This window comes from Xyrauchen texanus, chromosome 7 (genome assembly GCF_025860055.1).
Source record: "Xyrauchen texanus isolate HMW12.3.18 chromosome 7, RBS_HiC_50CHRs, whole genome shotgun sequence".
Lineage (NCBI taxonomy): Eukaryota > Metazoa > Chordata > Actinopteri > Cypriniformes > Catostomidae > Xyrauchen > Xyrauchen texanus.
The window spans coordinates 28304316-28369962 of NC_068282.1; the positions used below are offsets into that span (position 1 = coordinate 28304316).

General features: G+C 39.2%; 1 protein-coding gene across 1 annotated transcript; it reads right to left on the reverse strand.

Moving 5' to 3' along the window:
* Positions 1–20209: 20209 nt before the first annotated feature.
* Positions 20210–55924, reverse strand: dzip1l (DAZ interacting zinc finger protein 1-like). Its single transcript, XM_052130965.1, is given in 17 exon segments — positions 20210–21118; positions 21121–21208; positions 21362–21498; positions 21603–21805; positions 21954–22125; positions 25706–25895; positions 25974–26107; positions 26198–26260; positions 26354–26384; positions 36680–36826; positions 36919–36981; positions 39079–39219; positions 39432–39593; positions 42586–42710; positions 42898–42982; positions 43100–43666; positions 55826–55924. Coding segments are annotated over 16 exon segments (2295 nt in total). The 5' UTR covers positions 43613–43666; positions 55826–55924; the 3' UTR covers positions 20210–21077.
* Positions 55925–65647: the final 9723 nt, after the last annotated feature.

Consider the following 65647-nt stretch of genomic DNA (forward strand, 5'->3'; position numbering starts at 1 on the left):
TACATAAACTAATTATCTGTTTTTTTATTTATTAATGAAAGGTATTATAAAGTTTTAACCATGACCCAAGCAATATTTGAACCCAGGTCTTTTGAGCCAACAGCTCTTCTACATGTCATGAGCAACTGCACTACCTTCTGCACTACAGCTCCAGTATCTTTTACTTTTAAGAAACCAGAACCTTTTTTTGTTATTATTTTATCCAAAGTGACTCACAGTTCAAAGCATAAACCTTTCAAGCGAGTTACATCACCTTCACTGCTCCGGTTTGTAAAGGTTGTCTGTTTAAGATTGCTACTTCCAAAATGTTATAGTCCAATTTCCTTAAATTCATGAGTGTTGAACCCAGGACTTCATACATGTGAAGCATGTCTGCTACCAACTTGCTACATCCACTTATTAGCATGATGCATATTCCTGAACAAACTGAAACCTAGAAATATCAGAAAAGGCCCAACTACTTAGTAAATTCGAGCTGCACTTTCATCAGCTTTTGCACAGAGGCAGTGTCTGTCCTTTCTGCAAACATAATCTGTCCCGTACCCCAATCAACACCAAACAGAGAGGGACAAATTCACTGTCTCATCCTCATTCTACCTGCCGTGCCAAAAAGCTGTATACAGTACACTGCAGATCAAAGCCTTAATTGAAAAATAATTATAGGCACTTAATCATGGGAGTCGGTGAGCTAACTGAAGCAAAAACAAGGCATTGAGTGGAGGCCCTCCAAATGGTACCAGAACAAGGATATTGTGCGAGGTCCCGTCTTTAATAATGCATCGTCTTCAATCCCCCATTGTCTCCCAGATTAAATTGGAGAGGGCTATTAGCACAGTTAATTGGCTCTTTAATTTAGATCTGGCCAATCTCAATGCATAACGGATGTGATTTGCAGTGGCCTGTGATGTGCTCACTCTGTCACACCACATTGCCAGGCTCGATTGGTTAATTGCTCTGGAATCTGCAAAGTTTGTGGCCATCCTTCAATTGCAGGGGCCTTCCTGGGGAAATATTTGCTTACTGCCCAGTGCTGTCAGGTGTTTCTTCATTCCCAAGTTTTAGAAAGTAGAGTTTAGAGTCTTAAAGGAATAGTTAACTGAAAAATGTAAAAAAAACTCTCATCATTTACTCACCCTAATGCCATCCCATATGTATATGTCTTTCTTTTTTCTGCAGAATTAAAAAAAAATTTATGTTGCCCATGCCTAAATCCGCCAATGACCTGAGAAATATTTACTCTCAGAATATTTCACCAATCATGAAATGTGTTCCATATATCAGTTGGATGTTTAAAAGAACTAACGATGACCAATTTGCAAAAGAATAATTATTTTGAGTTCGTTCTTTTCAGTGAATTGGCCAGACGTGCTAGCAAAACGGTCTGAATCAATTTGTGATTCAGTACAATTCGTTCAGTGCGCTCTCTCACTAAATCATTTTGAGCGGTTTATCACACAGTAAAACAGTATCGGGATGTTTAATAATACAGCGATGCATACAGTTTACATTTCCCTACAGTCAACTGAAACAAAAGTCTGTTTATTTGAGAGGTAACTTTGAGAAACTTCAGCTAGTGCTGTGTCATGTAAACAAGGGGCTGTTCAAACTGAATGTGTTTTTACGTCTTCTCACGCTGTTTTACAATCGTTTTCCATGTAAACATTTGTCTTTTGACAACTACGTCACGTTTCACAGTGTTTTTAGCAACTCTCTCATGAGCGCAGCATTTTTAGATTCTGTGTCAAATTAAAAAAACTTCTTCAACTGATAAAAATTTGATTCGAGACACCTGTGTTCTGCTCTATTCTTTGTGGTGCATTTTGCTTTTTATTTTGCATGAAAATGCATCTGTCTGCACAGTTACTGGAAGAAATGCTTAAACCAATAGTTACATGAATGCTATTCAGACTCGAGAAATAAATAAATGCTTAACTCAAAGTCACCATAATTGAATGCCTTGGTGTTGTTTTTTACAAAAAACTAAAACAAAAAACAATTCTCATTGGGGAGCATGACCCTGGACCTAGGACCTAGATATAAGGTTTATTAGGCAGATTTAGAAGTCTGCAACTAGGTTTGTAACTATAGAAAAAATAAACAGGCCTACAGATCTTGTTTCGCGCACGCGTTCACAGTCACAGACACGCGAACAGACGAGTTAGTGGTCGTTTACAACGAATGTGTTTTTGCGCATTTCTGTTCTGTTTCCCCATAGTTTAAACACACGCTGGATGAATGCATTTAACATTTGCACAGCGTCTCGCTTTTGCTTCAGCGTCTCGCGCAACACAATGTCAAGTTAAAAAGAACTTCACATTTTCAAAAACACATGTTGAGATTGTTTTTAGTGCAGTTGTCACAAAGATTCAGCAATCTCAACAAGTTCAGGCTGCATAGAGGGGACTGTTGCATTGTTTCATATTATTCCTGATTATGCTGCACCAGGTGAAGTTTCAGCAAATAAACTGTAAGGCAATGCAATATTTCCCTTCTGCTCTACGGTAGTAAGGGGCTGCCATGCCTTGTTAAAACTGTGTTTTAACTATGTTTACTATTTCAGTACTATTTGGAAAGTTGCCTATATGCTTACATAAAATACAGCTGTTCTAGGAGAAGAAATTAGATAATAAGCGATTTTGGGTTCGGGTGTAAAATCTGCCAATATCGTTCGGACTGGGTACGGTATGGGGTTCGGGATGGGTTTGGATTTAATTTTAAGGCCTGTGCAGACCTCTAGGCAGATTTCTTTGCATCCCCTCAGATTAAATCCTGCAGGCACCAATAGTAAAATGTGAAACATCTCAACAACTCTACCTACACAAACACACATATAAGTACATTGGACAAGGATTAAGCAATTCATTTACGTGATTACCTCATTACATCACAAGTACGTACTTCTAGCATCCTGGTGTTATGTTATTCATGCTCAAACAATAAAATAAAGCCATTTGTAAATGCCTATTGCTGTTTATTACATATTCTATTAAGTTGGTCAATAAACAATGGTGTTTATATTCAGTAGTGTTTCATTCTGGGATCCTGCATGTCAGTATGACTGACAGTATTGATTACATCGTGGATGAGTTTACAACATTGACGTTTTGAAATCGAAAGCACCCAATACAGACACCGATGCACAAACGGGATATGTTCTATGCATCTAAAGCATATAAAGAGAATAAAGTAGTCTTATTCAACTCACCAAAGCATGATTCATAATCTGCATTCACATTAAACAGTAGTAAACTTCATCTTTCAACACATTTTTTTTTGCATGTTTTAATAAAAATATTTTTTAATTGAGCTAGTCATAATTTCCAGTACATTTTGTTTGTTATTAACGAAACTTACATTTTGCCATAGGCTTGTTCAAGTCCTCAGTACAAGCATACTCGTAGTATCAGCAACTCTCAAACTTCGACAGTTATTGGACTGGCTCATTCAAAACTTGAAAAGTTGACTTTTCATTTTGCCTGTAAGTTTAAGTTGTTAATTTAGAGCAGGTTCAATGGCAAAGGTTATAAGTATCTTATAAGAGCCATCTATCCTATATTAGTTCAACTCGTTCATTTCAAACTCTGTCTCAGGGTACTACTATTTTAGGATGTTATTGCTGATCCATAAGTTAATGAAATTCTGATTTCTTGAATACAAACACAACTAGAAGATAATTTGTAATTAATAATAATTTGAATAAATAACATTAAAGTTATTTATTAACATTAAATAACAGTAAAAATGGCTGCTTAATTCTCAAGACCTTCATTTGCAAATAACAGTCAGAAATAACAGAAACAAACATCTGAAGGTTTCAAAATGTTTTACTCAGTAATCCTCTGCAAACTTTGACAGTTAATGGGACCTGCTCATTTGATTATTTTTGAGTCGGACAGTTCAACCTGCTGCATATCCAGTAGCCTGTAGTTTCAGCTGTGCATCTTGCGTCATCAACCTGGAACTAATTTTCTCTTAGTTACTTTACAAAACTTGTATAGAACCATTTAAACTCAGCATAAAAAAGAAATGTCCCTTTTCAGCACATTGTATTTTAAAGATAATTATGTAAACACCCAAATAACTTTACAGATCTTTATTGTAAAGGGTTTAAACAATGTCTCACATGCTTGTTCAATGAATCATGAGCAATTAATTAACATGCACCTGTCAAACTGTGGTTAAGACACTAACAGCTTACAGACGGTAGGCAATTAAGGTCACAGTTATAAAAACTTAGGACACTAAAGAGACCTTTCCACTGACTCTGAAAAACACCAAAAGAAAGATGCCCAGGGTCCCTGCTCATCTGCGTGAACATGCCTTAGACATGCTGCATGGAGGCATGAGGACTGCAGATGTGGCCAGGTCAATAAATTGCAATGTCCGTACTGTGAGATGCCTAAGACAGTGCAACAGGGAGACAGGAAGTACAGCTGATCATCCACGCAATGGCAGACCACGTGTGACAACACCTGCACAGGTTCGGTACATCCAAATATCACACCAGCGAAACAGGTACAGGATGGCAACAACAACTGCCTGAGTTACACCAGGAATGCACAATCCCTCCATCAGTGCTCAGACTGTCCACAGTAGGCTGAGAGAGGCTGGACTGAGGGCTTGTAGAACTGTTGTAAGGAAGGTCCTTACCAGACATCAAGCAAAACTATGCCTATGAGCACAAACCTACCTTCTCTGGACCAGTCAGGACTGGCATAAAGTGCTCTTCACTGACGAGTCGTGGTTTTGTCTCACCATGGGTGATGGCCAGACGTTTATCATCGAAAGAATGAGTGTTACACCGAGGCCTGTGCTCTGGAGCAGGATCGATTTGGAGGTTGAGGGTCCGTAATGGTCTTGAGCAGTGTGTCACAGCATCATCAGACTGAGCTTGTTATCATTGCAGGCAATCTCAATGCTGTGCAATACAGGGAAGATATCCTCCCCCTCATGTGGAACACTTCCTATAGGCTCATCCTGACATGACACTCAAGCATTACAATGCCACCAGCCATACTGCTTGTTCTGTGCATGATTTCCTGCAAGACAGGAATGTCAGTGTATGCAAATGAGCCTTGACCGGACAAAGGGAGCAAACTCGCGCCCAAAACGGAGGGGTCTCATTGGGTCACTTCTCCCAAAGGAGGTGTGACCTCCCTACCTTTAAAAGTCAGGACCGGCATTGAAATCTCTCTCTTACTTCCCCACTTCACTTCTGGACCTCCCTTGGACTTCTTCTGGATCTCTTCAAGCCATCTTACACTCTCTCACTTCTCCCCCCGATCTTCTGCAACTCTCCGGAACACTCATCAACTATTCAACAGCTACCCTCTCAGACGCTTCGAACTTCTCGAACAACCCTTCAACTCTCTCTTCACGTGAGTTTCAACTCCACGCTCTGGAAACACCGAACCGAAATCCTCCGTCTCAAGAACGGCCACGAGGATACGACATACACGCAGTCTTGCTCAGCAACGCAAAGATCCATTGTGCAAGTATTATTTCACCTGAAATTCAAACGCGTTGAAGTGTGTAATTCCATTTGCTGGCTCTTAAGGGTTGATTGCTGTAATAAGTTGGCTATCCTTATAATAATCCATCTATTTTCCTTGTTGTTTACTTTGCTTATTTTATGTTTATTCTATGTTAAATGTCTGTTTGTAAGTGTAGTGATATATCATAGTGCCTTGTATTAAAATCAATTATACGCTTGATTGTCTGTGGTTGTTGATCATAAAACAAAGCCTCTTTAATGTGCGATTTTAAGCTACGAGCTGATATTATCAAAGTAAGTTAACGTACTTTGATGAGTAAGCTTATGACTAAGAATAAACCTTCTGGAGAATTGATCAGGAGTATTTAGCAAAGTGGTTCGGCGGACGAACTGACTGGTTGTGGTAGCCTACGGGTCAATTCCATTGAGGGTTTATTAAAATTAATATAGCCTGTCTGCATATAATGTATATTCCTAATTAATTATAATTCATTGTGTTTAATTATCTATATATATTTGAAGCAGACTCTTGGACTATATAAGCCCTTTTTGGGGCGTTTTATATGTATTGGTATCTGGGTCACACCGTATGATTAATCATTGATTACGATCATTGGAATTAATTGTACATTCCCCAAACCTGACCTGCATACCCTATAGCAGATAGGAGAGAAGAAAACCCACTGCGAGGTGGAGAGCTTTTAGGTGAAGTCCTGCTCTGTAAGGCATCTGTACCAGAGGTCTGAATACCATTCATCCAACTAGAGGCTGAAGACGGCAATCTTTGAGACATTTTACTCTGAGATAAAGGGGATACACTTGAAGTTAATTGGTAGTACTGTCTGTACATGGGTACGCTTACATACAAGGAAGATACAAATGCATACTGGCTAGAGGGATTTTGGTGCTGGGCAGATGGGCCATCAGTAGAGATACTCCCACCTGGCACAGACATAAGACAACTGAAAACAGCCAGCTGACTCCCAGGCTTCCTCCGAGAGCCCAAACCATATAGACTGGAAGAGCTTTGATCACTGGTAGACTGGGTTGTGACACCAAGGGGTGTGGAACAAAGCTTTGCATATGCAGGGGTTCCTGGTGTATACCGATTAGAGCTGCTTTGAGACTGGGGAAACGGACCACGGTAACTGCCACTTCCTACTTGTGTGGAAACTAATTGACTAGGACCTCCTTGTGAGCACAGTGAATAGAACATACTGGGAGCCTGAGAGCTTTGAGATGGAGAGGTGTTCGGTGACGCTGCTGCATCAGTGGTCTTAAAACCACGAGTAGAGGCTGAAGGCTGCCATCTTTGAGTCATTTGGTTCTGGGACAGGGAGTATGCACAAATTGCTTTGCTCTCCTACTTTGCTAACAGCTTGGGTGATGACATTGGAGCACTTACAATGGAGACCCATGAGAAAAATTGACTTTTGGTTCCTTTGGCTGGGGTGAGGGGTCAACATAAGTGCTACCAAGTGGAACTAAGCTTTGCATAGGCAAGATACCCAGGGTAAAGCTGGTTAGAGAGCACTTGAGATTGGATGGAGCCACTGTAAGGACTACACATTCCCTGAGGGGCAAAATGAGAACTGCCTTGGGAGGCAGAGGCATTTTGCCTGGAGGAGCTTAAAAGACCTAGCAGGTAGGACATGGGAGCAGTTAAATATTTGGTAGGAAACACCGGGGCATATTGACCAGGGACGCGCTGAAGTATGGGAGAGGCATAAATGGAGCTACTCTCTCCTTGCACAAGGACAAAACTATTGGAAGTTGCCAATTTAATGCCAGGGCTACTCAGAACACTTGAAATATACGGACTACGAGAGCTCAGGTCACTAGTGGACTGGCCAGAAATCCTAAGGGGAAAATACAAAGCTTGTGGAACATGGACTAGACATGCTTTTAAGACTGGGGCAAAGAGAGTGTATCTAATTGCAGCTTACTTTATTAAACAAACAAACAAATAAACACAAAGGAAAAAAAACACAATGGGAAAACAGGAAACTTAAACACGATGAAAATCACACTGAGAACTCGGGCAGGGAACATATACCAGGCCTAACAACATTCAACGATTGACAGAGGGGAGTGAAAACAACCGGGTTAAAATACATGGACATGGGAAAACGGGAGCCAATGAACAAACAGAACTCAAACAAGATGACAGGGCAATAAACAGAAACCAATGGCAAACTAACGAGGGCAGGTGAAAACAATGAACAGAGAACACGAAAGCTAACAAGGAGACTATGGAGCTACAAGGGTGACAAAAGTGAAAACTAAGGAACTCCAAAAGTGTCAAAAATGACAAACAAAGGGCAACAGTGAGACAAGACAAGGTATACATAACAGAGCCCCCCTCAAAGGATCGGATTCCAGACGATCCTAAATAATAAAAAGAAACAAAAAGGCGGCACCAGGAGCAGACGGGCAGACCGGGGGGGGGGGGGGGCACGAGAGCAAGAAGGCAGTCCAAGGGGGCACAGAGGGCAGGCAGGAAGTCCAAGGGGGCACAAAGGGCAGACTGGCAGTCCAAGGGGGGTACAGAGGGGACTGGGTCAGGGGGCCTGGGAGGTGGCCACAGGACAGGGACCGGTTCAGGGGGCCTGGGAGCTGGCCACAGGGCAAGGATAGGTTCAGGAGGCCTGGGAGCTGGCCACAGGGCAAGGACAGGTTTGGGGGGCCTGGGAGGCAGTCGAAGGACAGGGGCCGGTCCTGGGGGCCAGGAAGTTGACCACGGGATGTGGATTGGCTTGGGGGACCTGGGAGGTGGCCGCAGGATAGGGACCGGTCCGGGGAGCGGAGCCATAGAAGGCGTAGCCGGGGGAGGCCTTGGAGCCGTGGGGGGCGGAGAAGCCATAGGAGGCGGAGCTGAGGGAAGCCCTGGAGGCTCAGGAGGCGGAGCTGTGGGAGGCCCAGGAGGCGGCGCTCTGGAAAGCTCAGGAAGCTCGGAAGGCAGAGTTCTAGGAAGCTCGGAAGGCAGAGCTCTGGAAAGCTCGGAAGGCGGAGCTCTGGAAGGCAGAGCTCTGGAAGGCGGAGCTCTGGAAGGCTCGGAAGGCGGAGCTCTGGAAGGCTCGGAAGGCGGAGCCCTAGAAGGCTCGGGAGGAGGAGCCCTGGAAGACTCGAGGGACTTGAGAGGCGGAGCTCTGGGAAGCTAGGGAGGAGGAGCCCTAGAAGGCTCGGGGGCCTCGAGAGGCTGACGCCGTAGGAGGATGAGCCGTGGACGGCGGGGCCGCGGCGGAGCCCAAGAAGGCTCTGGAGTCACTGGGGACAGAGCCGTAGGAGGCTCGGGAGGCGGAGCTCTGGGAAGCTCGAGAGGCGGAGCCCTAGAAGGCTCGGGAGGCTCAAGAGGAGGAGCCCTGGGAAACTCTGGAAGAGGAGCCCTAGAAGGCTCAAATTTTGATCACTAGCGCTCTGGAAAGTAGTGGATTGCCAATAAACACTGATCTTAGCATATGTAGGGTAAATGGAAGCGCAGTGTAGTTCTAGCGGGAAGACTAGCAGTTGTACATCATCACATCATTAGCTGGGTAATTCCTAGCCAATCGCATGTAAGCAATTGCTTTATAAGTCTGCTCACAAACTATCACATCGTTGTTGTTTCAGTGTGCTAACATGGCAAATAGACATGTTTCAACCTCTCCAGGCTACAGGAGAACCAGTGCACAGAACATCTCTGGAAGCCCGCCTTCCCTTTCCAACAACGTCGTCACTTCATCTCAACTTCTGCCAACAACAAACCCATGGGGAGTAAACAACCAGTAAACCTTAACTTCACCCATATCTCATTAATTTAGGAGATCTCTCTCAATCGGATTGCATGACCCAGCGCGGAAGGAGCGCGCTCCACGCCAAGTCCGTCAAAATCATCGGCTCAGGCAGCAGCTTGTTTCCATCAGAAATGAGCCAAGTCATTTTCATATCCATCAAATGCATTCAGATTTAGTCATGGGTCTAAGCCTTCCATTGCCATGCTGCCTGTTCATTATAAAGTGGCAATGCTGTCTATTCATCATAACACCTCCGCATCAATATCAAAAGCCAGTGTTTCATGTCAACCGCGCATTCACTCTCACAGTAATGGCAGGCAATCGCGCAATCTCATGAGGGCAACTCGGTCAAGGTTCATTCACATGCCATTCACTATGCGCATGCCCGAGCATTCCCCATCAGGGAATTAAGATAATAATTCAGGCATATCATCATGTACAGTCAGTGTTTATTGAACGGGGTCCCATTACTCCATTCAGTAAGATATCCCCGTTTTGCTGGTCACCTTCGCCCAAATCACGTAATGGGTGCTTTCCAATACAGTTGATCATCCCTAAGCCCTACTTACTAGGAAAGACCAAGCCCATGATGTGGGCATTCCGAGGGAGCATGGAATCACAGTTTAACCCGTCGATGTGCGGCCCCCTTTTTCAGTATAAGCCATGAAAATGACATACCTGAACTTAAATGGTTGTATTTACTGGAGCCTTTGGAATATGGACACAGTTGTAGTATCATTTGAAAGAAGACACTTTGGGCTTTATCTCCCAAGTTTCAGAATTAATATATATTGTTATTTTTTAAAGTTGGAGAACTATGAATTTATAGTAATGGAAATATTTTGTGCTGAACATGTTTTTATATAAACAAATTGCTGTTTTTGGAGGATTGCTATCACGCAACAGAGATCGGATATCAACGTTGAACCCTCAGACCTTTGAAAAGATGTATAATTGGTTCACATTAATTACATATATAGATGGTAAATTATATATTAAATGTAAGCAGAGTGACGTCACTCCCGAGTGTGAACATATGCGTATTAACAGGTTAATATAGCTTTCACCAAAGCCTTGTGTAAGGGTCCTTGGTGAAATAACATTTCAGTGATGTTCACCGAGAGCCTCCAAGGGAGAATGAATGCCCATCCATAAATGCAGTGTTTTCTTATGCTATACGTACTTCCATGTTCTCATCGCAAGCACGAAAATGCACCTCTGATGCCGGGTATCTTCAAGCACTCTGGGCTTTATCCATGTTCAATATTTCAAAGCCCAGAGTCTAACAGTCATGTCAGCCCAACTACATTACTTTTAAGCATCAAAGCATCTCGATATGAGCCGTTCCCTTTTAATGAGCATGGTCAGGGACATTACATTTTAGAAGCAGGTAAGTAGGTCTGTCAATCATTGGATAAATCCTGTGATGAGTCAAGCTCATTAATATAATCTGTTACCATTAAAGGAGACCTAATAAATCCCAGACGTCTCCAGAATGTGTCTGCAAAGTCTCAGCTCAAAATACCCCACAGATAATTTACTATACCATGTTATAAATGTATCTTTAGGGTGGAATCAAAACACGCTGATTTTGTTCATGTCTCTTTAAATGCAAATTAGATGCCTCTCCCCGCCCCCTTTCCGGAAGAGGGCCGTGCCTTTTCAGCCCCCACTTAAGACACTACAGCAGCAACAAATCAGAACCATTATGATTGACAGCGTAAATACCGGAGTTCAGCCATATACGTATGAATAAATATGTATATCCGGTCTCCACGAATGCAGTCAGAGACATGGTAACCTTAGCGCATTAGCCATGGAATCAGCTATCAAGCACATTCGGAAAGGAGATTTGCTAATATTCACAAAATATAAAGCGCAATACTTGCATATTCAGGTCGTAAAGCTGGGACTCGAACAGTTGGTACTGATCCATGTTTGATAATCATTTTGAAGATCCAGATTTATATTGACACACATTCACAAAGCAGTCCGGTGTAAAATGGTTTCCACAAACATACACACATTTTGTATGTTTTGGGGCACATGAAACTCCCATGTTCACTTTTACAGCCAACAACAAAACTCTTACAAAGTGGAGACATGATTCTTCTCACTCTATTTGCTCCAGCTCGAGGAAGGAAGAAAGAGAGAAAAAAAAAGGGGCCACATCTCTGGAATTTCTAGGCATCACGCTCCATTCTCTAAACACGCAAGCTTCCTGCCTAAAGAAACACAACAGGATCAGGTCTATTTACACGTCGTTCTCTGGTCAGTTTGGGCCTCATAAGCAATCTCCAGTCCCTACCAGGCCACCTCAATTTTCCCATGCTTATCATTCCTCAAGGCCACTCCTTCGTTTCCCTCCTCCCCATACTAGCTCATTCCATAGACAACCTCTCCTACCTATCAATCGATGATGGCTGCCGCAAATCTCCGGATGACATGTGCCTATTCATGTACGCGGCTCCCTCCACAGGACTCAGGGGTTACTTTCTAGGCTCATGGTTCACAGGAAAATGGACAGAATTATACTTTTTCAATATAGCTTCCTACGCTCCATCCGCTCTCTTCGAAATTAATCCCATCGTTAGGTAATTTCGTCATTTAATGTATTTAATACATTTTCTTGATCTGCAATCCCTGTCTCGATGCGGCTCAGCTGAGGGAAGAAAGATATGACACAGAGACTCAAGCTATCAAATCCTTCCACGTTTATTCATATAGCACTTCATTATATGGTCCAGCTAAAAACAACATTCCACTATACCCTCCAATGAAATGGTTATTTACCCTATATGGGGTAACATATATTTTTGAGTACAGGAATGGGATGTACATTCAGTGCATTCAAGGTATACCTTTTATTAGGTTGTATTTATCCAGGGAATCAAACCTATGGTGTTGGTGTTGCTGGTGCCATACACTACCCATTGAGCTACAGGAAATTTCAGAATTATGCTATAAGTCCTTCCCATTATCCTATGTATTGACTTGATTCCTTCAACTATTTTGTGAATAACTAGTCAGAAAGACATTACTGAATTAAAATTATTTAGAAACGTTTGACATTTTCCATTGAGTCAGCTGTGCGTGCAGAATGCAGACATGCATTAATAAAACAAATCAACCATTGTTTGCATTCACATTGTTCAATCAAGCATTCATATGAATACTCAAATTGCAAATCTATAGTGAAGGTGGTGATTGATGACTCACATTTCCATCACAAGATCTGGTTACCCAGTGTAATGTTTAATGTGTGTGTTCATGTGTGTTCTGATGGTTCATGTTTCCATGTCTTTTATTTTGAAAAGTCTAGTTCCTGGTTCTTGTCATGGCTTTCCGTTGTCATGTGATTTCATGTTTCCCTCCATGTTCATGTGTCTTGTTTTCATTGGTTCATTGTTTTATTACTTTATTATTAGTTCTAGTTTGTCATTGGTTTTAGGTTATTAGTCTTGTTATCTTGTTTATAGTTCTGTCTGTTCATTGGTTGTCTTGTTACTATGTCTGTGTATATAAGCCCTCGTGTTTGCCACAGTATTGTCTTTGGTCAAGTATTGTTTGTAAGTGTAATGTTGTAGCCACATTTATGGCAAGCGTGTCTAGTCTAGTCTAGTCTAGTCTAGTCTAGTCTAGTCTAGTCTAGTCTAGTCTAGTCTAGTCTAGTCTAGTCTAGTCTAGTCTAGTCTAGTCCTCACTTTTAGTTAAGGTTTTGGATTTCACGTTTATTTAATAAAACTGCACTTGGGTTCTTCACTCCTTTGTCATCGTCTTCTTCATTGCCAGCAGCAGCAGCATACGTTACAGAATACTTGACCACCATAATGAACCCAACAGTACAGCTCCTTTGCCTACGTCCTGGAGGATTATGTGGAGGACTTCTGCAATTTGGCCTGCCAGGTGGATTTTAATGAGGTGGCTCTCAAGGACCGTTTCCTTTTGGACTGAAAGAGTCAATCTCCACTTTGACGCCTGTTGGATGCAGTTCCCTCAGCCTGGCTCGGTATATTGACTTTGCCCTGCGGATTACTGGTCCTAGGTTCACTGTGGGGGAGGCGGATGACGAGCCGGAGTCCCACACCTGTCATGGTCGACGAGCCGGAGTCCCACGCCTGTCATGGTCGACGAGCCGGAAGCCTCATCCATCCCAGAGCCAGCGTTGTCCGCCTCGTCCGTCCCAGAGCCTGCGGCCAACTTCGGCATCCCAGAGGAGAAAGGCTTTTGTTTCCAAATCTCTGCCCATGTTCACAACCACGGAGGTCATTTCCAAGTCTCTGCCCATGTTCACGACCACTGAGTTCATTTCCAAGTCATCCAGGACTCTTCGTTTCGAGCCTCCCATGGCTCCGCCTTCTACATCTTTGCCCCACGTCATGGCACCCAAGCCCAAGTCGGCTCCAGGCAAGTTGAGTGTTCTTGTTTTGGGGTGTCGGGAGCCGCCCCTAGTGGGGGGGTTTATGTAATCTTTTATGTGTGTCCATGTTCATTCTTTTAGTTCATGTTTTCATGTCTTTTATTTAAAAAGTCTAGTTCCTCTGGTTCTTATGTGGTTCCCTTTTCATTTTATTTCATGTTTCCCTCCATGTTCATGTGTCTTGTTTTTATTGGTTCATTGTTTGATTACTTTGTTATTAGTTCTAGTTTGTCATTTGGTTTTAGGTTATTAGTCTTGTTGTTGTATTGTTTGTAAGTGTAAATTTGTTTTGTTTTAAGTCAAGCCACGTTTATGTTTAGTCATATTTTAGTCATGTTTAGTTCTCATTTATAGTTAGGGTTTTGGAGTTCATGTTTGTTTAATAAAACTGCACTTTTGTCCTTTTGTCACTGGCAGCAGCAGCATACATTACACCCAGCATTACTTTGTAAGAAGTGTAGGTGTGTACTATAAGCCTAATCAAAAAAAAAATTACACCGTGAATTCCAAGTTAAAGCTGCAGAATATCAGCAATCTGAAGCTAGGAAGCCATATAGAACAGCATTTCACCGGGTCGACAAGAACTTTATAAAAAGAAAAACCTGTAATAACTTATATTTTCCAATGGGCAAGTCTGTGCAGTAAAATAAATAATTGAACATAGTTCATCATATACTGTAGTAGGGGTGGGCGATTTATAGCGATAGGCAAGACCTGAACAACAGCGTTTTAAAATGCAGGAGTGAATTTAAAACGCACAGTTTCTGAAGCAATTTATTTCCTGCTGCTTTTTAGACTCTTGTGCCACATGTCAGTTTCAGTTCATGGCTGGATTGAACACGGTCTATCAGGTGAGCTAATGTGTAAGCTGAATGAGTTGGAATAAGTATATGTAGGTGGGTCTGTAATACAAGCATTAAAATGTATTGTTTTTCAGAAGATGCGTTTGGTACTCAGACCTTGCTATTTTGATATCGATATAAATACTTATTTCAATCGGAGTGTAAAGTAATTGTCAGTCATTAAAGTCATGATTTGAAAGTAAATAAATACCACACAGTTGTTGTAGCACCTCTAGTGTTCATTTCACCTAAAAACTGCAGGGAATTGTACCTGGAGAAAGGTATAACAAGTTTTGCAAAAATGTATATAGATTCACGTTTTCACCATAAGGCCAGGTTGTTAGTAACCCCAACTGTAGTAACCAGTATGAGTTTTTAGAAATGTTAAAGATTTATATTAAAACTGCAAAAGGGCAAGGACTAGTCTACTTATATTTATTATAACAAGTACAGTTTTATCTATAGATTTTAAATGTTTAGGCTACTGTTTGTTTCCAAAACAAAATGTTATATTTTTTTTTATAGAAACCATAGCTACATTAACCTATTCAATGATGAGACATCCAAGCCTGTGGTAATTCTTAAATAATAAAACAAATTTTAATCAAATTAAAAAAAATTAAGAATTCAAGGGCTTTAAAGACTTGACCTCCTTGAACAAGGGTCAAGCTATCAGTTTTTCACCCTTATTTGCTTTTTTTCTTTCGTGAAAACGCATCTATCTGAATGGTTACTGGAAGAAATGCTTTAGCCAATAGTTACATGAATGCTACTCATTCTCGAGAAAATAAATAAATACTTATCTCAAAGTCACCAGAATTGAACACCTTGATGTTTTTTGCACAAAAAAATCTCATGGGGGACCATGTCCTCAGATGTAAGGTTTAATAGGCAGATTTAGAACTAATGAAAAAATAAACAGGCCAACCAATCTTGTTTTGCTCACACGCTCTCATGCTAACGGACGAATTAGTGGCCGTTCACACTGAATGTGTTTTTGCACACGTCTGTTCTGTTTTCCCATTGTTTAAACACATGCTAGACAAATGTCTTTGAAATTTGCACCATGTCTCGCACAGGACTGGCACTGTTTAAACACCATGTCAAGTTAAATATAACTTCACATTTTCAAAAATGCATGTTGAGACTCCTGCACTCTGTTTCATTCGTTGCGCTGCATCTAGATTTTTTCTGCATCAGGTGATGTTTCAGCAAATAAACTAAGGCAATGCTTTTTTCTCTTCTGCTCTAGTGTAGTAAGGGGCTGCTGTGCCTTGTTAAAACTGTGTATGTTTACTATTTCAGTACTGTTAGGAAAGTTGCCTATATGCTTACATAAAATACAGCTGTACTAGGAGAAGAATAGAAATAGTAAGTTATTTCGGGTCGGGTTCGTGCTTATAATCTGACAATATCATTTGGGGCAGGTAGGGTCGGGCCACATGGTCTGGGGTTCGGAATGGGTTTCATTCAAGGCCTGTGCAGACCTCTAGGCAGATTTCTGTGCACCCCCTCAGATTAAATCCTGCAGGCACCCATAGGCACTATATATATATATATAATTTTTTTTTACAAAATCTCCATTTGTGTTCTGCAGAAGAATAAAAGTCATTAACATCTGGGAAGGTGTTTTGTGAGAGTGAGTAAATTTTCATTTTTTAGTGAATTATTCTTTTTTTTTTTTTTCACAAAGTGGTGTCATCTCAAAGAGGTAAGAATGGTGTGAGAGAGAGTTTTTTAGATTAGAATAGATCAGAAATGTATTGTTTTTGTACACAGTATAAGTACAGAGCCAATGACATATAGTTAGCATCAACAGCAATATAGCATATAATAACATGTGGTAAAGTGCAACTGATCATCTAAAGGGGTACAAAATGGCACAATAGTGCAGATGACCAAAGTAATCATGGTTCAGGGTAAAATGTTCAAGAAACGTAGGTATGTTTGGGCGAGCTGGTGGGCAGGCAGGCAGGCAGATAGATAGAAGTGAATCTAAATGTATATATGTTTACATTATAAGTACATTAAATAAATACAGTTCCTATACAGAAAAGCCACACAGTTTAACAGTTTGGTCCTCACTATCCACAAGACTCTGACTGGAGGGTCAACATATCAAGTCTAGCTATCAGTAATAGAGAAAGAGTCTTTATTATTTTCCTCCACCCTGAAGCCTTTTCTGAGAACTTCAGCCTTTTCCATATCCAGCACTGATAGGACCTTGTCAGTTTATAGCATCTGTGTTTCTTCTATTTTTGAAAAAAATTATAAATAAAAATACAAATAAAATAAAAAAATTCAGTGTAATATGCACTCTCCTTTTGTTTCTGTGAGAGTTGCGCTAAATGTGGTATAGTCTGCGTGCTGTTGTTTATTAGTAGATACTCTGTTTTGAAGCCGGACCCCAAGGCATTCGTTCACCTTTGAGGATTTCAAATCCTGTCTGTCAGCTGAAAGAAGCAGCACTGGCATTCTGGAGAATCGGAATGGACAGAAGATAAAATACAAGGACATAGAAAAACGGAGAATGAGATTGAGAGGAACAATGGATTGACTGATTCAACACATATTTGTAGTGTGAAATGTGGGTAAAATTTCTAATTGTCCTCTTCTTGACTGGCCCACATTCAGTAAGAAACCCTCAAAGCCTGTTGAGATCTACAAACAAACAGTTTCCGCTTGGGGCTTCGGAGAATGAGAAGAGTATGAAAAGAAACACTCTTATCAAGCGCTCTGCAAATTTGTTCCTACTGCGTTACAAGACGCTTATTCTATACACACTGCGCCCTCTAGTGATAACTAAACTGTAAGACATGTTAGAAATTGGTCAATTGGTTAGTGCGGAAAAGTCACGAAGCAAGGTGACCACAGGTAAAAGGCTGTAAATGGCACCCTATTTGTCACCATTTCCCCTAGAAAGTCTTTCATCTTGGCCAACAGTGTACAGCTCGAGTTCTTTTCTCAGAGACTGCACTAATGGAGGGCCCACAATGATTGCAGCTGCTCAGGCTATCAGAGCTCAGAGGCAGAAACAAAATTTAAAGGGCAGGAACCTTTATGTCTCTTTATAAGGATGCAAGCCATCTAGGTCATGGTGTAAAATAGGCCAAACAAACGTCAGGTGCCTCCTGAAAGAGTGGTTAGAAGGCAGGTTGTATGTTGCCAGGTGAGAAATGGAGAGAGGTGTATGATTCAACATTTAATCTCATTTTGAGATGAATGTGTGCTGATAAGAATGGCAAGGAACCCAACTCTGTTGACTGAAAGATGAGAACATGTAGCCTGGGCGCTTTTGGTCAGAACTTACAGCCACCTCACTTTGAATTTTTGTTGTAGGTAACCATTTAAAAAAAAATTGTGTTTTGATGCGTATCAAGGTATTGCCAACAATTGTTTCACTTTTCATTGGTTACTCACCTGAAAACATTATTTCAAATGATTTTCTCATTTAGCCACTGTTTGACTTTGGACTCTTCTTGATATGACTTCTACCACAAATATAAGCCTACTAATCATGGTTATGTTTTTGTTTTGTTTTTTAAATGAAAAGTGTGTTTTCCTCTCCCTTTGTCTTCCTTTGTGTTCAATGTTTAAACATGTATAGCCTGTTTCTTCCATGTAGTGCTAGCTGAGCATCTAAAGTTATATAAGTATTGTTTGGAACATGTGTGCCTTTTGAGATAAACCCATATGACTTTGTCTTCCATGAAACACAAAAGGTGACATTTTAATAAGTCTTAAATGGGATTAATTTGCCATGCAATGAAAGTGTATAGTGACAGAATGAAAATTAAGTCTTAAATCAAATCAAGAGGCTATGTCAATAACATCAAACCTGCCATATGGCAACATTACGTTTGTTCACAAGATGTGATGAGAACCAGGGACTAAAAACAAAATACTTTTAATTTCAGTTTATTCTGAGTTAGTTTCTAAGTGGAAAGTGTTTTTTTTTTTTTTTTTTTAATTGAACCATTTTGTTCTTCCAGTTTCAAAATGAAAGATAATGCAATGTCACAAAAATGTATGACATTAGACTGGTAGGAGGTGCACGTCAGTCACTAGATTCTGAGCGTTTCTCCACATTATTCATGAGAAGGAACACTTCCATCCAATCACAGTGCTGCCTCATTCATTAGCTCACATTACACCCACAGTGGAGAATCCAAACTCATGACATGGACATAACCTCTGTTTCCGAAGGCAAGAGACTTCAACTGCATTCAGAGAACATAAATTAGAGTGGACATTTATACTAAACACCATGGTCAAATCGAAATCACTCCACAAAATGTTCCACAGTCCATAACAGGACCAGCGCAAGCATTTCTTGGCTGCAGTTGTACTAGTTCTGCTCCAAACACGCTGTTAATGAGTGAGGGCTAAGAGTGCTGATTCCATCACTTCTTCTCTGTGTTGGATAATGGACATGATAAGATTTAAATTACACATAAGAATAGACCACATTCCACTCCATAACTGCACTGGCATGAACATGTTTGTTGGTTGGCTGCTGCCGCACTTCAAACACGAGGCAGTGGTGTATTTCAGGAGTTTTTGGGGAGGCTGTTCTGTTTAACCACGCCAATCACATCTTCTCGCCATGCATCTGATCATAAACAGGACGGCTTGTTCAAAAACAAAAGACAATGATGAAAACAAAAAACTCAAGTCATGTAAACTATTTTTGACCTACTTTACATCAAGTTAACGGGATTTATGCCTAATACTTACTGGTGTTATGTCATCATGACAGTGGAGTTAAAATACTGGATAACTTTAAACAGACATGGTTAGTAAGTGATTTTATCACACTTGAGTTATGTTAAAATATATTATGCTATCTAGCTATACTTTCAAAAACTGTGTGTGTATATGTTTTGTGAACCTGTTTACTTTCATTGTAAGTTCCTTACTTCATGCTATGAAGATGAGTCTAAATTATTTTCTGTGGCAATCATCATTATGCCACAAATACTTCCAATAGACTTTAACTTGTTTTAAAACCAAAACACTCATTGTAATAATAAATATTTATAAATTATTGTAAAGTCTTCAAGCAGTGCTGGTTTTAATAATGGTAATGTCTGCTCGGAGTGCCGTTCTTACTTCATTCTCAAAAGTCTGAACAAAATATCCAAATCTTTTTACAGATTTGCAAACTGTTCTAATGCCTTAACTTCTCACACTTCTGTCCAATGATTAATATACAGTAAAGTGCCCCAAACTCTTTTGTTTTCATCTCCACTCATAATGTGATGTTCAGCCATCTCTGATGTTTGCATTTTTTGGAAGTCAGTCTTGACTCCCTCCCATTTTCCCTCTTTCCGCCCACAATACTCACCCACATTTAATAACTATATCATTAAATCAGATTGTATGTTCAATTTTCCTCTTTATATTTATCTGTTTTTCAATTTTTGTCACAATTTTTTTTACACTGTTTGACTACACCATGGTCTGTCATTAAACACAATGTGTGTTAAAATCGTTTAACGCACACCTAGCTGTGGATTATCCCTTTCATATATTGCACAAAGTTTCATGATTGACTGATACAATTGAATATCACAAAACACTAATGAAAACATTTGCATTAACAAAGCATTTTTTTATTTGAAATGTCAATCATTTTATAAATATGTTAAACTTACTAGAAAACTTTTTGCAACCAAAACATTACTTATGCAACAACTAACACCATGTCTTAACCAGACATGTTGCCACAGCACCCAATAAATATTTTTAAGTTTTTCAATATTAATCCGTTTTTGTCCTAACCAGCCACGGCAAGTGGCAGAAAATTCTGTCGATCGATTGGTTTCTATTTCTGCAGTGTTTAGACCAATTCTCTTTGGTCTTAAGTCCTTCTCATAACAGAACATTAAAGCCGTCATCTCACTAGTGGTTTAAAACAACTTGGTTTTGGCTGAGGGTGTCAAACTGATTTGCTTAGGTCTCACTCTCTTAACAGTGTATAACAAGAGTAGTACTGTGTGAATAATAACAATTGTTATAAACTTACAATTAACTAAATTAGGATGTGAGGATATCTTTGCCCTGTGGATGTGTGTGATTTTGTTTTATTTTTTATTTTTATTTTTACATAATTGTTTTGCTGTTCTGCCATGTTCTGATTTATTTTTTTATTAGTCATTTAAGTGTCGGAGTGGTGCTGTGTCATGTCCCATTCAGTGTGCAGACAAACTGCTTGTTTCTAGAATCGCAACGCAACGTGTCTGGTCAGGACATGGTGTAACAGTAACAAATGGCTCATATACACTAATAAAAATTGGTGTTCTTGATTGGCTGCTAAAAATGAAGTACATTATGAACTACATTTGGCATCATTAAGTTAGTGAACCATTTACAAAAACAAAGTACTTTAAGGTTATACATTACAGTTCACGTAATGGCTGCATGTCATAACTGATTATTTGGCTGCAATTTGTGGGGACAATTATTTCTTATTGCATAAATCCCTTTAATTATGGCTTTTGTTTTGTGTATTTTATGTGAGTCTATGTGAGAAGTTCGGTTTGCAGTTAAAATGTGCATTTGTTTGACGCGCTGGTTCCTGAGGTCCACCCACCTCTGAACTCCTCTGCACACCTGCTAGGGGAGCTATGAGCTCCTCTATGGAAGACAGCTCCAAATCACTCTCCTCATCAGATAGCTAGAACACAGATATAATACATCCAACAGCCATTCAGTCCAACACTATAAATATATTATAACAGTTTAAAAAACAAATTATATTTCAGCTGCTGGATTTCAACGGGTTTGGTAATGGTGCATATATTTGTGAGAATGTGTGCCATTTATTTACCGCTCGCTGCTTTACAATGGTGGGGCGAGGGGAGGGGTTGGAGGCTGGTGGCAAAACTCTAGTCCCGCCCACAGGCTTATTGACTGGTTTACTTAGCTGTCTTTCCAAGCTTCTTGTCAGAGATTGGACAACAGAACCTGCAATCATAAACCATTCATCTTAACTGACAAAACTGACTTTACTAGACAGAAAGTGTTCCATGGGAACCTCTTGCACAGGGAATGAGTTTGACATCACTCACCATGTGGACTGTGAGCTTTGAGGAGTTTGGGTGAGCCTGATGCCTCTGAAACCTCGCTATCCGACCAATCAAGCTCAGCAGTTGGGTTAAGCAGTGAGCCTGATTGGACAAGTCGCACTGAGGGGGAGGGCTTGCCCCGAGAGCTGGTGATGTAGGTGCTGTCCTCAACTGACTCGTCCTCCTCCGAACTGAAAGGAGGTGTGCTGAAGAGAGGAAAATACTCATTAAACATATGCTGATAAGCCGGAGGTAAAATTAACAATAGCTAAAAGCTGCTTGGCCTCTCAACTCTGGCACAATTCTATTTTCATGTTTCCCTGAAGTAGTCTGAACAATGTTAAAAAAGTTTACCTGTTCTTTTTTTGCCGTGTTGGTTGAGTCTGAACCTGAGGAGGTGCTCTGGAGTGTGGGGTGTGTATTGGAGTAAGTGCTTGTGACTGCTGAGACTTGGCCCTTTGAATGGATGGCTTTGAGCTGGATCTAAGCCTTTTGTTCTTCACTGGGGTTGAATTTTTCTTTTCTCCTAAAAATAAATAGTGGCCCATGAAAGTATTTGGACACAATCAATGTTTTACTTGTCTGACACAATAATGTATTAGAATTAGGGCTGTCAATCGATTAACATTTTTAATTGAATGAATTACATGGTGTCCCGATTAATTAATCGTGATTAATCGCATATACAAATATTTGCTGAAAGCCCCTCATATAACAATAATTCAATATATAATGATGAAATAATGATACATAGTTATCTTAAATAAATATATATATATATATATATATATATATATATATATATATATATATATATATATATATATATACAAATACAAAATATTCAGATAATTAAAATGCATTTCATTCTTTTGGCAGAAGAGTTAATCATTGATAAGACAATACAAAAATCAGCTTTAGAATACAATGTATATTATGCATATAATTGAACATAAGCCAATCATTGGCATACAGTTCACAGCAATCCATTTCACAAGTGAATTTGTCAATCAGTTGGAGATTTATTATGAGGGCTTGTTTAAGGGCCCGTCAATGTACACCTGCGTCAGACTGCTTGTGTAGTGTCTCGGGTGCGTTGCGTCATAAACATAACATTTTTAGGTCACTGTGTCAAGTATATAATTTGTATAAATACAGTTTAATACTTAGAACACATCTTGAGATACCTTAGTTTGAATTTGCGCTCCATCAAGTGTTTTGAACGCAAGAACGTAACGTGTTTTCTTCACTGTATAAACTGCACATTGCCACACAGCTGAAATTTAAATGACTGCCCTCTGGAGTAAACAGGTGGTACTACAAGCTTGCATTTCTCAGGAATCTTCCTTATTACGGTCCGGGGGCATTGCGATTAATTGCGTTAATTTTGTTTATAATTGTTATTTTTTTTTAATTAATCACACTGAATTAACGTGTTAAATCTACATCCCTAATTAGAATGTTTCTTTAAAATGAATATGTTGTCTTTTTGGGGTGCCTTTCTGAGCAAATGTTGATAAATATCCAATTAATTGCAATTAAAGTGATAGTTCACCCCAAAATGTAAATTAATTAATTATTTACTCACCCTCGTCTAGTTCGAAATCAATATTGCTTTCATTTTTGGTACACAAAGGGATACATTTTTGAAAAAAAAATATGATAAATAATATCATACAATAGTAGTGGATGGTGATCACCTCTTTAAGCTTTAAAGGGATGCAAAGTATCGTTCAAATTATTCAGTGTGACTCAAGCCTTGTTGTGAAGGCACACGATAAGGTTTGGTGGGAAACAAACTGAATTCTAATGTACTATTTAGTAAAAATCTTGACCAACCTTTGCTCTCCTGTGCACGTTCATGAGAGAGCACAAGAGCAGCAGTTATGCTGCCCCTACTTGCTAGATAGAGTGTTCAAGCGAGAAACCGCTTGTTTGGTACAATCGTACCACCACAAATACTGCATATAACAACAGAAAACCCAACACCGCTGCACACAAACCAGAGAACCAAACTTACAAAACATGTGTGAAGAATTTGATGTCGAAGAGGAGATGCATGTCTATGCCCAGCCTTATCTGTATAAACCGAAGTACTTGGAACTGAGAGAGATTGAAGGGACACACATACACAAAGAAGCCACAGTCTGACAAAGAGCACAGGAGTGTTTTTGAGGTTTTAAATGTTTTGCTTATTGAAAGTGAATTAGAAGAATTGAAAAGTAGAGTACCGGTATATGTCACATCTTTTCCATTCTGAAAAGATGCTGGCTTCAATATGACACAGATTTTAGAGCAGTGCCAGTTCATAGTGAACAGGGCTGCACGATGCGACACCGCAAATAGAAACCAAGCGATTGACAGAATGTCCCTTTGCTCGCCGTGGCTGGTTAGGACAAAAACTCTGATTCATTTAGAAAAGATACCTTTAATTTTGTTTAGGTTCACATCTGGTTAGGACACATTTGTGAGTGTGAGTCAGGTTTTCTGGTTTGTTTGCAGCTGTGTAGTGTTTTCTGTTGTTCTATACAGTATAAAAACATATATATATATATATTAGTACAAAAACAAGCAGTTTCTCACTTGAATGCCACATCTCGCTAGAGGGGGCAGCGTAACTGCTGCTCTCCTGCACTCTCGTGAACGTGCACAGGAGAGCAACTTAAATACAAGGCATGAGTCACACTGAATAATTTATTAGACTTTTGAATTATACTTTTGCATCCTTTTGAAGCTTGAAGAGGTGGTCATCATCCAGTGCCAGTGTATAACATTACTAAGCACAATTTTATTTAAAAAATGTCTCCCTTCATGTAGCAATAAAGAAAAAGTGATATGGTTTAGAATAAGAAAAGGGTGAATAAATAATTAATTAATTTACAATTTGGGGTGAACTGTCCCTTTAATCGCAATTAGGATATTCATAAAACATTTTTTCAGGAAGGCACCCCAAAAAGATAACATATTAATTTTAAATAAATATTCTAATTCATTATTGTGTCAGACAAATAAAGCATAAATTGGGGGAAAAAAGTGCCTTTAGAAGTCAATATATTGTTTGTTTTATTCCCAAATCATGCATTTCCCAAATCATGCAATCAAGTGCATGGTCAAGTCCACATGGAAAAGATGTGTCTTAAGCTGTTTTTGAAAGACAGAGAGAGAATCTGCTTCACAGATGGAGTTGGGAAGGTCATTCCACCAACGAGGTACAGTGAAGCAGAACGTACAGGAAAGTGATTTGGTGCCTCTTTGTGTTGGTATAACAAGGCGCCGCTTATTAGCAGACCGCAGGCTTCTGGTGGGAACGTAGCTCTGTAGAAATGATTTTAGGTAAGCTGGAGCAGATCCAGTGACTGTTCTGTATACCAGCATCAGAGCCTTGATCTTGATACATGCAGCAACAAGCAGCCAGTGTAGAGAGACAAGGAGTTGTGTAACATGAGCTCTCTTTGGTTTGTTTAAGACCAGACATGCTGCTGCATTCTGGATCATTTGCAGAGGCCTAATTGCACATGCAGGAAAGCCTGCAATGAGAGCATTACAGTAATCCAGTCTAGTTATGACAAGTGACTGAACAATTTTTTGAAAGCTTTTGAAGCTTCTAATGTTTTCAGCATCATAAACGCCACATTTTTAAGTTTTAAGTATTTGCATCTTGAGATCCCTTCATTCATTGTCCAACTGTCGAGCACTCATCCTGGCTCTCATTTCGTGCCTGTGCTGCTTATGAGCTTTATTGAGGCACACTGACTGCCCCCTGCTGTGGATTGTAAAAACACCACGTTACATGTACTTCAAGCTTGAATTGCAGGAAATTGTAGAAAAATACGTACTTTGTTTTACAGAATTTACATATGGGTCTATGGAGTTGTCAGGGGCATGATACATTTTGGGGGTTATTTTACGTTTAATTTTTCAAATATATGTAATCAAACTAAGTGAATGCGTAAAACTGATAATGATAAACCTTTTCTAAGGACTGACTTCACTTTTCTATTTCATTACTTTTAAACAACAGGTGCCAAGGTGATTTTTTGTGTATAGTCAGAATATTATAATTCAAACATATTTCTATTAGCATAATAAATAACACATCTGCTTACTCTGTTTCAAAGTGCTGGGTGCTGACTTCCCCTGGCTCTTCTGTAGGGCTTTCACACGCATGGTGACCTCATGTGCCAGGTTGTCCCTAAGGCTCTGAAGGTCTGGCTGCTCTCTGGACCTTTGCAGCCGCTGACCAGTCAACAGTGCACTCAGACTCTTAAAAGTTTGCTTTGAGATGCCCTTGGTACCCTGTTAAAACATCATCACTTCAACTACTGAACAATGCTGTTGAATTACATAATGTAGACTTGTTTTTATTTGGTCTACCTTCCACAGTCCAATTTTCTCCAGTTTTTCCTCCAGAAATTCTTCTACGATAGTTCTAAACTCTCTCATCAGTTCTGGGTTTTCAGTGAATGACTCTAGAATCTTCCCCTGGGCTTCTCCTGAGTCCTCCAGGCCTGGAGGGGCATTATGTTTTTAAATACTGATCACTCAATATCTGATTTGTGTATCTGTATGTGTATTATCAGAAAATATTAACCACATACTCTCTCCATCTTCTTCCTCTTTTTCCTCAGGAGAATCTTTGGCATTCTGAGAAACCACTGGAACTGTTAAATGAGCAGCAATTTTTCATTTTTATTTTATATTATTTTAATCAAGTAATGAGTATAAGTCTACAAATAGCTGATTTAATGCATTACCTGCAACAGGCATGGCTGACAGTTTTTTAATCTGTGATAAAGCATAAATTAGCAAAATGATTAGTGTTCATGAGACATCATCAGATTACTTAACAATAGCTTATTTCTGCAAAAAAAAAAAAAAAAAAAAAAAACTCATTTTGATTAAAAAGAACATTTTTTGCTATCCAGGTTAATATGCAGAGACAACAATAAGCAAGCAATTTGAAGGTTAACTTCCCTGAAGAGTGTAAATGATGTGGCTCTGTGGAGCTTCAAAACATTGCTCTGTTTGAGCAGCCTTACATACTTTAGCAACATTAGCTTAAAGGAATATTCCGGGTTAAATACAAGTTAAGCTCAATCGACAGCATTTGTGGCATAATATTCATTACCAGAAAAAAAAAAAATTTCTTTAAAAAAGGCAAAAATCTGGGTTCCAGTTATGCACTTCCAATGGAAGTGAATGTGGCCAATCTGTAAACGTTAAAACTTCTCACTGTTTCAAAATTATAGCCACATGATATAAACAACATGCATGTTGTTAACGTGATTTTAGTGTGATAAAATCATTTACTAACCTTTTCTGTATAAACTTATAGCCAAATTTTACAACTTGGTTGCCATGATGATATAATGTCTAAAACAACTGTAAACTTTACAGTTTAAATAATGTATTTAATAATATATGATTGTCTTTCTTTTTCTTAACATAAAGGGAGAAATTGTGAAGAAGAAAAAAAAATCTTCTCAGTGATGTCATACAATGCCAGTTTATGGTGACTACCTTTTCAAGCTTCAAAAGAATGCAAAAGTATAATTCAGGGGCGTATTACAGAAAGATCCTGTTTCGTAACCATTGCAATTTCAGTTAGGATCTCATTTAGGACAAAAGCTTTCACAGAATAGTATTTCCTAAGTGCATTATCTTGTCTTAACTACAGTTAGGATCTGCTTCTGTAATATTAATTTGTGACAAATCCTAACTTGACTGATCAGATCTTAAATTAAGATAGGGAGTTTGTAATATTCCCCCAGAAGTCAAATAAATGATTCTATGAGTACTCCCTGTAATCTGCCAGCAGAGGACCTCTCACAGCACCTTTTCCCCTTTTGGTAGGTTCAGAAAGGTTTCAGATATTTGGGCATATTTATTTTCTCTCCTTGCTTGATTCTTGCAAAGCAGACATAGGAAGTTGGTCTTCCCTCCCACTGTCATTAATAGGCCAGGTTAAATTGGTCAAGATGGTAACATTGCCCAAATTCTTATACCTTTTCCAACATTTCGCCACACTTATTAACAAGACCTTTTTGTCACTTTAAATCAGATAATAAACTCCTTTCTGTGGGGCAGGAAGTGTGCGCACATCAAGAGAATGGTCCTTCAACTCTCAAAGTCAAAGGGGGGTCTTGCCTTACCGAATTTTCAGCAATACTACTGGGCCTGTAATATTCCTAAACTTCTTTATTGGGTCAATATCTCAGGAAATTTGGAATTGTTATCCTCAAAATATTCACTTCACTCATTGGTGTGCTCTCAGCTTCCTATAACTGTCAAAAATGTCTCAGATAGCCCTGTAGTCACCAATTCGCTTAAAATATGGGTTCAATTTAGGAAGTACAGTGGCTTGAACAGACCCTCAACTTTGGATCCTACTGTGAACCATCCTTCCTTCCAGCCATCTTGTTCTGATCCAATTTTTTGTGATTGGTCTGCTAAAGGTATCAGGGTCATTAAAGAAATCTATGATAAGGGAATTTTTTTTTCTTACAGAATTATCAACTAGATATTATCTTTCCAACAATCAATTTCTTTTCTCCAGATTAGACACTTTTCCCCCAATTTCCAAATTTTCACAGCGCTTCACTTTTTCCACATTTTGTTATGTTACAGCCTTATTCCAAAATTGATTAAATTCATTATTTTCCTCAAAATTCTGCAAACAATACCCCGTAATGACAATGTGAAAGAAGTTTGTTTGAAATCTTTTCAAATTTATTAAAAACAAAAAACAAAAAAAATCACATGTATTCACAGCCTTTGCTCAATATTTTGTTGAAACACCGTTGGCACCAATTACAACCTCAAGTCTTTTTGTGTATGATGCTACAAGCTTGGCACACCTATTTTTGGGCAGTTTCTCCTATTCTTCTTTGCAGGACCTCTCAAATTCCATCAGGTTGGATGGGGTGCCTTTGCTCAATACTTTGCACAGCCATTTTCAGATCTCTCCAGCGATGTTCAATCGGGTTCAAGTCTGGGCTCTGGCTGGGCCACTCAAGGACATTCACAGAGTTGCCTTTAGCCACTCCTTTGTTATCACTGTGTGCTTGGGGTCATTGTCCTGTTGGAAGATGAACCGTCACCCCAGTCTGAGGTCCAGAGCACTCTGGAGCATGTTTTCATCAAGGATGTCTCTGTACATTGCTGCATTCATCTTTCCATCAATCCTGACTAGTCTCCCAGTTCCTGCTGCTGAAAAACATCCCCACAGCATGATGCTGCCACCACCATGCTTCACTGTAGGGATGGTATTGGCCAGGTGATGAGCGGTGCCTGGTTTCCTCCAGACATGACGCTTGCCATTGAGGCCCATCTTTGTTTCATCAGACCAGAGAATTTTGTTTCTCATGGTCTGAGAGTCCTTCAGGTGCCTTTTGGCAAACTCCAGGCGGGCTGTCATGTGCCTTTTACTGAAGAGTGGCTTCCGTCTGGCCACTCTACCATACAGGCCTGATTGGTGGAGCACTGCAGAGATGGTTGTTCTTTTGGAAGGTTCTCCTCTCTCCACAGAGAAACGCTGGAGCTCTGTCAGAGTGACCATTGGGTTCTTGGGCCCTTCTCCCCTGATTGCTCAGTTTCTAGGAAGAGTCCTGGTGGTTCCAAACTTCTTACATGTACAGATGATGGAGGCCACTGTGCTCATTGGGACCTTCAATGCTGCAGAAATGTTCTGTACCCTTCCCCAGATCTGTGCCTCGATACAATCCTGTCTTGGAGGTCTACAGACAATTCCTTGGACTTCATGGCTTGGTTTGTGCTCTGACATGCACTGTTAACTGTGGGACCTTATATAGACAGGTGTGTGCCTTTCCAAATCATGTCCAATCAACTGAATTTACCACAGGTGGACTGCAATCAAATTGTAGAAACACCTCAAGGATGATCAGTGGAAACAGGATGCACCTGAGCTCAATTTTGAGTGTCATGGCAAAGGCTGTGAATACTTATGTAAATGTAATTTTTTTCGTTTTTTATTTTTAATAAATTTGCAAAGATTTCAAACAAACTTCTTTCACGTTGACATTATGGGGTATAATTTTGGAATAAGGCTGTAACATAACAAAATGTGGAAAAAGTGAAGCGCTGTGAATACTTTCCGGATGCACTGTATATCTATTGTCTTCTTTTGTTGCTGTGCAAGATGTTAATGCTTTTACTATGTTACGGGCTAGAAGGCTTATTCTCTTTAAATAGAAAAATGTTTCTCCACCCTCACATGATATATGGATCAAAGATATTCTGTTTTGTTTAAAATTGGAGAAATTAAGATATTCCTTAATGGGATCTTTAAAAGTTTTTCACAAGACATGGAAACCCTTCTTAGATTGCATTGACACAATTGCCCTCTCACCTGAAAATGCAGAGGAGGATTAATTGATTCAGTATGTAGTGTTTGTTATGATGGTTATAATGTTTTGTTCCCTGTCACTCCTGGAATTTTGGTGTGACATTTTGTGTATGTCTGTAAATGGCTGGGGATAATTGTTGGTTGGGGGCTGACTGGACTTGGGGGGAGGGGGGCTTTAAAGGGGGGGAAAAGCAGAACCTTCAGTTGTGAGGAGAAATTATTCCATGAGACTCATGATTTGTATATGATATATGATATGCATATGATAAGGTTTGGTGATAAACCAAAATCTAATGTATTATTTAGTGAAAATGATCACTGACCATTGATCTCCTGTGAACGCTCTTGATAGAAAAATGAGAGCAACAGTTCACGCTGCGCCCACGTGACATTCAGGTGTTTAAGTGAAAACTAGTTTTGTTTATCTAAAAACAGGTCTGCCACAGCGATAGCGATAACAGAACACAACACAGCTGCACACAAAACAGAGAATAGAACTTACTAAACATGTCTGAAGAGTTTGTAGTCAATGAATTGATGCATTTCTATGCTCAGCCTTATTTTTTTATGTTTTTGGACCAGTGGCAGTACACAGTGGACAGAGTTACACACTAGATGCCAAAAATAGAAAAGAAGCAATCGATAGAATGTACCATTGCTCATTACTGCTGGTTAGGATAAAAACTCTGAATACACCTTTTATCGTGTTTCGTTAGCCATCAGATTAGGACATGGTGGGACTGTAGCTGCCTCCTCTATGTTCCAAAAAATAAAGCTGGACATAGAAATGCATAAATTGTTTGACTACAAACTCTTCAGATATGTTTTGTAAGTCCTGTTCTCCATTTTGTGTGCAGTTGTGTTCTGTTGTCGCTATCACTGTGGTGGACCTGTTTTACGTAAACAAAACAAGTTTTCGCTTGAATGCCCAAATGTCACTGCGAGGGGGCTGCGTGAACTGTTGCTCTCGTTCCCTATCATAAACGTGGGCAGGAGATCAATTGTCAGTGAACATTTTAAATAAATAATACATAAATAATACATACAATTGGATATCTTTATAACAGTCATGAATCTCATTGAATAATTAGACTTCTGAATTATACTTTTTCACTCTTTTGAAGCTTGAAGTAGTCACCATATACTGCACAATTTCTCCCTTTGTGTTAAGAAAAAGAAAATCATATAGGGTTATGACAACACAGGGGTGAGTAAACAATGTCTGAATTATTATCTGTGGGTGAACCAATCCTTTAAGTGTTTATATAAAATGATAAGCTTCACATTTTTGCCTTTAAACCCCCCAAACATTGGCCCCATTCACTTTCATTGTAAGTGCCTCACTGTAACTTCGATTTGTGCTTTTTTTTTAAGAAAAGAAGTGAGGAGTCTAAATATTTTTTGTGGGAATCAACATTATGCAGCAAATGCTGTCGATTGAGCTTAGCTTTATTGAACCTGGAATAACCTTTAACCACACAAGTTAAGAGCAAGACTACCTGTAATGATCTGTTTAAAGGGGAATTTACTACAGATGGGAGTCTGGGGCTTTTACATTTAATGGTTAGTAGATGTCAGTTAATACAGATACAGTTTGACCCCCATAAAATCTAATACTTATTAGATTTACAGTGGGTACGGAAAGTATTCAGACCCCCTTAAATATTTTCACTCTTTGTTATATTGCAGCCATTTGCTAAAATCATTTAAGTTCATTTTTTTTCCTCATTATTGTACACACAGCACCCCATATTGACAGAAAAACACAGAATTGTTGACATTTTTGCACATTTATTAAAAAATAAAAACTGAAATATCACATGGTCCTAAGTATTCAGACCCTTTGTTCAGTATTTAGTAGAAGCACCCTTTTGATCTAATACAGCCATGAGTCTTTTTGGGAAAGATGCAACAAGTTTTTCACATCTGGATTTGGGTATCCTCTGCCATTCCTCCTTGCAGATCCTCTCCAGTTCTGTCAGGTTGGATGGTAAACGTTGGTGGACAGCCATTTTCAGGTCTTTCCAGAGATGCTCAATTGGGTTTATGTCAGGGCTCTGGCTGGGCCATTCAAGAACAGTCACGGAGTTGTTGTGAAGCTACTCCTTCATTATTTTAGCGGTGTGCTTAGGGTCATTGTCTTGTTGGAAGGTGAATCTTCGGCCCAGTCTGAGGTCCAGAGCACTCTGGAGAAGGTTTTCGTCCAGGATATCCCTGTACTTGGCCGCATTCATCTTTCCCTCGATTGCAACCAGTCGTCCTGTCCCTGCAGCTGAAAAACACCCCTACAGCATGATGCTGCCACCACCATGCGTCACTGTTGAGACTGTATTGGACAGGTGATGAGCAGTGCCTGGTTTTCTCCACACATACCGCTTAGAATTAAGGCCAAAAAGTTCTATCTTGGTCTCATCAGACCAGAGAATCTTATTTATCACCATCTTAGAGTCCTTCAGGTGTTTTTTAGCAAACTCCATGCAGGCTTTCATGTGTCTTGCACTGAGGAGAGGCTTCCGTTGGGCCACTCTGCCATAAAGCCCCGACTGGTGGATGGCTGCAGTGATGGTTGACTTACTACAACTTTCTCCCATCTCCCGACTGCATCTCTGGAGCTCAGCCACAGTGATCTTTGGGTTCTTCTTTACCTCTCTCACCAAGGCTCTTCTCCACCCGATAGCTCAGTTTGGCCGGACGGCCAGCTCTAGGAAGGGTTCTGGTCGGTCCCAAACGTCTTCCATTTAAGGATTATGGAGGCCACTGTGCTCTTATGAACCTTAAGGGCAGCAGAAATTTTTTGTAACCTTGGCCAGATCTGTGTCTTGCCACAATTCTGTCTCTGAGCTCTTCAGGCAGTTCCTTTGACCTCATGATTCTCATTTGCTCTGACATGCACTGTGAGCTGTAAGGTCTTATATAGACAGGTGTGTGGCTTTCCAAATCAAGTCCAATCAGTATAATCAAACACAGCTGGACTCAATTGAAGGTGTAGAACCATCTCAAGGATGATCAGAAGAAATGGACAGCACCTGAGTTAAATATATGAGTGTCACAGCAAAGGGTCGGAATACTTAGGACCATGTGATATTTCAGTTTTTCTTTTTTAATAAATGTGCAAAAATGTCAACAATTCTGTGTTTTTCTGTCAATATGGGGTGCTGTGTGTACAATAATGAGGAAAAAAATGAACTTAAATGATTTTAGCAAATGGCTGCAATATAAAAAAGAGTGAAAATTTTAAGGGGGTCTGAATACTTTCCGTACCCACTGTATGTTATAATATGTTATAAGCACTATAACAATATTAATGCTAATAGGACTAATAATTGAATCAGCAATTAGAGAAAGTCCAGGGAGGAGATCCCATTTGGAGATGACCAAGAACAGTTGACTTGCATGGAGGACATGGAGATCCAGATTGTTCATTAAAGGTTTTGCAAAGTTGTGTAGTTTTGTGTATCTGTATATACAATAAATTGGTGTTAAATGAACACTCCTTGGTGTCTCCACGAGTCACAGTGTTAAAAACTAACACTGAATAGAGCTGAAACTGCTCTGTGTTGTGTTGAAACTACTATGTGCTGTGTTAATGTTGAAATGGCCAAACAGATCATCATGAGATCAAGTAGGTGTGCTCTCTGAATAATGACTGATCATTACTGATGTCACCTGCTGATAACAAGTAGAGTCTACTGAAGGATAGAGGAACAACAAGAACAGGAAAACAAGAGAACAAACCAGCAAACACCACAACAATTCAATCTGTCTAACTGAGATGTACATCAGCTGCAAATAAAATGTGCAAGGTTGTGTGAGGATGTTTAAGAAATGCAGGTTATTTTGTTTGTCATATGTGTAAAAAAGAAGTGTCACATGTGTCTCAGCAGGAAACCGATGGAGTGCGAACTCCAGGTAGGGAAGGAGGTATTGCCCCAAGTGAAGGAGTTCAAGTACCTCGGGGTTTGTTCACGAGTGAGGGGACAATGGAGCGGGAGGTTGGCCGGAGAATCGGGGCAGCGGGGACGGTATTGCACTCGCTCTATCGCACCGTTGTCACGAAAAGAGAGCTGAGCCGAAAGGCAAAGCTCTCGATCTACTGGTCAATTTTTGTTCCTACCCTCACCTATGGTCATGAAGGCTGGCTCATGACCGAAAGAACTAGGTCGCGAGTACAAGCGGCCGAAATGGGCTTCCTCAGAAGGGTGGCGGGCTTCTCCCTTAGAGATAGGGTGAGGAGCTCAGTCATCCGTGAGGAGCTCGGAGTAGAGCCGCTGCTCCTTTGCGTCGAAAGAAGTCAGTTGAGGTGGTTTGGGCATCTGGTAAGGATGCCCCCTGGCCGCCTCCCTAGGGAGGTGTTTCAGGCACGTCCAGCTGGGAGGAGGCCTCGGGGAAGACCCAGGATTAGGTGGAGAGATTACATCTCCAAACTGGCCTGGGAATGCCTCGGGGTCCCCCAGTCAGAGCTGGTTAATGTGGCTCAGGATAGGGAAGTTTGGGGCCCCCTGCTGGAGCAGCTGCCCCCGCGACCAGACTTCGGATAAGCGGTTGAAGATGGATGGATGTCTAAAAAGTTATTTTTAAGAGAGGTTTGTTTCTATTTAGTGTTTCACTTGAAGTCACCATTATGGTGATTAGTGTTCACTTTGGTTAGGCAATTCAACTTTATTATACAACAAATACTTTCCATCCAGTGCAATATTGTTTAAGAGAACAACAGAGAAAATTATTTGTCATTCTAATTCTAATTGAGACTGTATATGATAATAAAGATTGGTCAATGTGATACTGTTGTGACAAGTTGAGCAGTTACTATCTTTAGAGTATATAATCATTTGACAATACGACTGTAACAGATACTCCGACTCGATGGTAGTGTTAAACCCGGAGGTGTAGTTTATTCAGAATGAGTGGGGAGCGGGTAAACCTGGGTGATGACTGCAGTTCGCTGGATAGCGGGTAAACCTGGGTGATGACTGCAGTTCGCTGGATAGCGAGTAAACCTAGGTGATGACTGCAGTTCGCTGGATAGCGAGTAAACCTGGGTGATGACTGCAGTGCGCTGGATAGTGGGTAAACGGGAACTAGACGAAGGAGCAGTAGAGCTTGGATCAAGGATACGTAGGAGCGTGGGAGAGGAGAACCAGGAAGATCACGAAGTGTCTCCAGGAGGAAGCAGGTAGGTGAGTCTGTGATCGACTTATGAGAGCAGACCAAGAGTGACAGGAGAGTGGAGCTTATATACTGTGAGGTTGATGAATGTGGGAACGAGCTTCAGGTGCAGGTGATTAGAAATCGGGAGAGGGAGATCGTGGGGTGTGAGTGCTGGGAGTGTCAGGAGGAACTGTGACAACGACACAGACATCAACATTTCATATACAAAACGCAACAACGGTGATAATTAACAAACTAATTTTCAGGCTCATGCCACAGTGCATGCTGGGTGCCAATGTTGAGCACTGTACTATGTGGACACCCACAATGCATTAGGCATGAATCTGAAAATGAATATGTTGACTGTCACCGAAATGTAAACTTTAAGTTATGACTTATATTTGTTGCACTTGAATGATGTCTCAATTAAGTACTTTAACTCATCAAAAAGTATCCTTTTCATAGTGCATCACAACTGTTCTCTTGAACAATACTGCACTGGCTGGAAAAGTGTTGTACTATTAACCAACGTTTAAGTATCTAACCAAAGTGAACACTAATCAGCATAATTGTGACTTCAAATTAACCCCTTAATTCTCAATAAAGAACCTTTGAACACATATGAAAAACAAAATAACCCACAATATTTAAGCATCAACACATGGCACATTAAGAGACTGTTGTCCAATAATCTATTTTATTTGCCGTTGATGTACATCTCAGTTAGACAGATTGAATTGTTGTGGTGTTTGCTGGTTTGTTCTCTTGCTTCCCTGTTCTTGTTGTCTCTTTTTCCTTCAGTAGACTCTGCTTGTTAACATTCGGTGACTATAGATCAATTATCATTCAGAGGGTGTATCTACTTGATTTCATTAACTGTTTGGCCAATTCACAACACAGAGCAGATTCAAAACTGTTCAGTGTTAGTATTTAACTCCTGTAGAGTGGACACGTGAAAACACCAGGGATTTTTATGTGTGCAAACAAAATGTTCATATTTGCTTGAATAAATAAAACAGGCTACTAATACTGATAAAAAGAATCAGTAAAAAGATCAGAATATTTGTGTTGTGACTCTTTTAACAACAAAAACAATAAAAACAACAATAGTAACAATAATAATAACGATAATAATAAGAAATATAGCTGCAAACAGCAGTAACCGAGGTTCAAGTGGCTTAGGGCCATTAAGTGCATGTGCTACAAGATTTTAAAAGTTATTCTGATAGCTCGTAAGCAACTAAAACAACCGTAGAGATTATGTTTTATTTACATGTCTGACTTTTATCTTAGCAAAAACAATAGGTTTTCAGTCCTACGTGCTTGAACCCATAATAATAAGAGCAGCAGCACAATCAATTTTTCATAACATCAAGGATGGTGGCCCTTGCTTTGTATTGTTGACAGAATTTGGCCCTTGGTGAAAAGTATATGTGAAACCTGGAAAAATTCAAAATTTTTGCAATTCTGTTTGGTGCCTCTAACACTTCCCCTTTAAAGCAACTGTTTCTGACAAGACTTTGGTATCATAACTGACTCTATTGCCTATGAGTGTAACATAGCCCACCTTTGCCTCCTGAGATTTGATGAGTCTGTCCCTCTGTCTCAGCTGAGAAGAGAGAGAAAGAACCTGCTGTTGGAGTTTCTGTAGACTGGAGCCAGCGTTCTGCTTCACAGACAAGGCCTTCAGAAGCCTGGCATTCTCACTCTGCAGCTGTAAGTCACACACATAATACAAACAACACAAAAGATGTCATAAGATGATTCAACCATGCTGCACAGATGACACATACCAGACAGACTTGCCTCCTCTTTCTCCTGCTGGTGTCTTTCCTGTGCTTCCTGAAACTTTTTCCTCCATTCTCTTTTCTAAGTGAAAAAAATTATGTAAAATGATGAAACACATTGAGAGACAAGCTAAAAACACAAAGTGAGCACATAAAATTTAAAGGGGCCATAATCATACATATTTTTTATATCTGTTTATTTTTCCCTTTGGGTTATCTTTGTTTGTAAAATAAAAAAATGCCTTCTTAACATATTCAATTTGTTAAGAAGGGCAGGTTCAGACAGGTTCACAAATCAGTCGGAATTGAAATGTGCTGCTGTAACTGTTATGACTGGATTCAAATTATCAGGGATCTTGTTAAAAAATAAAATTCAGTCACTTGTTTCTAACATTGGGATCCTTCAGAAGGATATGCAGAGCAGAAGGTGCTGCACAGAGCAAGGAACGGCACAAAGCAGGGGCAGATCTACTGGGGTGGCAAAGGGTGGCAAATGCCACCCTAAGAAAAAGCATTGGCACCCAATCTGCCACCCCACCATAAGTATACACATGTATTAAATATAAAAGTAATTATATTATAGTTGATGTTGACATTGTGTAAGGTTTATTCATGTCAAACTGCCTAAACTCTCACCGAATGATCAAATGACTACAGACCCATAGCATGATTGATTACAGCAGTAATCAATCCTGTGATTTTTTACAGCAGCTACAGTGGGCTATCACAACATCGACCAATTGCCTACCAACTATTGCAGCGTGTGTACAGTGTTTGGGGTCTTGTGCCATTACCAATGACCACATGAACAAATATGTGGAAAAAAAGAGGTAAAAGATTAATTTCTCAGTTGTTTCCAAGTATTCACAGAATGATTATTAGATGCATCGCTGTCAGTTATGGGTTGAGACAGATAGGACATGTCCTCACCACTTTTTGAAATAGCTTTTTTTCAGGTATGTGTATAATCCAGATGAAACATCTCCAGTTCTTGAATTGTAGTTTCTATTTCATCTGTGTGTGTTTCGACTGGAGATCCGGAGCTGGAATGTGTTATTTTTAATGTTATGATGTTTGTTGCGGCTGTTATCAGTGTTGTTTAGTGTCGGAAGTTTTTCTGCAGCCCACATTCTATTCTGTGTCCCCCATTGTAATGGCCTTCTCTGCCTTATTGTTTGTGTGTATGCAAAGTGTGTGTGTTGAATTTCAGAGTTTGCTGTTTTTACAGTTTACATTTACATTACATTTATGCATTTGGCAGACACTTTTATCCAAAGCAACTTACAGTGCACTTATTACAGGGACAATTCCCCCTGAGCAACCTGGAGTTAAGTGCCTTGCTCAAGGACACAATCGTGGTGGCTGTGGGGATCGAAACAGCAACCTTCGGATTACCAGTTATGTGCTTTAGCACACTACGCCACCACCAATTCAGTTTTATTTAGACCTAACTTCGGGCTAATCTTAGCTTCCAAATGGATCATTCCAGCTGCAACAATGGTGATAGGCCTACAGGACTTTATTAGCAGAATAACATGGGATATGCATGCATTTTCCATAACAAAATAAAATAAAACATTTGGCCTGCATAAGGTGGTGACGTTTAGACCAGACTGCTAGTTCTATATGTGAAGCTTAGGAACATTTCAAATTTGTTGATGTGTTTAATAGACAATGTCTTGGTGTTCTGGAGATATATAATTTGTTACTTATTTTTATTAAGATTTTGTTTTGTTTTTTTATGTTGGCAAATCAGTAGAAAAAATTTTACTATGTGGTTTCTGTGGAAAAGCAGTTGTATCGCAAATTCATGGACATTTGTAATGTGATAGTGACTCCAACAAATTAACTAGTACTTGTTGCAGTGAAGCTTGGTACCTTCAACCATAAGAACTATGCATGGGCGCTTGCTTTAGTGTTGCTACCCCTCATAGTCTGAATGCCACCCCATAAAAACATTTCTAGATCTGCCCCTGGCACAAAGCTTGGCACACTTATCTTTCCTACTTTTTTCTTATTACCTGTAAATGTGGCCATACATACTGTATGTTAATGTATTTTGCAAAGCAATTTCCAGCTCAGTTTCAATAGATTGCCTTTTTGGACAATCTATTGGACCATGATTGAATATTTCAATTATATGAAAGACCCAAAGTTGTAAAACTGTGAGAACTCTCACCTTCTGGACCATTCTCTCTTTTAGCTCTTTCTCTCTGTTTTCTCTTCTTTCTTTCTCATGGTTGCTCTCTTCTTGAAAGCTTTTGTTCTTGTAAACGTTGCTTAATGCATCCACCTCTCTATTTTGCAACTCCATTAGTTTCTATAGTTGAAAAAATGACAAACATTATTATAAAATACAATAAAATATTGATTGATTTATTTTACATCAAAAACATCAAAACACAAAAACAAAACATTATAACCTACTGATAATTGCATTGAAACATAACATGTAGCTTGCAAAACCAGAGGATCTATCTCCATCTATTGGTGACAGTTTAAAATATTCATGTTGAACTCTTGTATGCTCACAGCCTCTATGGATGAGTTCTTGCTTGCCATATCTTTAGACTCCTGGAAAAACAGCTGTCTCAGCTCCCCAATTTCCTGCTGAAAATTTCTTCTCTCCTCCTCTTTCCATCTGTCCAGAGCTTCTTTCTCTAACTGTTCTCTTCTTAGTTGCTTCTCTTGCTCCTGACACAATAAGGTTTAATAGATGTATTTTCTCCAGGAAAATATTATTTTTTGAACAAAATTATTTGTAGTACTTGAACTGGTTATTTTATGACTAAAATAATCAAATATAAATAACTTGCATTTAAAATTCTTACAAGGATCCAAACTCATGAGAGATTAAAAAAGGTGAAAAATGCATAGCAGGTGTTCCAGAGGAATATTTTCAGCTATTTAATTGATGCATTTAAAGCTTCAAGTTTTAAGCTAAAAGTATCCATTTCAACTGATTTTAATAAGTAATTAAAAGTGCAAATTAAAAGTTTTACCAAACAATTTGGAAAAATTTGCTCTAAAAAAGCTGACTTTATCCGAAAAGTTGAGTAGCTTGGATCCCTGAACTAACCAATACTGTCAAATGAGTGAAGTTCAACACTGTCTAATTCCAGCAAATCTGCATTTCTACATACCTGCAATAATGATGGAAATGTTCAATTTCTTTTTAGTAGCCATTAATTCTACATAGACGAGGTACTGTATGTGCCAAAATAGATTTATTTTAAAAATTGTTGCTGACAAGCCTTTAACTGGCTGTTTAATAGCAGGTTCTATTGTGACAACCTAACTCTTATTGGGCATGTTGTCACAAAAGGAAAACATATTTTATGAAAATATTCAATAGTGTTGTACATTAGGTGCAGAAGAATGAACATTTGCTATGCAAAATGACTTGAATCCAAGAAAACCCAACCTTATAACCCTGGAATTCCTCAAAGCCATAAAACTAGGAGACTGCCAAAATGGCACCGTAAAGTCTGGCATGACCCAGCTAAATGAGATGAACCACATCTGGACAATAAAATAAACAAAGGAGACTTGTCTAAGATCACATGCCCGAAAACACTCATGTTAATAATTATCCAAATGACTATCGTCATATGGACTGGCGACCTGTCCAGGGTGTCCCCCGCCTTTCGCCCAATGTTAGCTGGGATAGGCTCCAGCCCCCCGCGACCCTGTACACAGGATAAGCGGTTGACGATGGATGGATGGATGGATGGACTATCGTCATTGTTCAAGATCTGAACTGTTGAACTTTTCTTTAGCAGGACAAACTAATGCTCATAACTTCAAATATACGAATGAACTTGTCAAGTGTATACAAGTATATCTCAGGACATCTCATATTCATTGACACAATTGCAAAACTTACTTTACTGTACATTGTACTTTTTATCCTACACATCTGCCAAAATGCCTAGAACTCTTCTTCAAGGTTTAACCTGATAATATACCCTGACAATCATGTTTCTCATAACATGTAATGTATTATCCAGGTTGTAATACCAATGAATGAACCATCATGTTTTTTACTTACATGTTGAATATTCATGAAAGTATGTCATATTTAGTATGTAAATGCTTGCTTGTTTATGCAGAGAATGTTGATGTTAACGAATGTCATGTCTCTTGCACTGTTTTCAAGATACATTAATAAATATTGCCATATTCTGAGCGGGAAACAGGAGTCTTCACAGATAAAGTCTCATCAATCATCAATCATAAATTACCATGTGACTCTAAAAATCTGCCTTTGATTGGCTTAGAGCCTCTTTGGGGTGTGAACAAAGCAAATGGCCAGCTTAAAAGACGCTTAAAAGGGTTAAAATACCAGCCTGAACAACCCCCTCAAGCTTTTCTCATGCTCCGCACTCTCTTGCTTCTTCACTTCCATTCAGCTCCTCATCCTCCGCCCTCGTGGCTTGCCGAGTCCAGGAAGGCTCGGAGTAAAGCTCAGAGGAAGCCCTTCTCTTCTCTGCACTACGGCACACACATGTCACGGGAGTCACCAGTCCTCTATGTGGAAGGCCTCGCTTCAAAGCCCCACCTCATCATCCCAGCAACAGACATCCACAATCTTAACAGAGGCCCAAAACATTGACGGAACGACCAGAACTTTCTACAAAGAGCCAAAGAACCAAGCAACACAAGGAAACACAAGTACATCTCCAGACTTTGCTGAAAGTGCTTGTGGTCTGCAAATCGAGTTAGACTGAATTATGTATCAAATGGTTCTCAAGGCATTGCCTGCAGGCTTCATAAATTCATTTTCTCTGTATAGATTATTTCCATTCCAGCTACTCTGTTCACTTTACTCACCAACCTATTTCATGTTTGTTTGTATTCAAAGTTAATTTTACTGTGGTATATTATGATAAATAATCTTGTCACTTGATTTTTCAAAGATCTTTGCATCTAAGCTATAACTAACATATTTGTGATATTATTTTCAATAAGCCATGAGAATATTATTATTCCAGTAAGTGAATTAATAATAATTCCCTTATTAAAGCAAATTCCTTTAGTGAGCAGGTACAACAAGTAATTATTTTTGTATTCAGACAAATAATACAATTATTTGTCATTTACCCTCCTTATAATTGCTGTAGAAAGTGACTAATTCCATTATGAAATTGACATAATGACGTAGACATGCGGACAGTTTAATTTAATTCCTAACACACATACTGTTCCCTACAAAATGATGGAGTTAAGCGGGCACGTGTACATTTACATTAACCGAAGCTAAGCTCTATATAGCTAGCCCTTGTTATCTCCTATATAGAAACATACTCTTCTTTTTATTTTGTAGTAGTGCAGTAATTCAAATTCCAAGACACATGATTTAAACAAAAGAAACAGCATTTTCTAGACCACTGATATGACTGTCTTCATTTCATGTGAGTGCACATGATTTTAATCATATTTGTCAAAAGTGTTCTTCAATCTTTATTTGTAAAAAACATTTTATGAGGAAAAAAATTACAGTGCCCCTTTAATCTTAATCAGAAACTTCAATACTAAGAGCTAAAGCCTATCTGCCAATAAACAATAAAATATGGGAAAATGTTTAGCAAGTACAGTATCAAACAATAGAAACAGAGGAGATACTTAAGAGGTTCTGTCCAGTATGAACTATATGTGCTAGACCTTGATTCAAACACAAACTTACCTGGTGTTGCCTCAAACTGTCCATTTCTCTCTCTGCCTGTAGCTGCATCTGTGTCACTCTTAGTCTCTCTTTCAGCTCTTCTATCCCATCCTCCATCTGTTCTACCTGCCTCTTCTTCTCCCTCTCTGAAACACCAAACACACACAATACACAATCTGCCAAATTTAAATGCATAAAATACAAAGGCAGTGATTGAGTTTCATAAAAAAATATTTTCCACCAATCATACATTTCTGATCATTGAAATGTATAGTGTTGGTATTGTGTTATCTGAAATGTATGCAACTTTTGAAGACATTTAAAAGGCACTACCTGCATCTGTGACCTCGGGATGTCGTCGCTGAACATGTGCTTGTAAGTAGGAGTAATTAACAAATGATTTTTCACAGAAATGGCACTGACAAGGAAAATATCAAAAGATTGTTAAAAAATTTGTTTTACTACAAATAAAGGTAATTAAGCTTTGGTAACCACAAAATAACTCATTTTTATAATGGTTATAAAAGAAAACCACCTTGTGAAAATTATTAGAGCTGGCCTGCAGGAGGAGCTGTTGAGTGGAGATCAACTTCTTTTTTTGCCGCATCTCCACCTTGGTTTCTTGCAGTTTTTTCTCTAGTTCTACTCTTTGTTCTCCCTCTCGCTGGGCCTGAGAGAGCATCCCCTGCAGACGCTCCTCCAGTCCTGATAGCTGTGAACCCAGGAAATCTTGACAGTGGAGCAGGTACTCTGTGCTCAGCTGGGACATACGGAGCAGTTTGATCAAAGAAGGATCAGCAGGCCCACGGCAGTTCGGACAACGCTCACCCACCACATCACAGAACGTTACAGTTGTAATGAAATCCTGAAGCACACCGACATCTATTTCCCGCGCAACCCGGTCCACATCAAGGGCAGCAAGACGCCTCCAGTCTACAGACTCAGAACGTGAGCGAAATTGAAAGTGCTGAGGGTGGGGAGCTGGGATCCAGGAAGGTGTGTTGGACAGTGTGGAATAGGGCTCACCGGGAAAGAGATGGCCAAGCATGGTGAAAGTTTTGGGATAGACAAATGACTGGATATGTTGATTCCTATAAAGAGGCTGAATGGGGAGAGACAGAGAAAACAGAAAGTACAATTACAATTTGTTCATTAGGCTGTTTATTTTTAGTGAAGGAAATGCAATTCCCAATACTTTATTTTTCTTATCTAACGCACTCTTGTTAAGCCACACAAACTGTTGTTATGCTTGATTAATATAAATGGTGTGTACAAAGCATTTGTGTCAGCTAATTGGGTCACTGTATTCTTCTCAATATACATCAGGGGTGTTGCGAGGGGGAGGCTTCGGAGGCTTAAGACCCTGATTTTTATTTTCTTTTGTTTTTTGAAGAATCACATGTTTCACTTCACAAATAAATATGTTTTATGACTTTATTCAAACATGTAGTCCGTCTATCTAATGAAAAGCTATGGGCAATGTTAGATTACTGCTTGCACCTTTATTCAGTCCACTGCAGAAATGACTGTGGCCCTCACATTTATAGCCATCTTTTGAACACCTGTTCTGCCAGTAGGTGGGACTGTTGTCACTCAGGTTTCAACAAACCAATATTGTTTCAAAGAATTGGTGATGAGGTAACATGCATGTGTAACCAGGTGCTATCCACTCACTGTTTAATGAAATAGGAGATCTTATTTCTAACTTCTATGCTTAAAGGAAGTTCAACGAAAAATGAAAATTTGCTGATCATTTACTCACCCTCAAGCCATACAAGATTTACATGACCTTCTTTCACCATCAGAACAGGATTTAAGATGTTTAGGAAAGTATCCCAGGTTTTTTGCTTAATCCACTGCAAGTGAATGGACACCGATTTTTGACTCAAATCAGCACTTTCAAAAACTGCACTGGGTACCAAAGTGCTGTACATGGAGTTACAAAAATAAAATCACATGCATACAGCTTAAGAATACAACAAGCATTTAAAACTGACAAAGACAGGATAATAGAAATTGACATAGAAACAATTTATAATGCAAGTAATTAAAAGCTATGGAAAATAAATACGTTTTTAAGGCCCCCTGGAAATACACAATGGAGATAATTTCATGGCTAACGGAAGCTCATTCCAAAGTCTAGGGGCTGCCACCGCAAAAGCTCTATCACCTTGTTTTAAGGTGAGATCGAGGGACCGACAGACACAGCTGATCACCAGAGATGAGAGACCTTGAATGTTGATGCAAAATCAGATATATACTCTGGTGCTAGACCATGGAGAGCCTTCAATTCATAAAGAAACACTGAACTGGATTCTGTAATTCAATACTGGGTTAATATGGTCTCTTTTCCTGGTTCCAGTTAAAAGCCAAGCAGCTGAATTCTGGACCACACCCAGATACAAAGCATTACAATAGTCCAAATGAGAAGACATAAAGGCATGCACAACCTTCTCCAAATCATCAAAACAGAGAATGGACTTTAACTTTGCTATAGATCTAAGATTAATTTGCCGATCAAACTTGAGCTAAGTGTCAAAAATAACACCCAGGTTTTTCCACATAGGAAAGATTTTTCCCTGGAAGCAATGACAAGTTGCCATCTAAATGTACCCCACATCTTCTTTGACCAAAAAGAATAAACTCTAACTTATCCTCATTTAATTGGAGAAAGTTGTTTGCCAACCAACACTTCACATTGGCAATGCATTTATACAGAGACTCAAAAGAGTGTTGCTTCCCATGTTTAATAGGAAAGTAAAGCTGAGTGTCATCAGTGTACAGCATACTCTAGTATGCCATGTTTATCAAAGATCTTTCCTAATGGAAGCATGTAGAAGGAGAATAAAACAGGTCCCAAGATGAAGCCCTGATGAACCCCACATGTTAAAGGAACAACTAATGAAGAACAGTTCTCTAAACAGACTGAAATTGTTCTATCCAATCCAAGACTAAGAGACCCAATACAAGGCTAACCCCTGAATACCAACCTGGTCTCTTAAGAGATCGATGAGAATGTCCTGATCGACTGTATCCAAAACGGCACTAAGATCCAGCAGCACAAGAGCAACAGGACTACCAGAATCCACACCTAATAAAATATAATTTAAAACTCTCAGCAGAGCTGACTCTGTACTATGACCGGCTCTGACACCTGACTGAAATTTATCGAGCAAATTATTGCTAACTAAAAAATTATTTAATTGTGCAAGCACCATCTTCTCTAATATTTTTGACATAAAGGATCATTTTTAATATAGGTTGAATGCTATTCATATCAGATGAATCAAGATTTGCTTTCTTAAGAAGAGTATGAATAACAGCATGCTTGAAGCAGATGGGAACAATACCAGTGGTCAGGCTAATGTTGACAATCGACAACACGCTTGGACCAATTGAGTCCACCACCTCTTTAAACAAAGCGGATGGAATAACATCACACAAAGAACCAGTAGGCTTCATATGTGCAATTGTGAGTTTGAGTTGAGACAGGGACACAGGTACAAAACAGGTCAACAGATTTTGCGGAACAGAATAGGTAGGAGGATAATTACTAACAGGTAAGATCCGTGAGTGTATACAAGCAATTTTAACTGTAAAAAAAAATAAAAAAACTGCTCACATGTGTCCACTGAAGGGGAGATAGAGGTAAGGGCAACTGGATGAAGAAATAATGTAATGGGAGAAAAAAGAACTTTAGAATTTTGACAGTTCTTTGAAATTATATAAACAAAATAGCTTGATCTGGCTAATTTAACTGCTCTTTGAAATTTACTCAAACAGTCTCTCAAAATGTCATTGGAAACTTAAATTTATCTTTAAGCCACTTTCGCTCAGCCTTCCTGCACTCCTGCCTAAGAGCATGGGTATTACTATTCAACCAGGGCTGAGCCTTGACTTTTTTCTTCCTAATTTTTAATGGAGCCACAATGTTAAAGATGCCAGAACATGACGAGTTGAACTGGAAGACCAACTCCTCAGGCCCATACCAGAAAATGGAGACTCCAGCAGTGATTTCAGTGGAGAAACATTAAAAGCAGATGAAAAACTACTAGCGGTAGCGGAAGAGATAAAACGGGATGCGACAGCAACAGGGCCTTCATTAGCCTGATCATTGCATGAAAAAATAAGAGTTAAAAATAACAGTCTTATGATCTGAGAACACAGTGTCAGCAATTTTCACATTAGATAAAACCAGATCAAGGGTATGAGAACATATATGTGTAGGGCCAGCAACACTCTGAAATAAACCAAATTAATCTAATAAATGAACTAACTAACCAGTGGTCTCGTAGGACAACACACATGAATATTAAAATCCCCAAAATGAAAAAGTTATCTGAGCAAGGAATAATATAACTCATTTATAAAATCTTTGTGATATGACAGATGTCTGTAGATGAGAGCACATAACTATTTAAATGAGTTCAGCATAATCAACTGAGCTGCATTTAAACTTGTTTTTAAAAATAACTGCATGGCCCCCACTCCTACCGACTGCCCTAGGGGAGCTAAAGTAGCAACAGTCAGGAGGTGAAAGTTCTGAAAGAGGAGCCATGTTGCTGTTGCTGAGCCAAGTCTCTGTAACAAATAGAAAATCCAATTCATGGGAGAGAGAAAGCTCGTTCAGAATAAAGGATTTGTTAGAGGGAGATCTTGCATTGATCAAAGCCATTGTCACTAAGATAAGAGTCAGACGAAAGTTGAGAAGTACCATATATATTTCCCGACCTATCCAGGGAGCATAGATTTTTTAATTTAGCACTGCAGTCTTCCGTACTGGTCGACATCCTGATCCAGATGAAAACGGAAATACAGGCACCTAGTATGAACCCCTTAAATTCGGCAGCAATTCAACACCATCCAGCCCATAGGCCACAGAGCAGGAGAAAGTAATCCTCAGAGACTTCTTCGACCTCACTAAGCGTCCAGCCTGCTTTTGACGCTTCCTTCGGCATTTCCTCTGTAAGCACAAACGCCCGGGCAGGTGGCAGACTTGCGTCAGCGTGTCTGGCACAGCATGGGAAGGGAGATGCCAGTTGATACTGGGATCATGTATCAAATAGTCAGTTACCTCCGTTCAAAATGTAAAAAGCCAAATGATCATAGACCAAAACAGAGCAAACCGTGCAAGAAATAAAGCCAATGAAAAAGATAGAAACTAGAATTAAAACGGATAAGTCACGATGGCCATGACTGTAAGCCAGCAAACAACCTGGCACCATCATTCCATCGATAATGTTAGCAGGTTCTAGCAGGTTTAGCAAATAATGTTGACGGTCCAAAACGCACACTTAATCAGCATCAAAGTAATCCACAAGGCTCCTGCTGATCAAGTAATGTTTTCTGAAGTGAATCAATACATTTGTGTGAAAAACGAATCGCTAATTAAAAATGTATTACCTTAAAAAAATAAGTTCCTGTAAACACAGAATGCCTCATGCCGCTGTCATGTGACGTTATCACATTGGTGCGTTCACGTGAGAAGTCAGAAGTTTCGCTCCATCTACCACAGAGGAACGTACTTCGCGAGAGTTAGGTCAATTCAAACAGCTACAGAGAGCTGGTGGAAGCGCCAATTTAAAGATAAAAAACGTTTTAATTAGCGATTCGTTTTTCACACAAACATATTGATTGACTTCAGAAGACATTACTTGCGTTACTCGTGTGGATTACTTTGATGCTGTCTAAATATGGTTTTTGGACTGTCAAAAATTGGTGTCCATTCACTTGCATTGGCTGAAGCTAAAAACCTGGGATACTGTGGAGCAGGACGTGGTCGTGTGTCAGTCAGTAGGGAGACAGAAAGCGGTAAGAGCAATCACCTGGTGATTACTGATACTAAACACCTGTGTCTCATTTCAGTGACAGTGGAGATGGGCTTGAGAAGGCCGGCAAAATGCCAGAGTGGCAAAGAGAGTCTGAACCAGACACACCCCATAGCTGTAAGCTGCAAAGCGTTTATTTAGTACTTTAAGTTTGTTCTGACAGTTATCAGTGAAGCTGTGTCTGCAAAGTGAAAAGATTTGCTGAAAAGCAACTATTTGAGTTAAACCTGTACAATAAAAAATCACACTTACGTGGACTGCAACAGGCTCCTGCTTCCTTCTTACTAAAACCTCACTCTCTCCCTGCCCCTCTTGTCCCTCCCTCTACTCCTTCTCGCCATACACCCGCTCCCCACAAACGGGGAGTGTTTTCACCCAAACTGGCGCCCCGCCTCCCCTCCCCCTCACATCGCCCTTCCCAGGATGCTGCCTCCACCACCACGAGTGCAGCTGGGGAGCCTTGGCTGGTCTGTTGGAATTGCGTGGAGCCAGGACACGTCCAGTAATGGAGGCGGAGACATGGATCCGGGTCCCTGACACGCCACAGACTGCCTCCGATTGAGCAGGGACATACCGCATACTGGTAAAAAATTAAGGGGCGTACAAACCAAGCCCTGGTGGATTCTGGTTGTAATCAAACCTCGATTCACCATGGCTTGGTTCATGACGGTGCTTTGGGTGCAAAACACAAGGTGATGGTGAGGTGTGTGCATGGAGATGCTCACAAGTATCAGGTAGCGACAGATGTTATTCAACTCCGGGGGAAAAAGCATAGAGTGGAGGCCACGGTTAATTCCCACCTCACCCATCCACTGATTCTGGGGACCAATTGGCCAGGGTTTAAAAGATTACTAAAAGCATTGTGTGTGGATGAGTCCTGTAAACTGAAATATTGGTGTATGATGTTTGATGGCTGGGGAGGCGGAGCTGGGGCCATCCACGTCTGCTCAGCATCAGAATGATGCAGATGGGGATCCTCTGGCATTTGGCTCCATCTCTCTTCGTTGAGCCTCTCCTGGTTCCACCTGCCTTCGTCGAGCCCCTCCCAGCTCCGCCAATGGAGTCTTCCATGGCTCTGCCGACAGAGACTCTTCCTCCAGCGGCTCTGCCCGCCCCCTCAGAGACTACTCCTACAGCCATACCACTGCCTGAACCAGTCCCTGTCTTTTGGCCACCTCCTTGGCGTCTTGACCCTGTCTCATTCTGCGGCCACCTCCCAGACCTCCTGACCCTGTCTCGACCCTTCAACTACCTCATGGGCCTCCTGACCCTGTCTCGGTCCTGCGGCCTCCTCCCAGACTTCCTGACCCTGTCTTGGCCCTGTGGCCGACAACCAGGCCTCTTGATCCATTCCCTACTCTGAGGTGGTCTCCTTGGTCTCCTGGCCATCCATCTGATCTGCTCTGGTCTTCTGGGTCTCCTGGCCATCCACCTGATCAGCTCTGCTCTCCTGGCCATCCGACTGACCTGCTCTGGTCTCCTTGGTCTCGTGGCTGTCCACCTGATCTGCTCTGGTCTCCTGGCCATCTGCCTGAACTTCTCCGGTCACCTTAGGGTGTTCCTGGAGGGGGATTTCCCTCTAGAGCACTCATGTGACGAAACCCTTAGGCACACCTTTGGCCAATTGAGAGTAATCAAGCCAGCTGATCTAGTCTGATGTCGCCCTCACATATCCATATTTTTCGATTATTAGGGACCAGTTGTATCGAGTGATGCAGGGCATTCAAACCCATGAAAATGCAACCCAGTTATTAGTCCAGAGGAGCCGTCGGGAAACACTTTTCCAGGCGGCTCACCTTAATCCTATGGTGGGTCATTTAGGACAAGAAAGAAGACAGCACCAGTTAATGGGCCGCTTTTATTGTCAGGCATTCACGGAGGGATGTGTGCATATGGTGTGCGGCATGCCGCAAATGTCAGTTGGTGAATCCACCAGCCACCCCAAGAGCACCTGTTCCCGTTACCATTAATCGAGGCCCCCGTCGAAAGAATTGGTATGGACCTCGTTGTGTCATTAGAGCAGTTGGCACGTGGATATCAGTTTATGTTAGTCCTGGTGGATTATGCAACGTGATGTCCAGTACGCAATATCTCAGCACGCAGTGTTGAGGAGGCACTCTTCAAAATGATCTCCTGGGTGGGGATTCCGAAGGAGGTCCTCAGCGATAAAGGTACATCATTTATGTCCTATAGTCGCTTAGGCAGGACGGGCTCACCCGAAAAAGTGCACAATTGAATGGGTGGAAGTATGATATCTGGGCTTCCACTTGGGTCATGGGCAGGTACGGCCCCAAATTGATAAGACTGCAGTGATAGCGGCCTGCCCATGTCCCAAGACCAAAAAGGTGGTGAGACTGTTTATGGGGCTGGCTGGCTACTACCGAAAGTTTGACCGATCTCACAAAAAGGGGGCATCAGATCCGGTCAATTGGACAGTGGCGTGCCAACAGGATTTCACAAGAGTGATATATGATCCAAACTTCTCTCTCCAATTCATTTTGCGGAAGGATGCATCATAGATGGGGTTGGGGCCCATGCTCTCACAGGAGGTGGAGGGGGAGGAGCATCCCGTGCTGTACATTAGTTGTAAGCTCACTTTGAGGGAGACTAAGTATAGCATGATTGAGAGAGAGTGTCTGGCCATCAAATGGGTTGTCCTAACCCTCCGTTATTACCTGCTTGGGTGAGCTTTCATCCTCTGCTCAGATCACACCCACTTCAGTGGCTCCACCGCATGAAAGATACCAACGCACAGATCACTTGTTGGTACCTGGCACTTCAGCCATTCAAATTTAAGGTGATCTACTGGTCGGGGCAGCAGATTGTTGTGGCTGATTTCCTCTCCAGGAATGGGGGTTAGCAGGCCAGATGGTAAGAGCCATCACCTGGTGATTATTGATACTAAATGAACATTATAGCCATCACATGTTTCCTGTCTACACTCCTAACATTTCCTTAAATAGTACTTACAGTTAATACAATTAATATATATGTTGATTTCCTCAAAGTGATTTGGTCATGGTGAACAATGGGGAGTTGAGCAAAAGGTTTTTTTCTGGTAATATTAACCATTATGTTACTATAGTAATGTTGTAGTAATGTTTTTAGGCAGAAGCCATAGTTTTAATGCAATTAACTATGGTGTTACTACAGTAATATGGTGTTAATGTTAATTAATTAATTAACAATGGTAAATATGATTTTACTACAAAATACCATAATGATACTATGGTCACTGTAATAAAACTGTAATGAAGTAAGTTGGGATCCATCAGCAGTGTTTAATAGAGTAAACAAGTCGTACAGGCAATGGTCAGGTGGCAGGCAAACAGATAGATGAGGGGCAATCAGAAGTCAGAGTCAGAGCAGGCAGGAAATCGGGGCAGGCAACAAACAACGAGAAACTATGAACAAGGCTAGGTAGGTACACGAAAAGACTGAGAGGTAAACAGGGATAAACGCTTGGAAACGCAAACAAGACTTCGCAAAGAGTGACTGAGCTGAGTTGGTTTAAATAGAGCGTGGAAAACAGGGAACAGCTGTGGGGTAATCAGACCTAGGTATGCAAGCTTATGGGAAATGTAGTCTTAGAGGTCAATACTCCGGAGAATCTGATCTCCGATGACTGAAGGGGGAGGCGCTCTCTGTGTTCGTGACAAAAACCATGGTTAATTTTTGTAAGGGAAGGTTATGTATAGGTTTAGGGGTAGAGGTTGGTGTAGGCCTGGTGTCTGTGAGACTCCAAATAAACAATAAACACATTGCATTGATACCACTATACTGCATGTTAGTATTTAATTAGGGGTGTAAATAGTCTCTGCCACTACTTACATTTTTACTATACACTCCTTTTAACACTATTTGCACTTAGTGCAAAGTCCATATTTTTTTTTACTATTTACACTTAATGCAATATGCTCTGACTTAAAAAAATGCATCTACTCATGCGTTGTGATTGCGCAACATACGTGATGCAAGTATCTTTTTTGCCAGCCCAGCACATTGCTAGGTGATGTAGCTAAATGATACCTAGTAAAATGAATACTATGCTGACTAGCACATATCAGGGGTCCACGATTTTAGTTCATTACTTTTTAAATCGCAGTTTGAAACATAATTTGCATATAATGTGAGATGCATAGGGAGTTTTAATTGTGATGGTATAAGTTAATACATTTTAATGGCAGGTGTCACTGCACTGATGCGGCCAAATAATTTTCAACATTCCCTCAGTAATTTTCACTTGCATTTGCTCGCACCCTATGGTCCTGTTATTTCATTGTCAGCATGGTTAAACTCATTTCCTGAAGAAAAAAAAAATCATGCAAAAGTCTCAAATTTTACACCTTGAGCTGTCTGTGCAATTGCACAGATACTTTTCCCATAATACTTGAAGCAGGCCAGCAATGCTGTACCTGCAATGATGTGCAAATCCAGACACAGTACCGGCAGCTATTTTACGTACCAGCAGCTCTTATAAAGTGCAGTTACTGTGTCCTATAATCTATGTTTCGGAGACGGGGTACGGGGTATCATTCAACAAAATGATGTTGAATGTTTGGAGGGGTTTGCCACTCTAAAATGTTTGTGAACCACTGGCTTAGAGTACATCTGAAAAGATGTGAAGACATTCAGAAAATAACTACATTTTTCAGAAAATAGACAGACACTGCCAATCAGCAGGAGACAGGGAGCTCAAGAGTTCTGACATGACCCAAGACAGACCAGTAAATTAAATTATACATGCAGTTGTTTTTTATTTCAGCATTTGTTTTTATTAACAAGTGAATAGTCATCCATACAATGTAAATACATTACAGTTCGTCTTTAACCTTCATGCCATATAAAAAATGAATATTATTTCAGACAGATCAAGCATCAGTGATTTGGTCAGCGAGGGTCAGCATTCAGAAGGCACTTCACTGGCAGCAGCACTAATTCAGTAATCTAATTCAGTGGTTCTCAAACAGTACCTTGGAAGGTGTGATGGTGTGCCGTGGAATTTGTCCTTACAACCTAAATAAACTTTTTAAATTATTCAATTAAATGTGTAGTACAAATGTTTTATATTTTAACAGATTTTGCCACAGATATAATAAAAAAAATTTAAAAAAAACTAAGCAAAGAATATTAAGTAGGCCTAATCGAACTATCTAAATAGCCTAAAACAAAAAAGCTGTAACTTCCTCCCTCTCACTCTCTCCTTGATCCCATGGCAACGTGATATTGCTTACTGTGCATGCTTTTCAAATAAACAGTATTGATAGCAGCTAGTGAGCAAGCTAACTAGGCTTAGCTAATAAGTCCTGCACCATGGATAGTAACCTAGGCCTTACAGCAGGACAAAGAATCAACCCCTCCACTTTGACCACTGTGCATATTTTGCTCCCAAAATATGATTTAAAAGATCTTTTCACTCAGAAAGATCCTGATGGTGTCATCGGTGGCTAATTTCTGATTTCATTTGATAACGAGATGAATATATCGAATTCTACAACAAATTTGCGGAGATTCTCAAGGGGTCATGCATGGAATACGTGTTCAAGTAAACAGTAGGATAACATTTATATAACATATTCAAATTTTATCACCTAACTTCATGTTTGTATTGAAGCTACTGAGAAGATCAAAATGGATTATGTCTGGGAGCACAGAAAGTATTTTTCATCAAGAGATGATTGTGTGAGTCTACATAATGACATTATCCAAAATGTAAGACTCATTTTAAGTAAAGTTCTGCAATTAATCCTTATCAAAATGATTATTTCAAAGTGTGAAAAAAACTGTTCAGCACCACACCCTTTTGACTTGTGTGATTGCTTAAAGCCAAGAAAGAGGATAATAACCAATATAGATATCAAGAGTACTGGCAATCATAATTCAAATTACGTTCAATAATTATACATGATAAAATATTACATGTTCAAATTGTTTACACATTTTAACATATTTCAAAATTAATTATGGGGGACACCCCTGATATACAGTACATAAGCTCTATTTGAGGATTAGAAGGCAGACAAGAATAGAAAGTAAAAGAGTCATTCTCTATGACAACAACTGTCTGTTCACAATGGCCAGTTGCATGTGGCAACTCTTTCAGAAGCTCTGTTGGCATGATTTTTGTATTGTTTTTAGATCTACTACTGTACAGTTTTTTATTAAAACTTCAGCAAAAAGTGCATGCCTTCAGAATTGTAAAGAATAAAATGTTTGTGAAAGAAAGGCATCCATTCCTTTATGTTCTATGCACTAGATAAACAATGATACCTTTATACGTTATCATTGACTAGAAGAAAGTCAGCTAAAGAGCACAGAACAAATCATCCAGATCTATTAGTTATTAATTAAGAGTCCTGTATATGAGATAATCATAACATGTACATATTGTTTACTAACAGTTAATTAAAACACACACGCTGTTTACCTGAAAATGCATTTGGCAAGGTATCATCTTGTTTTATGTCATAGCGTCTTAGTCTAATGCCTCTGAGTTTACATATCAACAGTCTCTCTGCAGTTTGAACTGTATTGTTCCTCAAACTAAACCGCCCACAGCACTGGTTAATAGTATTTCACTCCCCTGTTTCTAAACAACCAAAGCCACGCCTTTAATTAAATGATTTAACTGATTGCATGATCTCAATAGTTTACCAGACTACATGCAATAATTAATCTGTAATAAGTGAGAAAAGGTTTATCAATTTTCTCATGGTTGGATGGACAGGTGAATGTCCGTAATTTTTGAAGGTAATTATTGTTATTTTGATATATATATATATATATATATATATATATATATATATATATATATATATATATATATGTATAATCACATGAGAAGAATAAAAAACCTGTTTTATTCTATATGGAGAGGGTCCCCTCATGGGGGAAGCCATATTAGAATCACATGACCAGCCAAATACCTGCTTAATCTCATTAATTAACCTGTTATCAGACACTATCACTCATGGATTTAATTAATCTTTTTTTTTATCTTGGACTTGGACAGAATACTTTTCAGTTATTTTTGTCATTGTAGTGATTTTCTACAATGACAACAATAACTGAAAAGTATTCTGTCCAAGTCCAAGATAAAAACTTTTTTTTTTTTTTTTTTTAAAGATGAATTATACAAATAAATAAAAATACTGACTGCACCTTTAACATTAGGAATTCGGTGATCGATTATAATCATGAGATTTCATGAGAACCATTCTAGTTGAGTTTCAAAGTGTGTTACTGTAAAAACTAAAATACAAACCGTTCTGTGTATAAGGCCAGAGTAAAAAGTATAAGGCTTTTTTCCATCAGTTTTACCTTATGTAAACAGATATTTTTGTGATCAACGCGAAATTATAAACTGTCAACCAAGTACACAAAAGTTGAGTCCGCCTTTCGATTATGTTTCTGTAGAGATTTCAGACGCTTACCTCAGTTTCAAGTTAAAAGAAGAAAACCGGAACAATACATGATGTCAGTTGAAAAGTAAAAAGTGAAGGTAAAGAGTGAAGGGAGAGATTACTGTAACAGCTGGCGACTGTTGCTGATAGGCGGGGCTAATAGGAAAGCGCAACATGTTGCCATGGAGACCACTGACTCATGACCTCAGGTGCCAAAGCTGGGAATATGTACAGAAGAGATAAACAGTTTTCAGGAATTGCAGTTGTAATGCCTTTTAACAAAAAAATTATGGATTTTAAACAAACTGTTGAAAACAAAGTGTTTGGTTACGCTATATTTGACATTTTAAAATCTTGTTTCATTTTGAAGAGAAAGTGGTGGGGGAGATGACATATTTAAGCCTGGAATGATCATTAAATGAGAAGTTACTTACTTCCACTCCACTCCAATGAGAATATTCACCATACAAAATTCGCTCTAATGCATCTTGTCAATACATAGACATTATGTGATGAATAATTATTTATATATTAAAAGGAAGAAAGAAAAAAATAAATAAATAAATAAATAAATAAATAATTCAAAATCATATCACAATAGGCAATTTTATTTATTTGTTTTAGAATAGAAGGGATGTGCATTTCTTAGGAAATTCACACAATTCCTTGTGCATAATATTTCTTTGTTGGTGGCTTTACTTCTGTGTTTGTATGTTAGTGTAACCAGCTGAAAGATATTTAAACTAAGATCTTACGTTTGAATTATTATTAGTAGTAGTAGTAGTAGTAGTATTATCATTATTATCATTATTATTTGTCTTCTTCTATTTAACTCAAAATGTTTTTAGTATAGTATATCGCTGCCATTCAGCAATCGTTTTGTATCAGATAAACTACAACCACTTACAATTAAAATAATCCATTTATCAAAAATATGCAATAAAATAACTCTAGCTTCACACCTTTCAATCATGAAAAATTAGGATATAATCAGGCTCACTTTCTGAGCTGCCACATAAACATGCAAATGAACACAAGATGGAGCCACTGTATAAGACACGTGGGATTGTTGCAGTAAATCCAGATTCCAGTAGTTGCAATGTGTAAACACTGGTTCACCCAACCAGGACATACTGTATATTCCCAGAAAGTTGTTTAATTAATATTGACCTCGAGAAAAACACAGTGCTTATCATATTCCACTACTGTATTCATATTTTACTGACTGTTTAATAATTTTTTTTTTGCAATAATTTAAACAGTAAAACAGTTATAATAAAACAACCATATAATCATTACATATTTAAAAGCAATGATAAATAGATTTATCAGCCTTTAAAAAATAGGAGGGAACACTTCTGTGACAAGCCTTCATCCTTGAAAACCATAAACAAAACTTGGTTAAAGATTCAATCCAGACAATATTCAACAAGTATAAAAAATATTTTTGCAAACTTAAATCTCATTGCTAGGTTTAATGCATTTAATAGATATCCATGTTTATGCATTTACAAAATTGTCAGGTTCAGCCTGTATCATATTCAAGGGATAATTAATTAGAAAATGTAAATTATGATATCATTAACTTGCCCTCATGTTGTTCCCAACCAGAATTACTTTATGGCTGTATGGTGGGGGTGCAATGAAAGTGAATGGTGACTGAGATTAACATTCTGCCAAACATCTTGTTGATCATATATATTCATCCTTTATCGTTAATCTGTTTTGTGTTCCATGGAAAAAAAAGAGAGACTCAGATGGGTTTGGAACAACATTAGGGTAAATAACAGAATTCTCAGTGAAGTACAGTACATCCAGAAAGAATTCACAGCTCTTCACAATTTGTTATGTTACAAACAAAACCTCATAATGACAACATGAAAGAAGTATGTATGAAATGAAATCACATGTACATAATTATTCACAGCCTTTGCTCAATATTTTGTTGAAGCACCTTTGGCACCAATTACAGTCTCAAGTCTTTTTGTGTATGATGCTACAAGCTTGGCACACCTTTTTTGGTCAGTTTCTCCCATTCTTCTTTGCAGGACCTCTCAAGCTCCATCAGGTTGGATGAGGAGTGTCGGTGCACAGCCATTTTCAGATCTCTGCAGAGATGTTCACTCTGGTTCGATCTGGGCTCTGGCTGGGCCACTCAAGGACATTCACAGAGTTGTCCTGTAGCCACTTTTTTGTTATCTTGGCTGTGTGCTTAGGGTCGTTGTCCTGTTGGAAGATGAACCGTCACCCCAGTCTGAGGTCCAGAGCGCTCTGGAGCAGGTTTTCATCAAGGATGTCTCTGTACATTGCTGCATTCATCTTTCCCTCAATCCTGACTAGTCTCCCAGTTCCTGCCACTGAAAAACATCTGCAGAGCATGATGCCTCCACCACCATGCTTCACTGTAGGGATGGTATTGGTCTGGTGATGAGCGGTGCCTGGTTTCCTCCAGACATGACGCTTGCCCTTCAGGCCAAAGAGTTCAATCTTTGTTTCATCAGACCAGAGAATTTCTTCAGGTGCCTTTTGGCAAACTTCTGATGGGCTGTCATGTGCCTTTTACTGAAGAATGGCTTCCGTTTGGCCACTCTACCATACAGGCCTGATTGGTGGAGTGCTGCAGAGATGGTTGTTCTTCTGGAAGGTTTTCCTCTCTCCACAAGAAATGCTGGAGCTCTGTCAGAGTGACCATCGGGTTCTTGGTCACCTCCCTGACTAAGGCCCTTCTCCCCTGATCGCTCAGTTTGGCCAGGCAGCCAGCTCTAGGAAGAATCCTGGTGGTTCCAAACTTCTTACATTTACGAATAAGGGAGGCCACTGTGCTCATCACTGACCTTCAGTGCTGCAGACATTTTTCTGTACCCTTCCCCAGATCTGTGCCTCGATGCAATACTGTCTCGGAGGTCCACAGACCTTTCCTTGGACTTCATGGCTTGGTTTGTGCTCTGACATGCACTGTTAACTGTGGGACCTTATATAGACAGGTGTGTGGCTTTCCAAATCATGTCCAATCAACTGTATTTACCACAGGTGGACTCCAAACAAGTTGTAGAAACATCTCAAGGATGATCAGTGGAAACAGGATGCACCAAATGCATCAAAATGTCGAAACAGGATGCACCAAAATGCAACAAAATGTCGAAAAAGTGAAGTGCTGTGAATACTTTCCGGATGCACCGTTTCACAATTTTTCATATTGTTTGCCCTATGCAGAATCAGATCATTGTTACAGTATATTAAATAATTTCAATGTTTCCTTTTAAGGACTTTATTGTTTACATTTGTAAAATGTGTTGGGTCGCCACTTGATGTCTAATGTAAAATCTAGGTTCTGAAGCAAAACCAGCTGAGAACCACTGATTTTGGCCTTCTAAATCTGCTTGTTCCTAAAAAGTCAGCTGATGGATTTCTTTACATTTTACAGATTTTTTTAATGGGATGTTTTTTTTATCCCATTAATGCTCTGTGGCTGACTGCCTCTGCCATTTCTGGGGAGCAAGTTCATCCTTCACTGTCTGATTAATGAGGTGCGTGACTCACCTCAAGTGTATGGGTGTAAGAGACTCTCTCCACAGCTCTGTTCTGTCTCCTATAGCAGTATATCTGTCAGGACTTGTAGCTCCTTTACACTACAATCCATCAGATTGTGTTTTTATTATCTATTATAACCACAGAAGGGAGAGCTAGTTGCCACAGTACACTGTAACTGTCTAAATTGTTGCTGAAAATGAATTACATTGCCTATGATACATTTTAAATACAGATATATTCTGGAAGATAACTGGATTTTTAACTTAAGATAGTAATTTATATTGTGAACTAAGGTAATATTTTCAAATCTTTACCACAGGTTTCCATTGTGATAAGCTACCTACATAATGTGTGACAACATGCCCTCATTTTAGGCTCAATATCATAGAAGGTAATAATTTGTTAAATGAACTGTGTTAAAGTAATCTCTTTTTCCATGGGCAACACACACACACAAAGACAAAGACAAATATCCCCCATTTTAGCCTTAACAGATTGTAGGGGCAAGTGCTGTTAGCGAGCACCTATGAAGGCCGGAACACACACACACACACACACACACACACACACACACACACACACACACACACACACACACACACACACAAAAAAACACACAGTCAGTTTATACTAGATGTTTATGAACTTCCAAGGCTGATGTTACTGTGATGTACTGTTAGTGAATCTACATGTAACATCTACTTCACATTTCCCACAGGATCACTCTAATTTATGTAAACTGCTTTTAATAGGATAAGGCCACAACAAACTTTAGAAGTCCCTTTTTTCCTCTGATATTAATAAATTCACATTAAGGCCATATCATTTATAATGAATTGCTAGTTTTGAGAAATAGTACAAGAGGTTAATTGATGTTTGGGCATGATTCATTGTTAATTAGCTGTTAACTTGGGTATGCTAACTAACTTAACAAATGCCTTAATGCTGGTTAGTGCTGTAATCATTTACAATCGTTTAGGACTGCCTCCCTCATGCCTTAATGTTACCCCCTTTTCCACCTTAATTAAAGACTTCTTCAATTAATGCTTCCCACATTTCAAAAATTTGCTGCAGAAATGCAATTTCCCAAAGTGAATAAAGGACAATGTAAAGAGAATGTTAAAATTAAGAGCAATTGAAAATTAATACTGTATTTCCAGAACATGCTTTTAGCAAGTCAAATATAGAAGCTAACCAATACAACAGGGCTGTGCTGATCACAAAATAATGTGGTCCTCCATTCTGTCATAATTGGGTCTTTATGATGTCATAATGTGGTCTTCACAATCTTATAATGGTGCCTCTATGGTATCATAATGGAGTCTTTATAAGGATATAATGTGGTCTCCATGATGTCATACTGGGGTTTCTTTCATGTCATTATGGTGAATTTATGATGTCATAATTAGGCTGGTATGGTGGCTTTGAGATGCAACAATGGCTTCTTTATGATGTCATATTGGGGTTTCTATGATGCCATAAGCATTTATCTATGATGTCATAATTGGGCCCCTTTGATGTCATAATATAGTCTATATGTCATAATTGTACCTCTTATGATATTATGATATCATAATTGGGTCTTTATATGTCATAATGGGGCTTATATAATGCCATTATGGGGGATCTATGATGTCATATATGTGCCTTTTTGATGTCATAATGCAGTCTTTATGTAATAATGGTATGCTATGATATCATAATTGGATCTTTATGATGTCATAATGGTGGTTCTATAATGTCATAATTGGGTGTTTATTAGGCAGTGGTGGATCTACTGGGGTGGCATGGGTTGGCAAATTCCACCCTAAGAAAAAGCATTGCCACCACATGTGCCACACCAGCATAAGTATTCAAATGTATATAAATATAAATTTAAATATATTATCATTGATTTTGACATTGTGTAGGATTTATTCATGTTAAACTGACAAAAATCTCACCTAACACACAAATGACCGATTGTGTTTGATTACTGCAGTAGAAAATCACAACATTGACCAATTGACCACAACATCTACCATGGCAGTGCGTGTACAGTGTTTGGGCACTTGAGAAATAATGAGCTCCTTTCCTCAACAACAAATACCACATTGACAAAAACATGGAAAAAAAGATGGAAAAAATGTAGGCTATTTCTGTTGTTTCCAAGTGTTCACAGAATGATTATTAGATTCATCGCTGACAGTTATGTGTTGAGACAGATGAGACATGTCCACCTCTTTTTGAAACAGCTGTCATCAGTTATGTGTATAATCCAGATGAAACATCTCCAATTCTTGAGTACCAGTTTCTATTTAATTTGAATGTTATAAGTGTTTGCTGCGGCTGTTATTAGTGTTGTTCGTCAGCAGTTTTGCCGCAGCTAATGCTCTTTTCCTTGTCCCCCAATGTGATGGTCTTCTCATCCATATTGTTTGTGTTTATGTAGTTTGTGTGTGTGTGTGGTGTTGTCTTTTTCTCTTTCTCTCCCTCACTCTTAATCACTTTCAGGTGTGACCAGGTGAGCTGATTGTTGACGGGGCGCACCGATGAATAGTGTGTTTCCTCCCTATATAAACTGTGTTTCATGGCTGGGATGTGCTATGGGTGAGGGTTGTTCATGAGCTGTGTCATCTCGTTCAAGGGCGCTCAGGTGTATATTTACTTTTTTTTCGGGTTCCCACTGCTGGAGCTGAGAGTTTGTGATTGTTGCTGTATGAATTTCGGAGTTTGCTGTTTTTTCATTTATACAGAACTGTCAATAAATGTCTGTGTTTCCACTACTCTCGTATCTCTGAATCTGTTGTTGCATTTTTAATATGTAACATCCATCCACTGATGTACAGATGCACTCTTGTTTTATTAAAATAAAAAGTTATACTTGGGCGAATTTGAATCCAAAACTTCTAAAAACTAAAGGCAAAAAGTTATCACTAGATCAATCAGTCATGTTCTTAATCAAAGTGCTGATCTATGTATTCATCTACCGACTAAAAAAATCCCCAGACTGATAGTGGTAGATGTAGAAATGAAATAATTTTGGTGCTAGATCAAAACAGGTAATTTAAAAGAATATTTTACTGTAAATAACATAACTAATATTCATGAGTTTTGCAGAACTGTCCCCCACAGTACAATTTTCTGTACAGTTTATTTTTATTTAAACCTAACTTTGTGTCAATCCATCGCTTTCAAATGGATTATTCCAGCTGTTACAAAGATCATAGGCTTTCAGGACTTTATTAGCAGAATAAAATGGGATATGCATGCACTTTCCATCCATGGGTAGTTAAGTCCAGATTGTCGGTTCTAAATGTCAAGATAAGGAACATTTAGAATTTGTTGACACATTTAAATAGACAATATCTTGTCAATGTGCAAGATTTACATTTTCTTACTTAATTTTTATTTAGCAAAAAAAAATAAAAAAAATCATGTTGGCAAATCAGTAGCAAAATGTTACAATGTTTGTGAAAATGCAGCTGTACCGCAAATTCATGGATATTTGTAATTTGCTAGTGACAATTAATCAACTAGTACTTGTTGCAATGAAGCTTGGTACCTTAATCCATAAGAACTACACATTGGCACTTGCTTTGGTGTTGCCACCCCTCACAGTCTGTATGCCACCCCCTTGCCTCCCCATAAAAACAAAAATAAAAAAAATCTAGATCCTGCCCTGTTATTATGTCATAATGGTGCCTAATTTATGTGACAGATGGTCCTCTATAATGCCACAATGGAGTCTTTATGATGCCATCCTTCCAGACTGAGTGGGGAGCTTAAATGAGATAACATCTTTTAAAGCTGAAGTATTTATTTTCTGCAACACTAGCGCCACTGAACGGAATTGCGAAATTCAAAAGTTTTCAAAACAGCTTTCTGAATACGCCCCTCGTCTGCAGTTATTTAAACAGTCAGGTAGTCCTGGACCAAACTTACATCATTAGTTGAGTAGCATTTCTGGGGTGGGTCTAAGCGGGTTAATCAAAAACAAGCACAGGAATTTTTATAGTGCCACAGAGACACAGTGTTTACTGTTCTGGAGAACATTTACCTATGAATGGCTTGTATATATTTGTCCCTGCATATTAAGCAGAAATAAAAGTACATTTTTAATAGCATCCAATAATTCTATATTTCGGAAGCAGTATTTAGCAGAGCTGAGCACCAAGGAAAGAGATATAGATTTTTTGGAAAGAGTGGGGCTGATAATGAGAGGTTCAAAGAGCTACATGCTTTTCATAATTGAGACTGTTTTACACAGTAAAGAAGTAATGGTTAAAAAACTGTGCTTCTTTCAACAGAGTTCAATAAGTCCTGAAAGAAGCCAAATGCAAACAATCTATACACATCTTCTGCTTGCATCATTGGAAAGTCTGGCAATCGAAAACATTTGACAAACATCCCTTTTGTGTTTATAGTGAGACAGTGGCTCTTTTGTTATCTGCTTACATTGATATAATTACAAATATGCCAAGCAATTAAATTAAGCACTGAATGTATCCTCAGTTTATTAAAGGCATGGTCTTGTAAACATGACAATGCACATGACAGATTCACATAAGTCTGTTTAACAGCCTGCAAGTCATTTTTAAGTGTCAGACTTTGTGATAAAGTGGATCTTTTTTCTCTTAAATGTTTATTCTTGACATCACATATAAATATATATAGTATACATCATATACTGCAGAAACAGTTTCGAACATAGCAATTGTTTATAGAACTGTTGTATAAAAGCAATATTACACTCACAATCATGCTGTTGAACTGAATATTAGCATGAATGTTATTACCTGTGGTAGTTCGCCTGTAGCTGATGTTCTCTTGCTGCCCTCTGATGTCTATCTAATTGTGTAAAAACCTTAGACTCTACCATTAATGTGGTCATGCATGTGGAAGGCAGACAAATATGATGATACATCTCTGCACCAGCTATGTGATAAAGGATCAAATTTGTCATTTTAAGCACCAGCAAAATCCACCTGATTTGATATATAGTAATTTCATGCACAGTTGGTTTCCATCACCCCTCAATGTGCAGTGTGTTGGGAAAACTTGATGGTGTTAGAAGCCATTGGCACAGCAGGGGTGTGTAACTTATCTTAAAGCTAGTCTAGCACATGATGTACATCTGCAATGAAGTTTTCATTCAATCAGCTATTTTTAGGGCTTAGACACATCTACACATACAACAATTTCCATTGTGGATATTGCATGTTTGGAGTAGACAGAAATATGTAGATAGAATTGTTGCATAATAACATACAAATGGAAAGAGATTTACAATTAGAAACTTGATTCACAAAAAAAGAAAATGAGATTTTCAAATATATGTTAGGAGTTTCACAAAAATAAAGTGAATTCACAAATAAATAAAATGAGATTTGCAAATAAAATAAAAATAATTACAAATATATTTTTAACTCACAAACACAACTCTGTCCAGCATTCATTTGTGAAACATGTGCATTTATTTGTGGATCGCTTCCTGTGCATTTGTGGATCGCTACAGATTTGTCGATTTTGACACAAATCTAGTGTCAAGGCGAGCACACAAGTAGGTGGACTCCACCCATCGTCTACTCAAGCTAATCAGATAACGGCCACATTACTCTGACCAATCGTGGCACATTCTATGTTCAACCAATCATACTTCGTTTTACTATAAGGGCTGGATCAGAGTCACAGCGCTCTCATGAGCATGGAATCAAGCTCACACAGATAAGCTCCAAGGCCGTAAACTTTAAGAAACTGACGTCATCAGAGGAATAGAACAGTTTACATCATGTTTACAAATGTTCCAATAACTATGTGCAATACATAGTTCAGTCTTTTTATATATATTTCTAACACATCCAACCTCTCTGACATTCCTCTGGGAAAAAAGAAATACATAACAGATTTGTTTTTTGCACTTTAAATAATAGATAACAGATTTGTATTAGATTTGCTCTACGTATGTGTGAATGTATGTATGTATGTATGTGTGTGTGTCTGTGTTTATGTACGTTTATGTATAATAATTTTGTATTATTTTCTGTGTCTTGCTGCTGTTTTTGAATTGTTTTTGTATTGTTGTGTACTTGAAGCTCCTGTCACCAAGTCAAATTCTGTGTATGTGTTAGCATACTTGGCAATAAAGCTGATTCTGATTCTGAATACTGTGATTTAAGGTTCGTATCATTTTCTCTTGGTTATAAACATGTGTAGTGTCTTGTTAAATGTAAACAGCTGAAAATTGCCCATTTGTAGAGTGTTCTGATCATTAGCTTTATAAAAAACCTGTCTGACTGTATGAGTTTGCTATATTAATTTTATACCAAGGTTCTTGACTAA